General features: G+C 38.0%; 3 protein-coding genes across 3 annotated transcripts; 2 read left to right on the forward strand and 1 right to left on the reverse strand.

Annotated features, from left to right (window-relative positions):
* Window positions 1-271: 271 nt before the first annotated feature.
* LOC112163693 lies at window positions 272-790 on the forward strand. The gene has a single exon (XM_024299976.1). It carries the CDS (start codon window positions 272-274, stop codon window positions 788-790), a length of 519 nt encoding a protein of 172 aa, XP_024155744.1.
* Window positions 791-11,126: 10,336 nt separating this feature from the next.
* On the reverse strand, window positions 11,127-11,915 carry LOC112163699. The gene has a single exon (XM_024299981.1). The coding sequence runs from the start codon at window positions 11,913-11,915 to the stop codon at window positions 11,127-11,129; it is 789 nt and encodes a 262-aa protein (XP_024155749.1).
* Window positions 11,916-34,058: 22,143 nt separating this feature from the next.
* On the forward strand, window positions 34,059-34,961 carry LOC112180597. Its single transcript, XM_024319153.2, has one exon. The coding sequence runs from the start codon at window positions 34,188-34,190 to the stop codon at window positions 34,704-34,706; it is 519 nt and encodes a 172-aa protein (XP_024174921.1). The 5' UTR covers window positions 34,059-34,187; the 3' UTR covers window positions 34,707-34,961.
* The last annotated feature ends 21,635 nt before the right edge of the window (window positions 34,962-56,596 follow it).

The following is a 56,596-nucleotide window of genomic DNA, read 5'->3' on the forward strand; positions in this document are numbered from 1 at the left end:
GTGCCTTCCTCCTATTCTAGATAATAAACGGATCGAATCAGCGACGCGTAGCTTAGTAGTTATGACGAAGTCATGGCTTGCAAGTCAAGCTACACGTTTCCATGCCGGAACCTATATATTGGTAGGTGGATGAGTCCCCTCCTAAAACCAAACAGAAACGCTTCAACAAAAAATTGATCAAATTTGCTATCCTAATCTCCAGCTCATCAATCTCATCCTTATACATATTCTCTTAATCTCGTGAATACCAATAATACTAGCTATCATATCCATGGAAAGGCCAGAGGGGTATCCAGTAGTAGATGCTACAGAAATCGATCAGCCATCAAACTCCGGCGCATCATTTCTCAGCACCAAGAATGATATGTCACAACTAGAAAGCGGTTTACTTCGAAGAAACTACAGCGACGTGGGTGAAAAAAACTACTACAGATTCCAATCAAAAGTTGGTAAGTTAGTTGATCCGAGGTTGCTAGCGTTGGTAGAGTTCTTCAGGGAGCTCTATTTCCGAAGACTCGAGCTGTTCAAGAAAATATTTCCGGGGCGTCCCGATAAGTTTCTGGACGAGATGGCAAAGAAATTGAACCTGGTTTTATCACAAGTGAAATCGGCTCAGACGACCAGGGCTCGGACCATGCAAAGGAGTCTGAGCATTGGCTCGTCGCGTGAATTCAAACCAGACGAGTCGGAAATGAGGCTGGAGCGATTCAAGGTCAGAACTATTGATGTGGATGATGGTGTTGAACTTGGTGGGCAGGATGATAAAACCAAGTCCGCTGGCTCAAAGTGAAAACTGTGAAATTGCAACAAACATGCAAATGGTCAATGCACGTTATGTTGGAGAATATTTTGGATTTTTTTGAAGGGATATTCTTAGTAGGGAAAAGAGATCAAAGAAAAAGCCCAATGGGCTTTCCAGCTAAAGCCCAGTTCTGCTTACATGAATAAGGGTGTAGTTGGGATGCAATTTAATTATTATTTTTATTTTTTTGGTACAGAAAATTTTATTTATTTTTCGGTACAAAAGAGTGCCTATTTCTTCATTACTTGGTTACCCATTGTAAATATATAAAAGGATTTTTAATAGTATAATTTTGGTTTGGATATCGACAACTTCTAGTGTATGCTTTATAAGGTTGCTCTGCAACTCACTGTCTCACTTATAGCTTGCATGCTTTTAATCTCCTCTAGATATTACGTATACTTGAACCAGTACTTGGACAGATAAGTGTTAAACAAAAGAAAGAGAATAAATCTTTTTATTAGAACACAGAAAGTACGGTTTTATGGTTGGAAATGGGAAGCATTTTTGGAGGAGTGCAAAATCACTCTTATTTTTGTATATAGTTTAGGCCGACAATTTCAAAATAGCGTAATAATATCTGGAGATGATTGTATGCACCGACAGTGCAAGTGCACTGACGGTTATTTTAATCTCTAAAAAAACAACAACTACTCATCTAATCCACTCATTTATATATTTTAATATTAAAAAAATTAAATCAATTCATATTGCAAGTACCCATGCACTGACAGTGCATGGAATACACTCCCAATAATATCACTCAAAATTCACACAAAATGAAGAGAAAAACCATCAAATGAGAAAAAGTCAAAATTCAATGTTAAAAAGTGTGCATCTTAAGCGTAAAAATGCGCCTGTTTTGATGCTAAAGCACAAAAGTTTTAAAAAGGGCAGCTTAAGGCGTAAAAAGTGCAAAAAAGTACTGCTTAAGGTGTAGAAAGCGCACGCCCAAATTTTTTTCCTTCAAAACCTAAAATGAGTTTGTTTTGGGGGTATTTTATCTTAAAACTAATTTAGCTCAGTCAATTTTTGTTTCAACCGATCATTTGCATCATCCAGACTAAATTTCTCCAAAACCATACAAATTTTGAACCCTAACCCCTAATTTGGTAAAGTAGATTTCAATAATTGGTTTTGGTTTTCTGAAATTTCAAGTTGAAATCTTGGATTTTTTTTTTTTGAATAAAGGGCTTGTACGGCTGCCCTCAATCCTTGATTAATGAAACTGTTAAATACAAGGTGGGGATATTAAACATAAACTCCTTATTACAATAAGCATCTACAGTATGTCCCGAAATAATATCAGAAATCTCTACATAAGATATGTAGAGATTTCAAACACCAATTAGCAAATAGTGCACTAATGGCTATTCCATTTGCTTTAACATAGCAGTGACATTACGGAAAGATAACTCGATATGTAACTCGATTACAACATAGCAAAATTACCAATAGCACAGCTTTCCTACCATGTTGCCGCCAGAGATAAGATCCGACGGCACTTAGCTTCACCCTGCCACTAGGAGGTAGTGACCATTTGACAAAGCAATGGACTCGCTGCCTACCTAAGGCAGACAAGGCACTCTGAATGCACACACAGGCACAAGGCCTGACTGGTCCTACATAACTAATGTACTGATGTAGGGACTTATTGCTCGCATAAAGTGCCATAAAACTAACCAACATAAAATAAACGTGGACCTAAGGCAGGCCCAAACTATGAGCCCGGCCCAATACTGTTTTAGCCACACTGATATCCTAGCACCTTTGTCGCACCTCCACCCATTTCGAGTCGCCGCCGTCATCAGCGCTCCACCAACCTCGCAACCTAAGGTTCTGGCCATCATTCTACCCAAAGCAGATTTGGGATTACCCATAAATCCAAACCAAATCAGGTCACTAATCATCCCTCCACTATTGACTTCGCACGATCCCAAAATTGTTCCCAAACCAGCGACTTCCGACCAACCTCGCAACAGCAGCTTCATCCGCCAAACCCGCCAAAGAGTACCAGACCACCGCTCGTCATCAGCCGCGATCTCCTCAGCCACTTCTCTCAAATCCGAGCGATCTAGATCGAATCCGCTCTGATTGAGAGCCCAACAACCTCACCACAGACACTTCTTTGATGGACAATCAAACCCGTCCTGCTGCACTCACAATGTGCCGCCAAGGTCGATTACGATGCTGAGGCGGAGGCGGAGGGTCACTAGACAAATGCAAAAGCTAGGATTTCTTCCTGTTTTCGCTCTCGGCATTCTCGGCTTTTTTTAGTATTCCCTCGGATTTCATTTTATGTTTGGTGATTTTGTTGAATCATATGGTTCTACTTTACTTATTATGAAGGCTTAGTAGCTAATTTGCTACCCTAGGTTTCACCTTTCAATTTGCTACCCTATGTTTTCAAAATTAGCCAATTTGCTGCCCTAAGTATTAAATATGTCAATTTGCTACCTTTTATGTTCTCAAAATTAGCCAATTTGCTACTTTTTTTGTCATATTAAGTTGTTAGTTTCTTCCAAACATTGATTAATTTAGAAAATCTAAGGTAGTAAATGACTAATTTGAAAATTTAGTAAATTGGGTATTCTTGAAAGTTTCGAGTAGCAAATTTGATGGTAGGGTAGCATATTGGCTAAAATAAAACCTAAGATAGCAAATTAGCTAATTTTAAAAACCTAGGTAGCAAATTGGCTGAGATAAAAATTTAGGGTAGCAAATTGACACTAAAGTCTCGTTTGGTTGGCAGGAATAGGAAAATAATTTAATTTCCTTTCCAGACTGATATTGAATGAAATAGTTTTTGGTACTTTCATGTGAGTGTTTGGAACATTACTGGAATTAATTTTTCATTCCTACTGTAGTGGTTTTTTTTTTAAGGATAACGGAATCGGGTTCCATTAATAATATCAACGACCTCACTCGGTCAAGCTAGAAGGATTCAAAAATCCCTCATAATACAACTCAATGCCCAGGCATACTGCGCTCAGTAGAGAAACTAAAAAACAAAAACAAAAGCTTAAAGACCCCTAGACCTCACTGGCCACGATCAAAGCAACTGAATTGACAAACTTTGATGCCTAAAGACCTCTATGGTGTACATCGCCATTCATCAACCGGCAATAGCTCAGACCAAGACCAAAAGGTTAAGAGCATTATTCAAAGCTAAAATCCAAAAAACTGAAAAAAGAAAAAACAAAAGAAAACTACACTACCCAAACCAAAACACCTGGCATGGAGGCAACGACGCCTAAGACCCAATGGCGTACATCCCTGCAGCCATCCTAGCAACGTTTGACATAGGGTAGCGTAGGACTCCAGAGTCTAGCCCTCCTGGGAAGGGGACTAGCTCTTGCTCGATCGGACCAACATCACCTGACAAGACCACAGGCTTTGGTTTGTTCCGTCAACCTGATATGCTAAAAGCAAGCGCGCAATTTAACTCTGCATGTAGTTGTTAGTATAGAATAAGTAGGGATCGTTCTAGCCGGGGATTGAGGGTACACATGTAATTGCAAAAACAAATAAATAATTAATAAAAGTAAAAAGTATTATTTACAAAAATAAAACAAAGAAAAGAAATATATACAAGTAAACACAAATAAGGGGGTCTTAGGAATATAAAATTAATAAATAAAATAAAGAAAATCTAAAAACACATATACAAGGGTGGAATGCGAGGAACAAAGATCAAAACCACATCCATATGAATGAAATCCAATCACAATTCCTATAGTTTACTATCTATGTCATGAGAAAGAAGTTGACCATGTGAAACGTTAGAAAGCAAACGATTTCCCATTTTTTACTTTCCTTCAATAATTAATCTAAGTGAAAGCACCTAAATCAATCCTACTGAACATGCAATCATAGTCTAGACAGCAAGCTAATCAAGAACACATTCAACGCATTAAGAACAAAGAAAGGATGTCAACCAAAGTGCACAACCTAGTTACGAATAAGTTCATCTATTTGCAATCCTCCTTAATTGATTTCGACTTTTGTCCAAAGCCTTCACTACTTAAATTAACTCAAATTACATGCATATATCCTAAGTTGGCCACCAAAGAACATAAACATGCAAAAGTTTTCTGTAAAGCAAAATCAATCAAGCAATCTCACATAAGCAACATATAAATCAACATAAAGAAATCACAACTTTATTTCAAAACATATAAACGGGCTTTAAACTTTGCCCTTAATGTCATGTTAACTAGAATTCATAACTCTACGAATCAAACAAAAGAAAAGAAAAGAAAGTTTGAAATACACCATATATGAAAGATGGATGACAAGCCTTGAGACGAAGAACTTGAAGATCCTTGAAAGCAAGCAATCTTCTAGGGATGACACAAGGGTCGATGGTGGTTAGAGTCTTGATGTATTGCATGACTTCTTCTCCTCCTTGGTTGAGACGCAGAGCTTCTAAAGACTAGAGAATGGAGAGAATTTTTCTAATGTTTATTTTCTAATAGAGAGAGGTGTTGTGTTGTGGTGGTGTGGTGGTGTTGTGTTGGTATAGGGGGGGTTTATATAGGGGGATGGCCAAGATTCATGATCCTTCTTTTAATTTCCCAAGGAATTAATCTGATAATGCCACACAGCTTCAATCAATCACGTAGCGCCACGTCAGCTCTGCCATGTCATCCAACCAATCAAAAAGCTCTAAAATCAATCCCTAATATATTGTTGCTGATTTTCCCAAGATTTAATATGATTTTATTCACAATTTTCGGCCAAATATCTAAGCATGAACCTAGACAATGTATCCGGACTCATTTTGGACCTTTTCTCCCTTAAATCTCTCCATGGCATTATCCTTAATGTCCTCCCCTTGATTTTCTCTTGATTTTCACATTAAAATTGCAGATTTTATTCTCTAATTTCAGCCAACATATCTTGAGGGAATTGAGGGATGAATCTGGACTTGTTTTGAGCATTGTCTTGTTGCACAATCCCATGAAACTCTCCCAAGATTTTCTCAACGTAATCTCCTTGATTTTTCACATTATCTCCATCATTATATCTCCCACGTCATCTTCAAACCATGTGGTCTCCTAATGCCTTCAAGTTTCCTAGCCTCATCAAGATTCCTGCGTTGACTGGGATTCCTAGTCGGACTAGGAAAACTCCATTTCTTCATTTCAGCTCATTTCTTCTCCATTTATTCCAATGTACCTAGAAAATAAAAACTAAATTAAAAATGATTAAATAAAGGAAATAACTAAGAAAAATATGAGGAAATAATTATTAAAATGTCGCATAAAAATGCTCCTATCAAATTCCCCCACACTTAGCTTTTGCTAGTCCCTTAGCAAAATCAAAACAAAGACACAAACTTAGACTCAACAAAATTTAAAGAAAGAAAGACTCAAACATTACAACATACAATGATTCTATTGCCCTTCAACATTTTGTCTCAGAAACCTCTTACTTTCACAACATCAAGATTAGCACTCAACCAAGAATCAATATTTAAATATTCAAGAGTTAATTCAAACATATAATCCACACATATACAAGTAGGACTTGGTTGTAACAATGGTGATGGGGTGGAGCTCAGTATGTTTCAGACTAGTATGATTCATATCCTCACAAGGTATATCCACTCTTTCTTCTCAGATCAAGGCAATGCTTAAAAGCTTATAATCACTCAATTATATGTGAGAGAATATATTTTAAGGCAATCAAACAGCTCACATATAAAAGAAATGAAAAGCACTTTGTGAATAAATTTTTTTCAAAAGATCCCATGAAAGATATTAACTACTTGCACGGATGGACCCAAGCCATAGGTTCAACTCTTATAACTCATCTCCACAGATCAAAGGCTGTCCCATCTTAAGGATCAAGAAGGTCTTATTAAGGGTTGTAATGGGGCCAAGGCTCAAGGTTTTAAGAAATGAACGGATAAGAAATTTCACAAAGTATCCTAAAAACCTAGCACAGCTCATGTAGATGTAGAAACTTCTAGAAATCCACCAAAGCAAAACATCACACCCATAGAGGCAAACAAAAGGACCTACTGTCTTCATATTGGACCCAAACTTCATTCTAAACTTCCCTTGAATTCTTGTGAACTGGACAAAGACCAAATTTTCCAATAGTGAGCCTTCAATTCAAAGTAAACTCCAAACTCACCAAGTATGAGGGACTAAAATCCATAAACATTTTTCTTTACTTTTTCTTTTCTAGCCGTACACAATTCTTTCTTTTTCACGGCTTTCACATATTTTTTTCTTTCATGGACAAGTTAGCTCCACACTTGAACTTTCACCTCTTCTCAATCTTCATCATTGACGCCAAATCCATGTAGTAAAGTATCAAAGTTAGCTCCACTAAGCTTTTAGAACAAAGGATAAGGTTGTAACTATACTAAGGTTCAGGGTTAAGGATTTTAAGGGTGATGAAAGAAGAGACTTAATGTAGGCTCAAAGGGGTTTATTTAGGGGAGTCCCACGACGGGCACAAATGGGGACACAAGCTTATTTGGCAATGGTGGTAATTCCTAGGGTGCCTCTATCCTTTCCAGAATCAGGGACATGTATTAATAAAAGTCTCAACAAGCACAAGAGCGAATTCTAGCATAAGAGCGAATTCTAGCATTCTCTAGTCCATCAAACTTAATCTATGGCAAGCAATCAACCAAATGAAAGAATAATGAGATCATCAAAACATCGCCAAGAAAATAAGAATATATATATTTTTTTTATCACTCCAAGAAAAAGGGACATGGCTCAAATATCTTACATGGACTTTTATGAATCAAAACTCATCTGAACATGCTCATATTATGTACCAAGGTCACGAAATCCATATCCACTATTCATACATATACTTTTCATATATCTCAATTAACCAAAGAATACCATTTAAAATCATCTCAATATTGTGATCCTCTCTTAGCCATAATTTCAGAGATATTGAATCATCCTAGAAAATTGAAATAGCATCCTATGACTCAAAAACCGAAAACAAAAACAAATTATTATTTTTTTGTTGACATTTTTCCATTTTTTTGACATTTTCAATTTTTTATTTTTTTTTGTATTTTTCAATATATATGACTCACAATAAAAGACAAAAATATAAATCCCCTCCCCCACACTTAAATATTGCATTATCCTCAATGTAATCAATCATAAGCATGCAATGAACACAAATAAGCATAGATAGAAGGCATTTACGAAAAAAAATTATAAATAAAAACAAAGAAGAAAACTTAAAAAATAAAAAGAAATAGGGAAAGAGAAAGCAAATCTGTGTTTGAAGACTCCTTCACAGCTGCTTCTGAATTGGGTTGCCTCCCAAGCAGCGCTTGAGTTTAATGTCTTTCAGCCAGACGGTATCTCCATTAAATAAAGTTAGTAACTATAATTAATAAAGAAATATAAAATATACAAATAAGTATCTATGAATTACAAACTACAAGTATAATTAACAAATACAGTGTACATAAGACACAAGTTAAGTACATAGTAAGAATAAAATGTGAAAAGTATTTTTACAAGAGTTTTTTTTTTTTTTTACCTTAGTGTATCACAACATTTTCGTTTGTTATAAATATTGTTGATATCGAATCTAATTCTAAGCGGTAGATCAAGTGGACGTGTGGCCCAAGTATGCCTAGACACAAACTCCCTTTCAAATCCTTTGGACAACCTTACTGAAATGGCCAGGTGGGGGAGGACGAACACGAGAGGAAAAATCTATTTTGGCATGAGCTACTTCCACATAGTGGTTTAGGCCCATTTGCAAGCACTTCTGGATTCAAAAACCCGTCATGAACGTTGTCCCCTTCCTAGACACCATTCCACATAGGCTATACTTACTAAGATGAAAAAGATCATAAGTGTGAAGACAGTTTAACAAGTGTTAATAAGGGCCGCCCTCAACCTTAAGGGACCTGAATTAGGCACCAATAAGGGGTTTAGGCCAATATTAACAAACGCGACTTCACCTATTCCTCTCAAATTACAACTTACAATTAAAATTCGTATTCAACAATATAAAAAAAACAACCTAGTTAATTTAAACTAAGTTTCAAACAGTTTATATACAACAATTATAAACAAAAACAAGTGATTTTTCAATCCCCGGCAACGGCGCCAAAAGCAAGCGCGCAATTTAACCCTGCATGTAGTTGTTAGTATAGAATAAGTAGGGATCGTTTTAGCAGGGGATTGATGGCACACATGTAATTGCAAAAACAAATAAATAATTAATAAAAGTAAAAAGTATTATTTACAAAAATAAAACAAAGAAAAGAAATATATACAAGTAAACACAAATAAGGGGGTCTTAGGAATATAAAATTAATAAATAAAATAAAGAAAATCTAAAAACACATATACAAGGGTGGAACGCAAGGAACAAAGATCAAAACCACATCCATATAAATGAAATCCAATCACAATTCCTATATTTTATTATCTATGTCATGAGAAAGAAGTTGACCATGTGAAACGTGTAAAAGCAAACGATTTCCCATTTTTTACTTTCCTTCAATAATTAATCTAAGTGAAAGCACCTAAATCAATCCTATTGAACATGCAATCATAGTCTAGACAGCAAGCTAATCAAGAACACATTCAACGCATTAAGAACAAAGAAAGGATGTCAACCAGAGTGCACAACCTAGTTATGAATAAGTTCACCTATTTGCAATCCTCCTTAATTGATTTCGACTTTTGTCCAAAGCCTTCACTACTTAAATTAGCTCCAATTACATGCATATATCCTAAGTTGGCCACCAAAGAACACAAACATGCAAAAGTTTTCTGTAAAGCAAAATCAATCAAGCAATCTCACATAAGCAACATATAAATCAACAAAAAGAAATCACAATTTTATTTCAAAACATATAAATGGGCTTTAAAATTTGCCCTTAACGTCATGTTAACTAGAATTCATAACTCTACGAATCAAACAAAAGAAAAGAAAAGAAAGTTTGAAATACACCATATATGAAAGATGGATGACAAGCCTTGAGACGAAGAACTTGAAGATCCTTGAAAGCAAGCAATCTTCTAGGGACGACACGAGGGTGGATGGTGGTTAGGATCTTGATGTATTGCATGACTTCTTCTCCTCCATGGTTGAGACGCAGAGCTTCTGAAGACTAGAGAATGGAGAGAATTTTTCTAATGTTTATTTTCTAATGGAGAGAGGTGTTGTGTTGTGGTGGTGTTTGGTAGTGTGGTGGTGTTGTGTTGGTGTAGGGGGTTTATATAGGGGGATGGCCAAGCTTCATGATCCTTCTTTTAATTTCCCAAGGAATTAATCTGACAATGCCACACAGCTTCGACCAATCACGTAGTGCCACGTCAACTCTGCCATGTCATCCAACCAATCAAAAAGCTCCAAAATCAATCCCTAATATATTGTTGCTGATTTTCCCAAGATTTAATATGATTTTATTCACAATTTTCTGCCAAATATCTAAGCATGAACCTAGACAATGTATCTGGACTCATTTTGGACCTTTTCTCTCTTAAATCTCTCCATGGCATTATCCTTAATGTCCTCCCCTTGATTTTCTCTTGATTTTCACATTAAAATTGCAGATTTTATTCTCTAATTTCAGCCAACATACCTTGAGGGAATTGAGGGATGAATCTGGACTTGTTTTGAGCATTATCTTGTTGCACAATCCCATGAAACTCTCCCAAGATTTTTTCAACGTAATCTCCTTGATTTTTCACATTATCTCCATCATTATATCGCCCACGTCATCTTCAAGCCATGTGGTCTCCTAATGCCTTCAGGTTTCCTAACCTCATCAGGATTCCTGCATTGACTGGGATTCCTAGTCGGACTAGGAAAACTCCATTTCTTCATTTCAGCTCATTTCTTCTCCATTTATTCCAATGTACCTAGAAAATAAAAACTAAATTAAAAATGATTAAATAAAGGAAATAACTAAGAAAAATATGAGGAAATAATTATTAAAACGTCGCATAAAAATGCTCCTATCACAACCACGGGGCCCACATTTCTTCTTTGGCACTTTCTCAACAAAAGCTACCGGGACATCCACAAGAGCTTCTGGTTGCACAACCAACGGAACAATTGCATGCTTTAAGCACTTGCCAACAACCACGTAGATTCTTTCTCGGCCTTCGGATGCCCAAAGTCCTAGTTGACTCCCTAAAGGAAGGAGGAGCAAGCCCAAATCATTAGCACCAGTAAAGCCCGACCCATTTTCTGCCAGCCCAGCCTACCCCAGCCAGGTCAATACCATCCCAGCGGTCAACCCTAATTTGAAATTAGGGTTTCGCACTGAAGAATCCTGAATCATCGAAACAGCCGGCTCTAACGCTCACACCATTGACCCAGCCTCCACTCCAAGTTCCGACCCCAGCCCAGTATGCTCCGACTCCATTCCGGCCTGTTCCGATGCCAATCCAGCCATTACTGGCTCCATGACCGACGCCGTCAACGCCGGAACCTCCACCGTCAAACCCTTGTCACAACTGCCACCACCGTGACCAAAGGAACCACACGCCGTACAAATACCGTGACATTTTTCATACTTGAATTCCAACAACACCGAAACCTTCGAAGAAAAGCAATAGGTATGACGAGCCCATATCCTCCTGCGGATGTCGTGGATCAAGCGAATCCTTTGGATAGGATCTTTCTGCTGCAGCGCCGCGACATCAAATCTAACAAAAACCCCAAAGCATTCCCTCGTAGGGTTAAAGGCTCGCTCATTGCACATGGCAATTCGCAGCCCCTTCACCGCCACCCAGAGTTCCAGCCAATGAAGAGACACCGCCTCCAAAAAACTAATTCCATCGTAATCCTCCAGCACCATCATCGACCTGCTGTAGAACCATGGACTGCCGTTGAGAACACGATTCTTCTCCTCTTGGTCTTTGAATTGGAAGACATAAATCCCTGCTTCCTCTTCATGGATCAAAACCCTATCCTTGAGCCCCCATACCCCGAAAATCGCCGCCGAGAACGACTGGATTCCGACGAGTCTCAACAGTGCTAGCAACCGTCCACACAGATAAAAGAAGGGATCTTGAATTGCTTCGCTACCCCCTACCAGACTCACGGCCTCTTCCGCTCCCTCCAACAACGACAGCCTCGCCGTTGCCATCATAGAGCCAAGCTCCGTCAGTTTCTCAGCTAGAGAAAACCCTAGCAGAGAGAGAAAAAGCCGACATAAAAAAATTTGAGATTTTTTGATTAACTGGGCCTTTGTTAGACATTCCCGTTTTATATTCCTACTATAGTGTTTAGTAAGTCATAAGAATGAAATATAAAATTATAATTTTCAAATAACACCCTTGTATTAATTAAAGTATAAATATAACATCTACTTATAAGAAATATTGGCAGGGAAATATAAATTCTTTAGAGGGATAATTTATGTAATTTTGCCTTTGATAGTGGGAAATGGAATTAGAATACTAGCCTTGACTAGGTAATTCTATTTAGGCTTTATGAGGCAGTCAATTTCCAGTCAAATCTCATTTTTTATTTCCTTTCCAATATCTACTTACAACCAAACAAGACCTCTAAACAGAAGATGAAATTAATTCTCATTCCATAGCATGATTTCTTGCCATCCAAATGGGACCTTATAAGGTGAAACCTAGGGTAGCAGTTGAGCAATTATGATATTTTTTCATCTTAGAAATTTGACAATAAAACTAATTAGGAATGACGATTAATAATATACTTTTTTTTCTGCTTATGCTATTTCTTAATTAATAAAACACCATATATTTGCTTCAACCTCTTCATTTGGATAAAGAGGAACAAAACCCAGCTCTAGAGCTGTTCAAAACGCATGTTTTGAAAATACAGATATAGTGCAAGTGGCTTAGGAAGAAGTCATTGGATCAAAAATTTACCAAAATAATAATAATAATAAATATATTGGATTTAATGTCCACTATTTTGAAGCCCTAATAGGGAGGTTAATTTAGCAGCTGATTTTCTTAGCATTCCCATAAAGATTAGAGATATTGTTACTCACATTGTACGGATGTTTTCAGATTAAAAAACTTCAAATAAAAAATAAAAAAACTTTCATATTTTATAACTTTTTTCATATAAATATTTCCTTGTGTTTAAGGAAAACTGAAATTGGGAGAGAATTGAATCGTATTTTCATTGATAATAGGGGCCTCCTTACATAGAGGATTACAAGACATAGAATCAGTGTTGTACAAGGAAAGATAATCGTACAATTAATCAGATATCTATGAATATCTCCGAGAATATCTCTAATTCTAAACCCTATAACAACCAAGTCAAGTAACCTAACGTTTGGACCAGACACAAATTTTGGATTTACTTGAACACTCCCCCTTGTGTCGCCCAAACGTGGTGCTCCTCTCGTTGTCTCATTAAAAACCTTGCCGAGTAACAAAAACCCAATGGGACAAAAATAACCTCGGTCGAAGGGGAAAAAAGCACAACACACCCTTCACGTTTCAAGACCATACATGTAGACATCTCCCCCTGATGTCTGCATCCCCCTGATGATAATGGTCATGGGAGTTCGGATAACTTCCGCAAACGATGTTACCAACATGTTTCTCGAAAGTGGAATTTAGGCAATGACTTAGTGAGCAAGTCTGCCACACTGTCCTTTGATCGAACCTAGTTCACTTTGATATTGAGGAGAGTCTATCGTTGCTGATTATGCTTGGTGTTGTCGCTTTTGATGTAGCCTTGCTTCATTTGTTCAAAACAAGCAACATTATCCTATACGCTCTTAGGCTCATCTATGGGTAGACTTCAAACCACAATTGCTCGAACTTGCATAATTATTGATCCAATCCATATACATTCACAAACCACTTCGTGAAGAGCAATAATCTCTGCAGCGACTATGGTCTATTATGTAGACCTCTAAGATATCACGGTCTTTACCCATGGTGAACACTTAACTAGTCTGGGAATGACCTTTGTGTGGGTCAGAGAGATACCCAATATCAGTAAAACCATCCAAAACACATGTCGTTTTGGGATGGGGATAGTGAACGCAGGCCAGTGTTGGCGGCGTTCCTGGTGTGATGGGTTTGAATCCATCATCTCTCTGTAGGGATAGAACAAGCTCATATCAATTGTACATCTCAAGTACCGAAGGATATCTTTTACACCAATCCAATGGCATCGCGTTGGCAAGAGATATACCTTAGCTAACAAGTTCACTGCAAATGAGATGTCTGGCCTTGTGCATTGAGCTAAGTACAATAATGCGTCTATTGTACTTAAGTAACATCATCCTTTGGACGAAGAAGATCATTTTCAGGATCAAGACTACGGACGATCATGGGGGTGCTTGAAAGGTTGACCTTGTCAAAATGCCTAAGCATCTATCAACACAATGCTCAGGTTCCAAACCAAGACATAATCGTGTTCTCCCAAAATCCTTCATCTCAAACTCGGATTTCAAGTGTTCAGCAGTTTCCCTTAACTTTTTAAGGGCTTCCAATGAAGATCATGTCCAACATAAACCGTGATAGAATTCGAAACTTGTTATGGAAACGCATGGCATATCCCTTTCCAATCAAGTAGTCAATTTTAGTGAGCGTTTCAACCTTATTGTAACGCACTCTGTGGTCTAGAGCCACTTGACTTGGGTAAATGAAGTTCACAATGAACCTTCATGTATATTCAGTATCTAGATCCCCATAGAGATACGTAGTGACCACATTTCTAAACTGCATGATCAGTTATTCAGAAACTACCAAACTGACAGGTTAGTGGAGTGCAGTGACATCCATTACGAGAGAATATGTCTCATCGTAGTCGATTCCAGAGCGTTTTGTGAAGCCTTGCGTCATAAGGCGAGATTACCATATCTTTTTCTCACCACGCTTTCTAACGAAGTCCCACTAGTTAACAGGTTTTATGTTAGGAGGTGTTGGCATCACTGGCTAAAAAACCTTCCTCTTCGTTAGAGAATCCAACTTAACCTAGATCGCATCTTTCCATTTAATCCAAATTTCTCTACGTTAGTATTCATTTATCGACGGAGCGTGGTTCGATATCATTAGACTCAACAAACTCATGCGCAACTACATCATTAATTATGATGGAGTTTCTATCCCAAGTCTCATGTACACTAGTGTAATTTTCAAAGAGCTCTATATTCTCAGGAATAGGTTCTGATGTTGAGGCGTCCCCCAACGATAAGCATAATCCGGAAGATACTCATGAGACGGATTTTGAGTGTCGATGATCCAAGAATTGAGTTGTGCCAAAGTATCCTTCGAACCCACTGGCCTCCCACGCATCCTAGCTAGGGCCATGGCCTGTAACACCAAAGTGCCACTCTCTTTGGCATTGGCGCCATGCCTACCGCCGTGTATCAAGTCAAGTTTGCTTAAATGATATGTATGTTTGCTTAAATGTGTATCAAGTCACGTTTGCTTGATATGATTTTAGAATTTTTTTTGCCTGTTATCTTATAAAGATACATGTTAGACTCTAACAATTATTATTAATTCTAATGGTATCCATTTTAATTGAAAAGAAAAATTTATGGCTATTGCCACTCTACTAACTACTTTTTCACTCTACATTCTCTTCTCACCCTACATATATTTTTTTAATCTCAAGTTCACTTAGTTCATCCATTTACATTACACATTTACCCAAAATACCATTTTTCAATGCGTGGTTTAACTCAAATTCTTTTCTATTTGGATTTATCCACATCATTTTTATTTTTTTTTAGCATAACATGAGAACAATTGAAGATGATGAATGTTAAGTAAGAAAACATTAGGGTTTAACGATGAATGAAGAGATTAAAAATGAAGTTTGAGTACGTGTTCTGTAGAGTATAATAAGAAAAATAAGTTGTAATTTTTAATAAGATAATGTTTTTTATTGTAATTTTATAGTAAGATATTTTAAGTTTTTAATAAATAAAAAAATTGTAGGACGATGAAAGTAATTAGCAGAATGGTAATAGCCGCACTCTAAATTGATCAAAAACTAATTCGAAGAAAATGAGATTCCACCAGTTGAGATGTTGAATCACTTAAGTTCCACCAGGAGGTCTTCAATATTAGACCCATCCCTTTTGTCAACACCTGGATATGATTTGGATTCTGAACATTCCTCTAACATCCTTGTCACACACACACAAAAATATGTTTCTCTCCGAGTCACTTGGATACATGGGCTGCCTCAGTCCCTAGCTCTGCTCAATCCCTCCATGGCTTCATTCTTCTCTGCCCTTTGCTTCTTCCCACAAACAATAAAACAGTTTCCACCTCATCCCTGTATTCACTCCCACCTTCACACAAACACATACTCCCACCAACAAAGTTGTTAACAACATTAACTTGTCCATGACAATTGGCCCAAACCCAAAACCACCAATACTAACAATACCAGCAGGACAAAGCCCATTTACCACTAGACTAGTGGACTATCCCACTTGGTCAGTATAGTGAAGAATATGAGACAGACGGGTGTGTTGATTTTTATTTCTACTTAGTACTTTGGTGTTTATTGTGGAATTATGGGTGGTGTGGGAAAAATTCAGATATAGTAATATGATATCGTCAGGGGTTAACCTAGTGATGATAGAAATTGCTTTCGCGGTGAGCACCATGTTCATCGTCCTTGTGTGCACCAAGCTTATTTGTGCTCGGATTCACCTCAATGTTTCAAGACGCTCCTTCCCCACAACTTCCAGATCCGATCTTAGTATCATTTGTTTTTTATCTTAATTTATTTACCTTTATATCCAGTAATTGCCTTGTGTTTCTCTTCCTAGTGATAAAATAGCATCTGGGAATCTCTCATTTGTCATTATAAATGAAAATTTTCCTTTGTACTATTGGTTTCACTGTAACTTTTTTTGGGTCAAATAGTTCATTCATTAACATAAACTTACAACAAATGTAGATGTGCATAAGGAAGTAAAAGTCCTAGTCCCAAAAGGCCAATAGATAGCAGCTAAATTAACCTACATCTTATAGAAAATAACAAACAGTGGCCCAAAAGCCCAACAACAAACCAAACCAACCCTAAATCTAAAACCACAAAGAACCCCAAACCAAAACTTTCCTTTGTATTATTGGTTTCATTCTGACTTAGATCCTACTCTTTCAATAACTTTTTCTTGTTAAAGCATTTTGGATATGTCATATAAGTGTTTAGTGGAACAATGTTATTTTGGAATCTCTTGCCTTTTAGCTTCATGTACAATGTTATTTTGCACAGTTTGCGTCCTGTTTAATTTGTAATTAGTAGTGTTTTGATCTTATAGCTAAACCTTGTCCAAATTTACACTTTTGATATATTTCTTTTGGTGTTTACTTTTTATTTTTTGAAAGAATTTCTTTTGGTGTTTAGCGTTTCTTAAATTTTACAATATTGTTTCTTTACAATACTAGTCGTTGACCATGAATTTAAAGAATTTTCACCTAACTCATTATACAGCTAGAAGGGGGATTACATGGCGTTGAGCCTGTAGCTGTAGCCAACTTAATTTCCAACAAAGAAGTACAATGATCCATTTTTTTTTCAACCGTTGAAGATGCTCAGTATGTCTCACTTTATGACCTTATATAGTTTTTGTCATTTAAAATGATCGCAAATTATATGGTGCAATTGCATTTTTTTTTTTCAACAACAGCTAGGAAAAGGCTTGTTGTACTTCGGAATTCAGATATGGAGATAATATACTCTCCAAGTGTGTATTAGATAAACGTAATAATTACTTAATTAGTGAGTATAAACTTTACGGAAAATGATCATTTACCCAATTTTGGGGTTAATTTAACCCCACTTACCCAAACACTTCAAGAGATTGTCCACTTACCCAAACACTCTAAGAGATTATTTCCCTAATACCCAATTAAGTTTTTTTTTTATTCATTTTTATTTATTTTTGGGACAATTTTTCCCTCTCCTTCTTTGTCACTTAGAGAAAGTAGTCGTCGGAGGCCTTGCCAGACTCCCGTGACTAGTGGCCGGCTGCGGATTCCGGTGGCAGACTCCTGCTACAGGTCACCGGAATCCAGCAACCGGTCACCGGAATCCCGAATCTTGCTACCGGACTGGTGACCGGATTCCGGTGTCTGAATTTATTGCCCCTTAATAATACCCAGTAACCATATTATTGCCCCCCAATAATCATATTATTGCCCCCCAATAATCATATTATTACCTCCCAATAATCATATTATTACCTCCAATAATCATATTATTACCCTCTAATAATTATATTTATTGCCCTCAAGTGAATTGCATAAACACCCGAAACCAAAATGAATACACTACAGACACAATTGATCAATTTATATGTTCAATTATACACGTTCACTTTTTTTTCCTTCCCCATTCTCAGAGCTCACAATATACCAAAAAAAAAAAAGTGCTCTGGGCACCCACCGGAGTGTGAGGCCGATGCAGGAATGGTCGGGGCGTGGTTGTGCAAGGGATAGGACTACAACGGAAATATCGATTACATTGATGATACTAAATGCTGATTGAGCTGTGATTTGTAATTGCTTGATTCCCTCTTCGTCTGTTTCTTTGACGAAGGCACATAATGTGCTTTTCCTTTAACACTCCCCCTTGTGACAAGTCACAGATGAAATGGTGCATGAGTTGTTGCCTCACTAAAACCTTGCCAAGTAACAATAAAAACCCTGTGGGACAAAAATACACCTTGGTCGAACGAAAAGAGCACAACGCACCTTTTACATTTGAGTATGACATGTGTGTGTTAGACTCCCCCTGACGTCTACACCTCCCCCTGATACTTACATTAATCAGGGGAGCTTGGAAAGTCTTCGCATTCCTATGCTTTTCACATGTTTCTCAAATATGGCCTTAGGCAATGATTTGGTGAACAAATCTACCACATTCTCCTCAGACCTTACTTGATTGACTTGGATCTTGAGGAGGGCCTGTTGTTGCTGACTGTAGAAAAACTTTGGTGATATGTGTTTTGTATTATCACCCTTGATATATCCTAGCTTCATTTGTTCGATGCAAGCTGCATTATCTTCATAAATGCAAGTAGGCTCTTCAGTGGTAGAACTCAAACCACTAGTCCCTCGAATATGTGTGATGATAGCTCTTAACCATACACACTCATGGACTGCCTCATGTAGAGCGATGATCTCTGAGTGGTTTGAGGAGGTAGCCACAAGGGTTTGCTTGGTTGATCTCCAAGATATCGCCATGTTCCCAATGGTGAATACATAACCATTTTGGGAATGACCTTTATGTGGGTCCGAGAGGTACCCAGTATCAGCAAAACCAACCAAAACGTCATTTGGTGTTTCAGTGTAGTGAGTGGCGCTTTCGCCATCAACATTTCATTTTAGGGATTGCAGTTGCATATGCAGTCCCTCTTGTCTCTTTGTAGGGAAAGAACAGACCCAAGTCAATGGTTCCTTTTAGATATCGGAAAATGTTCTTGATACCATTCCAATGACGATGCGTTGGCGCTGAGCTAAATCTAGCTAACAAGTTCACTGAGAATGCAATGTTTGGTCGAGTAAATTGGGCTAAGTACAATAATGCGCCTATTGCACTTAGATAGGGAATTTCAGCTCCCAACACTTGTTCGTCATCTTCCTTTGGACGAAATGGATCTTTCCTTGCATCCAAACTTCGACCGATCATGGGAGTGCTAGCAGGATGTGCTTTGTCCATGTTATATCGCCTGACTTTTGGACATATGCAGACTGGTGGATTAGTATTCCACAAACTCGTTGTTCTAGTTCAAGGCCTAGATAGAATCGAGTTTTCCCAAGATCCTTCATCTCAAATTCTGATTTCAAGTAGCTCACGGTTTCTCTTATTTCATCAAGAGTACCTGTTATGTTCATATCATTGACATATACTGCTACAATTGCAAATCCGAAACTTGTTTTCTTTATGAATACGCAGGGGCATAATTCATCGTTCTTATATCCCTTCCCAATCAAGTAGTCACTTAGACGGGTATACCACATCCGCCTGGATTGTTTTAATCCGTAAAGTGAACATTTCAACCTAGTTGCAAACGCACTCCGTGGTTTAGAGTCACTTGACTTGGGTAATGTAAGGCCATCAGGCACTTTCTTATATATATCTCTGAATCTAGATCCTCATGGAGATATGCAGTAACCACATCTATGAGCTGCATTTCCAGTCCTTTGGAAACTACTAAGCTAACTAAGTAGCGGAATGTTATAACGTCCATTTTGGGAGAGAATGTCTCCTCGTAGTCAATTTCAGGGCGTTGTGAAAAACCTTGCACCACAAGGCGAGCCTTGTACCTTAGGACTTCATTCTTCTCATTACGCTTTCTGACAAAGGTCCATTTATGTCCTACAGGTTTTACACTTGGTGGGGTTAGCACTACCTGACCAAATACCTGTCTCTTTGTCAGAAAATCTAATTCTGCCTGGATTGCTTCTTTCCATTTAGGCCAATCTGCTCTTTGTTGACATTTTGCAACAGAGCGTGGTTCGATGTCATCGTGCTCTATGATTCCCTGAGCAACAGTATATACCATCAATGTGTATGGAAGATCTTTCTATCAACTCATACGCACTCTCATAATCCTCTGAGATTTCTTTGTTCTCTGGAATCATTTTTAACATCGGAGCGTCCTCCAGTATTGATTCATGGACATAACTATAATCAGAGACAATCTCATGAGTGGGATTCTATACATTGATGATTGGTTTGTGCCTTACTCGCCCTCTTCTTCCTTGGGTGAGTGTCAATCGAACCAAGTGACCTCCCCCTCTTCCTTGGGGAGCCACAGCCTCAACCACACCTCTACTAAGTGCGGTTGCAGTGCCTCTATCTACGGCACCGTGCCTCTTGTTGGGGACTTCTAACCTTGCAGGCACACTTGCAGCTGGTATATGTGATCTCGTCACTTTTTCGATATCAGTAAACGCATCAGGCATTGAATCTGCTACGTTCTGAAGATCGATTATTCTTTTCACTTCACTTTCACTTTGTGAAGTGCGGGGATCAAAATGAGACAGAGTGGGGACAAACCACGACAATTCCTGTCGTTCCCTTGGAAAATCCTTTTTCCTATCTCCCCCTAACGAAGGGAAGATTGTCTCATCAAAGTGACAGTCCGCAAATTTAGCGGTAAATAGATCGCCTGTCAAGGTTTCCAAATAGCGGATAATTGCTGGGGATTCGTATCCAACATAAATACCTAATCGTCTCTGAGGACCCATTTTGGTGCGCTGTGGGGGCGCAATAGGCACATATACTGCTCAACCAAATATGCGTAAGTGTGAAATGTCAGGCTCATATCCAGTTACCAACTGGTAAGCAGAAAATGGTTGGCTAGCTGTGGGTCTGAAACGAATAAGTAAAGCTGCGTGCAATATTGCAGAAACCCAGGTAGATATAGGCAGGTTGGTGCGCATAACCAATGCCCTAGCCACCATCTGTATCCTTTTGATGGTGGCTTCTGCGAGACCATTTTGTGTATGCACATGGGGTACAGGATGCTCTACATCGATCCAAATAGATATGCAATAATCATCAAATGCTTTTGATGTAAACTCTCCAGCATTATCAAGCCTTATAGACTCGATAGGGTGATTGGGGTGGTGAGCCCTTAAACGTATAATTTTTGCTAAGAGTATTGCAGCATTTCTTGTGGACAATAAAACGACATGTGACCAAATTGTCGAAGCATCCACCAGAACCATAAAGTACTTGAATGGTCTGCATTCTGGATGGATAGGTCCACAGACATTTCTTTGTATCCTTTGTAAGAATGGAATGTTTTGTGTTATATCTTTAGCATAGGAAGGTCTCAATCCTGTTTTTGCTAAAGAGCAGGCTTTGCAAAACGAGTGATGTGCCTTTGAAATAGTCAATGAGGCATAATGGGAGGGAGGTAGTGCTTCTGGTACTTCAGAAGGCAATGACTGCATACTAGAACCGACACCTTGCAGTGTGGCGGATTTTTCTCCCATTTTTCACTCGAAAGAAGGGATGTCCGTGTGAGTTCTTTAAAAAATACGGATCATCATGTCACGACCTCGGTGCCATAGGCGGTCATGCAAAAGCCTGTATGAGTCAGTGTCCCACATTTCATTGTTGGTGACAATATAGGATTCAATGATCCGAATCGTAGTGAGTTACAGTCCACTAGATTGACACATAAGTTTCTCTAAGATGCGTTTCCTTTCACAGTCATTAGATGTAATATCAAGGTATTCAGTTCCATTCTCACGGTGTGTTTTTACATGATAACCGTTGGCACAAATAGCTTTGAAACTTTAACAAGGTTCGATTAGCTCTTGGTGCATATAGATCGTCTGTGACTTTAAATGTTGTGCCATTAGGCAGCAAAATTTTTTTTCAGTTCCTCGCCCTTTTATAAGTTGTGATAATCTGATCATCGTAGTCACAGAGGAATTATAGGCTATTAGTCCAATGAATAATTGCCTATTTCTTAATATTGTGTGGGTAGTCCCACTATCATCTAAGCACTCAAGTTCTCCTTCATTCATTCCTACAAATAAATGGGAGGTATTTAGAAAATATAACTCATATTCTTTAGAGTATTTCTATTTGCGTAGAATGGTGTTCTTTTCATTCTAATATTTTTCTCAAGATGTATTTCTTTACATCTTTATAGTGCTATGTCGAACCATGTAAATATGTGTATAGTAAATAAATTTGAATAAATTCAGTGCTTCAGAATAAAATTCAAAATTTATTAATAAGCCAACGATAATCAAATCAAGGTCTTGTTCAGAAATCTTATTCATCAATCCATGATTGAAAATAAACTTTAAGACCAAACAATAGTCTAATTAAAAAGTGAGGCATTATGCCTTCACAACTATCTTTGGAAAATAAAAACAGATCAGTCAAGATTGAGAGCATCCATTGACTTAGCAAGTTCCTCTTTGCCATTGAAGTCTGCAATTGTAAGGTTGACGTCTAGGTCATGACTTCCTTCTACCATATAGTGAGCCTCTTGTTCTTTAGACTCTCTATACCTCTTGTAATTTGCTGCTACTCTGTTGTTTGCTTGGCAGTTCTTGTACCAATGCCCAATGAATCCACACCTATAGCATGGTTCATTGTCAACTCTTCCCTTTTGCATCTTGTTTCCACGATCCCCATGTTCCTTTCCACGTGGTTCATTGTTGCCACGTGGGTAGGGATCAGCACGTCTAAACCCCCTTGCATTGAAGTTAGTTCCACCTTTCATTTTACCATAATTAGCCTCGGGAATTTTCTTTGTCCCAGTGGGCCTGGCATTCAAAAGAATCTCATTTTGTCTCTCAGCCACTTGCAGTAGGCTTATCAACTTATTGAAGGTTGTGATTCTTTTGTTTTCATAATCCAACTGATACTGGTTCGCTAGTGTAAAAGCTGAATTAGGAAAGGTGGTAAGAGTCTTGTAGATCATATCATCTTCTGTGATTTCCCTTCCACAGAAATTGAGACGTGCCTTTAAGCGCAACATGTCCTTGTTGAAGTCATTGACCTTTTTATAGTCAAGCAAGCGGATTCCATTCCACTGAATAGCTAGTTTTGGGAGTAAAGTGTCATGAAAGTTCCCAAAACGCCCTTTAAGGGCATCCCACAATTCTTTGGGTGTCTTCAACTGAAGGTACTCCCAGCGTAGGCTAGGATCAATATGTCGCCTCAGAAACATTAAGGCATTTGCTTTCACCTTATTAGATAGTTCATCATCTTTGGGGTCAGTAATGGTGGCAGTGTAGTCTTTTGCCACAAAGGCAGTTTCCATATCGGAAACCCAACGATGGTACTCAAGTCCTTCTGAGTCCAAAATGTCAAACTCTGGTCGAGTTGGATCAGCCATCTACACAAAACAAGAGGGAATATATAAATTACGCAGTCATAAAGACATCCACGTGAAATATTTTTCAAAAATATAAATTAGATTTCAAGACCAAGATTCATAATGGTCACATTTTTTTGATGCATGTGAAAATACTTTATCACAGTAAGTTTATATTTATAATGCGCATGAACTTTCATTATCATGGCAAAACGTAATTCTTTTTTTTTGTATAGCATTATAAACAAGTAATAATCATAGCACGTAATAAATAATAAAAACATAACAAATATTAAAATAAATTACATGGCATGCTCAAATTTCGCAAATGTATACCAAAATATATGTTACACATAATAATAGCAATAATATATCATGCATAAAATAAAATGTAAACAATAGCATAATACAAAGCATGCGTAGGCATAATTTATATAGGCGTAAATAAAATAAAAACATGCTCAAAATTGCATAAATAATCAAGTATAAAGCATGCTTAAAAATAGTAGACATAAAAGAAAATCACAGGCTTTAGATTCCACGAATATATATCACATATATAACAAGTAATAAAATAGCATGCTCAAAAATAAAAAATAAAAAATTCTAATGATAAATAATTAAATATACCATAGCATGAAAATAAAAGAGAACATACTTGGTTTCGAGAAAAAACAATCCTAACGCACGAGGGTGTTGATGCAGGCGTGCATAGCGATGTTTTTTTTTTTTTTTTTTTTTTTTCTCCGGGTTCTGCTGGGCCCGCTAATTTGTTGGGCTGCAGGACCTGTTTTTTTTTTTCGTTTCTGGGCCGCACAATTTTTCTTTTCTGGGCCTGCAGTTTTTTTTTTCTTTTTCTTTTTTCTTCCTCTTCTTCACGTCTTCTTCCTCCTTCTGCTCTTCTTCGCTTCTGGTTTGCAGAACTGCAAAAGAGTAGTTGACGCAGGTGCTGGGATCTGGCGGTGCTGGGATCCGGAGGTGCTGCGATCTGGATGTGCTGCGATTCGGAGATGCTGCGACGGGCTAGGCTGTGCGGAGGAGCAGCGAGGTGGTCTGCCGGTGTTGCGCTGCAGCAAGGCGTTGGGATGCAGAGTACTTGCTGTGCTGTGCGGGCTCCGGCGGTGCAGGGCGGGAGGCGGGCCTCTTGGCGGCCGGAAGAATGATCTGGTTAGTGAGGAGGCGGCTTGGGTGCGGAGAGCAAATTGCTCTTGGGTGTGCAAGTGGTCTGCAGGCGGGATCGATGTGGGATCGAGGTGATGCAGTTGTGTCTGGGATCTGCTGCAGAACGCAGGGCAGGGGTGCCTGGGCTGGGTTGGGCCGGAGGCCACGCAGTCAGATGGTCTGCCGGTGTTCCCTAAGGAGGGCAGAGAGCAGGGCTGCTGCAATGGGAGATGAGACCAGTCTGGATGAGGCTGGTCTTGGTCGGGGATTGATTTTTTTTTTTTGGTAGGGTGCGGCAGAAAAGAAGAAAAATTTTCTTCTAGGGTTTTGATTTTTTTTCTTTCAGGAAGAAGAAAGAAACTAGAGAATTGAGGTTTTTTTCTTTTTATTTGGCTATTGGCTCTGAGCGTGCTGATAACGTGTTAAAGTAAAAATGCAATTGGAATTGGTCTACTCATTTCATTCATAAACCCTTTATATAGGGATAGAATTACAACGGAAATATCGATTACATTGATGATACTAAATGCTGATTGACCTGTGATTTGTAATTGCTTGATTCCCTCTTCGTCTATTTCTTTGACGAAGGCACATAATGTGCTTTTCCTTTAACAATTATTACCCTCCAATAATTATATTTATTGCCCTCAAGTGAATTGCATAAACACCCGAAACCAAAATGAATACGCTACAAACACAATTGATCAATTTATATGTTCAATTGTACACGTTCACTTTTTTTTCCTTCCCCATTCTCGGAGCTCACAGTATACCAAAAAAAAAAAAAGTGCTATGGGCACCCACCAGAGTGTGAGGCCGATGCAGGAATGGTCGGGGCGTGGTTGTGTAAGGGGAGCGGAGTTGAATCGGGCTGGGATCAAGCCCCTCCTAAAAAGAAGAAGGGCCGACCTTCGCTTCTAGATCTCCAGAAGCACTTCCTCCAGCAGCAGCAAAACCCCCATTTCCTCAACCATAGCGTCGCCGCCCCCGCCCACCCCACCACTTGCCGCAGCAGCAACACTAACGCCCCTCCTCCTCCTCCGCCGGACGACGCTAATGACGAGGAGAAGCACAAGCTCCTCCTTAGAATCAACCTCCAAAAACACAATCGCAAACCGACATTGTCGCCGTTCAATTCCAGCCCCTACAGCTCCGATTCCAATGCCGACGACGACGATCCGGACAAGATCGGATCCAATCATATAGTGATCATCAACCTCTAATTGATTGATTTGATTTTTTTTCTCCGTGTGAAAACCGGACACCAGAGAGGGAGAGAGAGTCTGAGAGGAGAGAGATCGATGAGTTTTAATTTAATTAATAGGGGCAAAACTGTCAGTAGATGTTAGAGTGGGTAAATAGGGTTAAAAAACTCTTAGTGGAGTAAGTGGGCAATTTTTAAATTGAAATTGGATAAGTGGTCACGGCCCCTAAACTTTAAAGTGAGCGTGTGTGAGCCAGAAGAAATATATCAAAAAGTATAAATTTGGGACACTGGAAATTGAATAGCTCAAGGGTAGAGATGGAAAAAAATAAATTTAAAGTAGCTTTTATTGTTATTGTTTAATTTAATAATAAAAAGCAATGGAAAACTGACACTTGTCTGAGTGTGGCTCACTTGAGTGTGAGCCTAGCACTCCCTATTAGGGGGATAAACGTAATAATTACTTAATTAGTGAGTATAAACTTTATAGTTTAGAATTTGAAGAGACCCGGGGATGCAACAGTAAATGGTTGGTTCTCCCTTATAGATTCTCCAGAGGGCGTGTAGTGAGTGTGGTTCATAAATCACATGGTTGATAGGTTCAACCTTTATGAAATACTCGACTCTATTGTATTTACGCGAAAATGTTCACCTGGTCAGTTATTGACCAAGAAAATAATGTTCAACCACCCTTGGATTTACATCCCATCCAAGGGCAGAGAGAATTATTATTAAGTTGAGGTGTTTTGTTTTCCACCCTTTGTATGTAAATCTAAGGGTTGTTGAGCATAAATTATTTGGTCAACAACTGACCAAGTGAACACCACTGTGTATTTACGTGACTTTTCTTTTTCTTCTTATAGAGCTTGCATAATCAAGATCTGGGAAACTTAAGGTAGCGTTATTTGGAAGATTTTGGGTCTGATAAATGTTTTTGTTTTATTTTATTTACCTTAACATAACCATGGGACTATAGAAGTAACTGTATGGAGACTATTAGGCTATCTGCGTGTTACTGTTATAACTGGCTTTGAATACTTTTATCTTTCACATACCTAGTGAATTGTGAATGCAAGATAGAGTACGCTGAACAAAATTCCCAGCAAAAGAGCCAAATAATAGTCCCCGATTAAGAGTTTGCCCAGTACTTCTTTTCATCAGAATCATGATCTGTGGCCGTGATTTTATTTTCATCCAAAGAAGGAGTCAAATTAAAAGTTGAATAGTCAATTATGTGCCTTCGTCCTATTCTAGATAATAAACGGATCGAATGAGCGACGCGTAGCTTAGTAGTCATGACAAAGTCATGGCTTACAAGTCAAGCTACAGGTTTCCAGCACCAATATATAGGGGGTCGTCTTGGGTACCTTGATGTATGCCATACCCTTATTTTTTTTTTTTTTTTTTACTTTCAGTAAATTAATATAGTGGAAACCTACTGAACTGGTCAACAGGTTATCCAATTAAATATCGACATGTGTCATTTTTAAAAATAAAATTTACCATATTAACAACACACTCTTTCTTGATATGTAACATTGTTAAAAATCATGTAACAAGTATTGTCAAAATAATAAATTACACATAGTTGAACTACAATTACGACTTATGACAACAGTTGTTATGGTTCTTGTAATTGAGTGGTCAAAGATGTAAATATCATATTTGGACAACTTTTATCAAATTTAGAACATTGATTATCAAGTGGAGAAGCTCCTTACAATACTGAGTTGTTACATATCTTTTGGTCTAATTTTAATTTTACCATGTTCACAACACAAATGTTGTCGGAATTGTAAAATGGTTGGTAATCTTTTAAATGGTATAGTTTTTGAAGTAATTACTATAATCAGAACAAAAGTTACCGCTTTTACACCAATAGTTGCGAGTTATGATAAAATATGTAGTCATTGAGTAATTATTCCATTAATGATAAAAATATAACGATTTACCACTTTGACAACAAATTTGTTGTTGCACTTGTTAAATTGTCCATAAATTAGTACATTAGTTTAGGTTGAGTAATTACTATAAATAGGACAAAAGTTACCGCTTTTACATCAATTGTTGTGATTGTGGTAAAATATGTAGCCATTGTAGTAATCATTTCATTAATGATAAAAACATAAAAATTTACTACTCTAACAACAAATTTGTTGTCATACTTGTTAAATTGTCCATAAATTAGTACATTAGTTTAGGTGAAGTAATTACTATAATTAGAACAAAACTTTTCGTTTTTTCGTCAATTGTTGGAATTACTGGTAAATTACGTCGATTAAGAGTAATTACTAATTCGACGATGGACATTACACAATATATTACTTTCATTACTCAAGGGAGAACTTTATTACACAAATGAGGACAGGTAAAGCTATGGACATTAACATTTCTCATACATGTTCTATTTTATATAATATTTACCACTCTGAGGACTCATGTAACCACTTTGAGGACACATGTGGTAATTAGAAAAAAAATCCTCATTAAAGTAAATAAGGTATTCGTTAGAGTAAAGTAGGTACTCATTTGAGTAATTAAGTCCTAAAAGTGGTAATTGTAAATTGTAATAGGTTCTCATTAGAGTAAAGTATATTCTCATTTGAGTAAATAAGTCCTAAAGTAGGTTCTCATATGACTACATTTAAAACAAATATTATTTATTTTTACACTAATTGTTGTGGTTGTCATAAAATGCATGTAAAAACAATTCTATTTGGTTAAGGAAACTACTAATGATATAATTAATTGGTAATAAAGACTACTTAACTAATACTAATTTTGCAAACTTAGGTTAGAAGGTTTTGTTTTTAATAAGGAAAAAACATAATTTTCAATTGTGTAATTGCCAATTAATAACAAGCATTAATCAAACATTAATTCACAAATAATAAAATTAATTAGTAATATAGACTATTTAACTAATAGTAATTCGGTGAACTTAAGATAGAATTAAGGTTCTTCTAATTTTTTTTGAAAAAGGAAAAATCATAATTGTCAATTGTCAATTGATAATCAAATATTAATTGGCTTTATTGTTTTCACTATCTTTATTGTTTTCAATTCAATTAGTAGTTTGTGTTAACATTTTTGCTTATTGGAAATGAGTAGCATAATTAGAAAGGCTAAGGGCTAGTCCAAGATGGTTAACTAACCTAGTTTTATTGAAAATACAAAAGTCAAAAAAATATTTTTTTGGAACGCGCCTCACGCGCACGAAAGTTTTTTCCAGAAACCTAGATTGGGCTTCCGCCCTTTGCAAGTCGCGGCTCCGGCTATCACTTCGACTCCGGTTCAGCGTCTCTATTCCGGCGGAGTTCGCTGTCCGAGACACTTTATCCACTCCACGAGTGTGATATAATTTGGGTCGTCGTTTTTACGTCGTGCCTGTTTCTCATCTGGTGTTGTTCATCAGCGCTACTGTTAGTTATGGAAATTCAGGCCTGGCATTGCCGTGGAATCTGCAATGATGCTGCGGTGCAAGGTTTGAAGAAATTGATTCATCAATATCATCCATCTTTCATCTTCTTGAGTGAGACGAAGGTCTTAGATCTTGCTTATATGAGAGATTTGCGACTGGAGATAGGGTATCTCAACTGTGAAGTGGGTTTCAGCAGGGGGCAATCAGGTGGATTGGCATTATTCTTGAGTGATGGCATCGACGTCAGGTTCCGGTCAAAGTCGAACCATCATATCGCTGTGGAGGTACGTGAGGATGATGGTTCTGGGATTGCCTGGAGGTTGACTGGTTTTTACGGGCACCCTACCCTTTCTGAACGTCACCGGACATGGTCGCTCCTCCGGGAGCTTTGCGAATAATCTGCCCTACCTTGGACTGTCATTGGAGATTTCAAGGAAATTCTCCATTCTTCTGAGAAGGAAGGAGGTTGTGTACGTAGAGAGGGTCAAATGCAACAGTTTAGGGATGTGTTGTCGTTTTGTGACTTGTTCGACTTTGGCTATTTTGGATCGCCCTTCACCTGGTGTCGGGCTGGAATTAAATGTAGGCTGGATAGAGCGGTGGGTTCAGCCTCCTGGACGGATATTTTTCCAGCAGCTAGGGTTTCAAATTTGAAACCAATCCATGGTGATCATGTTCCGGTTCTTCTTGGCATGTATCATTCTCCTCCTCCTCCTGTTGGTCAACGCCGGAAGCGTCGCTTCCGGTTGGAAAGCTTTTGGGTGCATCATGAGACCTGCGCAGAAGTGATCAAGTCGGGGTGGGTTAGTGATAATCGGAACCAGCCTATGTTTCAGGTTTCCCAAAAAATAATGCATACATGTTTTGCTCTTAATGATTGGCAGAGGTCCACTTTTGGACGTAGGAGTAGGGAGATTGAATTCCTTCGAGGCAGACTACAATCTCTTCTCGCACTACCTATTTCGACTGGTAATCAGTAGGAAAGCATGGAGTTGTCCTCAAAATTGGATGTTTTGTTAGCTGAGGAACATGAGTACTGGAAGCAAAGATCGAAACTTTCTTGGCTTGTTGAAGGTGATCGTAATACCAAATTTTTCCACAGGAAAGCTTCTAATCGACGAGCCAAAAATACGTTGACTGGGTTGTTTGATAATCATGGGGTTTGGCAGTCCACAGAGAAGGGTTTGGAGGCTGTGGTCACTGATTATTTTGGTTTGATGTTCAGTGCAGGGGAAGTGGATCTTTCTCATATGCATTCAATAGTGGATCTGGTTCAGCCAAAGGTCACATCTGAAATGAATTCTATGCTGTGTGCTCCTTATACAGCTATGGAAATTAGAGCTGCTCTTTTTCAAATGTACCCTACCAAGTCACCTGGACTGGATGGCATGCCTCCAATATTTTTTCAACAGTATTGGGACACCATCGGTACTGATGTAGTGGCTGCAGTTCAGAGTTTTCTCCATTTTGGTCAGTTGCTTGCTTTTATTAATTACACTCATGTCTGTTTGATTCCAAAGGTGAACAATCCTACCTGTATGTCAGAATTACGTCCTATTGCGCTGTGTAATGTCATTCATAAGATCTGTTCTAAGGTGATTGCCAATAGATTGAAGAGTATCTTGTCCCAGATTATATCTCCTTTTCAGAGTGCTTTCATTCCTGGACGTCTCATTACTGATAATACTCTTATCGCGAGGTATCCCACTTTATTCATAATAATCGGTCGAGTAACGATGGAGTTATGTCTCTTAAACTTGATATGAGTAAGGCTTATGATCGAATGGAGTGGGTTTTCTCAGAGGCTATGTTGCTTCGCTTGGGTTTTGCTGAGACTTGGATACATGTTATCATGCAGTGTGTTAAGACTGTTCGTTATTCTTTTTTGATTAATGGGCAGCCTAGAGGTTATTTGACACCTACTAGGGGTCTAAGACAGGGCGATCCCTTATCACCATATCTTTTCCTGCTCGGTACAGAGGTATTTTCAGCTCTAGTAGAGCATAAGGTTTCTCAGGGGCAGCTTCAAGGGGTTCAGATTTGTGCCGAGGCTCCCACTATCCACCACCTTCTATTTGCAGATGATAGCCTTCTGTTCAGCAAGGCTAGTTTGGAGGAGAGTTCTCAGATCCAAGATGTCTTGTTGGATTATGAGTTAGCATCAGGTCAGAAGGTAAACTTTTCTAAGAGCAATATTGTTTTTAGTAAAAAAAGTGTGCACTTCTTTACAGCAGCAGATTGCAGATTCACTTGGTGTGGCTATTGTGGATAAACATGAAAAGTATTTGGGTCTTCCTACTTATCTGGGGAGGAATAGGACTGAAATATTTGCTTATTTACAGGAAAGTTTAAATAAGAAACTTGAGGGTTGGCAAGGCAAGTTACTAAGTAGTGCAGGGAAAGATCTTCTTATACGGGTAGTGGCTCAGGCTCTTCCTTCTTATACTATGAGCTGCTTTTTATTACCTAAGAATTTCTGTGAGTCATTGCATTAGAAGTGTGCCAAGTTTTGGTGGGGCAGTAAGGGTGAAAACCGTAAGATACATTGGCTATCTTGGGACCGACTATGTCAACCCAAGGAGGTTGGTGGCATGGGCTTCCGAGATTTATATGCACATAATTTGGCCCTCTTGGCTAAGCAGGGTTGGAGGTTAGTGCGTAATCCGGGTTCTCTTTTGGCTCGATTGTATCAGGCTAAGTACTTCCCAGATGGAGATTTCTGGTCTAGTGGGCTTTCTTCATCTCCCTCTGCATGCTGGAGGGGTATCCATGTGTCTAAACACATTCTGAGGAGGGGTGTTCGGTGGCAGGTGGGGAATGGTCTGCAAGTAAGAATTTGGGAGGATCCGTGGATTCCGAGACCTTCTTCTTTTCTCCCTATTATTCGGCATGAGAATGGGCCGGAGAGAGTTTCTGATTTGTTACTCCCAGGTTTTTCTTGGAATCTGGCTCTTATTAATCAATATTTTGTGGCTGATGATATTGATTTGATTTTATCTATGCCTCTTAGTCAGAGGGATGTCCCTGATCGTCTTATCTGGCATTATGATAAGAAAGGTAGATTTTCTACCAAGAGTGCTTATGTGTTAGCTTTTGAGGAGCTTCATAACTATGGAGAAGTTGCTACTAGTTCGGAGAATCTTTCTTCTTTTTGGAAACAGATTTGGTTTGCTCAAATACCGGGCAAGGTTAAAGTTCATTGGTGGAAAGTATGCTCTTCTATCCTCCCAACATCGGCTTTGTTGCGTACTAAAAGGGTTTTTGTTCAGGATGGTTGTTGGTTTTGTAATGATCATGATGAATCTATTAATCATATCACAAGGGATTGCCAGTTTGTTAAGGATTTGCTCTCTCTTTTTCTGGAGCTGCATGGGGTGTTATAGATTGATTGTAATGAAGGTACATCAATTACTACTTAGTTGGCCTCTTGTTTTGATATCCTATCTAAAAAGAATGTGGCTCTATTGTTTATAGTTGGATGGTTTGTTTGGAAAGAGCGCAATCTGAGAGTGTGGTCAAATCAGTTTGTCTCGTTGACTCACTTATAGTTTCAGATTAGATCATATGACATGTTGTTTCAATCTACTTTGGCTACACCTCGTAGTACTGTATTGAGGGGTAGGGCGGTTTGGTCACCGCCTCCTTCCGGCTGGCTTAAGGCTAACTGTGATGGAGCCTTTGATTCCTCCTCCAAATCTGGTGGAGTAGGAGTGGTTTTTCGTGATGCTATAGGGGATATTGTTGGTGGAATTTGTTTAAAGGTCAACTCTGTTGCCTCTCCAGATATTGTTGAGGCCATGGCTTGTAGGGCTGCTTGTTCCCTGGCAGTACAGTATCATCTTTCTCCTATTATGGTTGAGACAGATTGTCAGAGTTTAGTTTATGCTATTGAGTCTGAGGGGGAGGAGACTTCATCCTTGGGTCGTATTATTGAGGACATCAACTTTTCTCTTGGGATGTTGGTGGGTTATTCCTTGAGACATGTGTATCGTGAAGCTAATATGGCTGCCCATAATCTAGCTAAACTAGCTTTACATTCTTCTTTTAATCTTTCATGGAGTGGGCTTGTCCCTCCTGTTATTAGAAGCTTTGTGGTTTCTCATTGTACTCTTTAAATGAGTAATACAATTCGGTCATCTTTCCCCTCAAAAAATAAAAAAAAAAGGCTAAGGGCTAAACAAGTTACCAATTTGTTAAATATTTTGAACCATTGGATATATTAGTAATCCAATGGTCCAAAATATTTAACAAAATGAGGGTATGGCAAACACCAAGGTACCCAAGTAACTGTATGGAGACTATTAGGCTATCTGCGTGTTACTGTTATAACTGGCTTTGAATACTTTTATCTTTCACATACCTAGTGAATTGTGAATGCAAGATAGAGTACGCTGAACAAAATTCCCAGCAAAAGAGCCAAATAATAGTCCCCGATTAAGAGTTTGCCCAGTACTTCTTTTCATCAGAATCATGATCTGTGGCCGTGATTTTATTTTCATCCAAAGAAGGAGTCAAATTAAAAGTTGAATAGTCAATTATGTGCCTTCGTCCTATTCTAGATAATAAACGGATCGAATGAGCGACGCGTAGCTTAGTAGTCATGACAAAGTCATGGCTTACAAGTCAAGCTACAGGTTTCCAGCACCAATATATAGGTGGATAAGTCCCCTCCTAAAACCAAACAGAAACGCTTCAACAAAAAATTGATCAAATTTGCTATTCTGATCTCCAGCTCATCAATCTCATCCTTATACATATTCTCTTAATCTCCTGAATACCAAGAATACTAGCTACCATATCCATGGAAAGGCCAGAAGGGTATCCAGTAGTAGATGCTACAGAAATCGATCAGCCATCAAACTCCGGCGCATCATTTCTCAGCACCAAGAATGATATGTCACAACTAGAAAGCGGTCTACTTCGAAGAAACTACAGCGACGTGGGTGAAAAAAACTACTACAGATTCCAATCAAAAGTTGGTAAGTTAGTTGATCCGAGGTTGCTAGCGTTGGTAGAGTTCTTCAGGGAGCTCTATTTCCGAACACTCGAGCTGTTCAAGAAAATATTTCCGGGGCGTCCCGATAAGTTTCTGGACGAGATGGCAAAGAAATTGAACCTGGTTTTATCACAAGTGAAATCGGCTCAGACGACCAGGGCTCGGACCATGCAAAGGAGTCTGAGCATTGGCTCGCCGCGTGAATTCAAACCAGACGAGTCGGAAATGAGGCTGGAGCGATTCAAGGTCAGAACTATTGATGTGGATGATGATGTTGAACAAGGTGTGCAGGATGATAAAACCAAGTCCGGGGGCTCAAAGTGAACAGCAAGAACAACATGCACGTTGAGTTGGAGAATATTTTGGATTTTTTAAAAGGGTTATTCTTGGTAGGGAAAAGAGTTCTGCTTCCATGAATAAGTAGTTGGAAATTGGAATGCAATTTTATTATTATTTTAATTTTTTTGGTACAGAAAATTTTATTTGTTTTTCGGTACAAAAGAGTGCCTCTTTCTTCATTACTTGGTTACCCATTGTAAATATATAAAAGGTTTAAAATTTTGGTTTGGAGATTGACAACTTTCCGGTGTATGCTTTATAAGGTTGCAACTCACTTATAGCTTGCATGCTTTTGATCTCTCCTCTTGATACTACATACTTGAACCAGTACATGGAAAGGTAAGTGTTAGACTAGATAAAGAGAATAAATCTTTTTACGTTAAAGGAAAAACACGTTATGTGTCTTCGTCAAAGTAACTGACGAAGAGAGAACTAAGAAATTAGCAGTTACAGCTCAATCATCTATTATTGTAATTGTTATTACCATTGAAATTCTCACCCTATATAAAGAGACTATTTAATAAAATGAGTAGGCTAATTTCCCATTTTACTTTTACACGTTATCAGCACGCTCAGAGCCAATAGCCAAAAAAAAATATCATAGATTTTTTTTCTTTTTCCTGTCGACATCAGAAGAAAACAAAACAAGAAAAAAAAAACTCAGATCTGTCAAGCCGAGCTGCGCCGCGTCTTTCCTCATCAAGCCAACTCGCACTGCCTAGCTCAAAGCACATAACCCATCAAATCTGCGCTAGGATCATTTTGTTTTCTAGAAACCAAGTATGTTCTCTTTTATTTATTTAATTTCATACTCCGGTAAATTTAATTATTTACAATTAGAACTTTTGAGCATGTATGGTTAGATAATATTGATCCTTTTAGCATGCCTTGTTATTTTATTTATGTTTTATTATTCGTAGAAATTTGAGCATGCTATATTATTGCTGTTATTATGTGTAGCATATATTTTGTTATGTATTATGTGTGAAATTTTGAGCATGTCTTGTAATTTATATTACTACCTTCTATAATTGTTTTTAATGTTGAATTCTAAAGCACGTATTTTTAATAATTGTTTTTATTCAACTTGTTATATATAAATTGAGTTTTGCCCTGATAATGAAAATTCATGCTCATTATAAATACATAATTACAGTGATAAAATATTTTTAACATAGCATCAAAAAAATGTGACTATTACGAATCTTAGTCTAGAAATCTAATTCATATCCTTGGAAAATAATTTACGTGGATGCCTTTATGACTGTTTAATTTATATATATTCTCTCTTGTTTATGTAGATGGTTGATCCAACTCGACCTGAATTTGACATTTTGGACTCAGAAGGATTTGAGTACCATCATTGGGTTTCTGATGTGGAAACTGCCTTTGTGGCAAAAGACTACACTGCCACCATCCAAACTCCCACCGACCCCAAAAACGATGGACAGTCTAACAAGGTGAAAGCAAGTGCCTTAATGTTTCTAAGGCGACATATTGATCCTAGCCTACACTGGGAGTACCTTTAATTGAAAACACCCAAAGAACTGTGGGATGCCGTTAAGGAACGTTTTGGGAACATTCATGACACTTTGCTCCCAGAATTGACCTTTCAGTGGAATAAAATCCGCTTGCTTGACTACAAAAAGGACTTCAACAAGGACATGTTGCGCCTAAAGGCACGTCTCAATTTCTGTGGAAAGGAACTCACAGAAGATGATATGATTCAGAAGACTTTTTCCACTTTTCCTACTTCAGCACTTATATTAGCGAACCAGTATAGGCTGGACTATGACAACAAAATAATCAAAACCTTCAATAAGATGATCAAACTACTGCAAGTGGCTGAGAGGCATAATGAGGTTCTTTTGAACAACAATGTCAGGCCCGTTGGGACAAAGAAAATTCCCGAGGCTAATTATGGCAAAGTGAAAGGTGAAAAGAACCCAAATGCAAAGGGAGTTGGACATGCTGATCCCTACCCACATGGAAACAATGCACCATGTGGAAAGGGACATGGGGGTCGCGGTATGGGCCATGGAGGCCCTCCCAATGTATGGCCCAGAGATGGTGGTGCTGGCCCTAGTGGTCATGGAAACAAGGTGCAAAAGGCACCTAAGAACCCTTCAGTCAAAAAGGAAAGAGTTGGCAATGAACCATGCTATTGGTGTGGACCTATTGGGCATTGGTATAAGAACTGCCAAGGCAACAGAGTAGCAGCCACTTACAAAAGGTATAGGGAGTCTAAAGAATAAGAGGCTCACTATATGGAAGAAGGAGGTCGGCTATGACCCAGACGTCAACCTCACAATTGCATACTTCAATGGCAACAAGGAACTTGCTCAATCAATGGATGCTCTAGATTATGACTATCTGCTTTATTTATTTATTTTATTTTCTAAAGACAGTTGTAAAGGCATAATGCCTTATTTAAATGGATTAATTTCAGTTTAGTATCCTGTGGTTTGGGGGTAACATCATGTCAGTCCCTGCTCTTTCAATTTGATCAGCAACACCCCTGTGCTTTCAATTTCAATCAGCCGTACCCAAATTTTATTGTTCTGTCCAAATTTTACTTTGTCAATCCAGTCAAAGTTAGCGTTCAAATTGGACGAAACAATAAAATTTGGGCACGGCTGATTGAAATTGAAAGCACAGGGGTGTTGCTGATCAAATTGAAAGAGCAGGGACTGATGTAATGTTACCCCCAAAACCACAGGATACTAAACTGAAATTTATCCTTTTTTTAATTAGACTATTGCTTGGTCTTAAAGTTTATTTAAATAATGGTTTGATGAATTAGATTTCTGAACAAGACCTTCATTTGATTATCGTTGGCTTATTAATAAATTTTAAATTTTATTCTGAAGCATTGAATTTATTCTATTTTATTTACTACACATATATACATGGTTCGAAATAACACTATAAAGATGTAAAGCAATACATCTAGAAAAATCAAGAAAAACTATTAGAATGAAAAGATTATCCTTCTACCTAAATCGAAATACTCTAAAGAATTTGAGATATATTTTTCAAATTATTTAATAATACCTCCCATTTACTTGTAGGAATGAATCGAGCAGAACTTGAGTGCCTAGTTGATAGTGGGACTACCCACACCGTATTAAGGAATAGGCAATTATTCATTGAATTAATAGCCTATAATTCCTCTATGACTATGATGATTGGATCCCATCACAAGTAATAAGAGGGCGAGGAACTGCCAAATTTTTGTTGCCTAACGGCACAATATTTAAAGTCACAGATGCTCTGTATGCACCGAGAGCTAATCAAACCTTGTTAAGTTTCAAAGATATTCGTGCCAACGGTTATCATATAGAAACCCACTGTGAGAATGGAACCGAATACCTTTATATTACCATTAATGAATGTGGAAGGAAACTGATTTTAGAGAAACTAATGAGTCAATCTAGTGGACTATAACACACTACTATTCGGATCATTGAATCATATGCTGTCACCAACAATGAAATGTAGGACACTGACTTATACAGGCTTTAGCATGACCGCTTAGGGCACCCTGGTCGTGACATGATGATCCGTATTTTAAAGAACTCACATGGACATCCCTTCTTTGGAGTGAAAAATATAATGGGACAAAAATCCGCCACACTGCAAAATGTCAGTCCTAATACTGCTCAAATGCAGCCATTGCCTTCTGAAGTACCAGAAGCACTACCTCCCTCCCATTATGCCTCATTGACTATTTCAAAGGCACATCACTCATTTTGCAAAGCCTGCTCTTTAGCAAAAACAAGATTGAGACCTTCCTAAGCTAAAGATACAAAACAAAACATTCTATTCTTACAAGAATACAAGGAGATATATGTGGACCTATCCATCCAGAATGTGGACCATTCAAGTACTTTATGGTTCTGGTGGATGCTTCGACAGGCTGGTCACATGTTGCATTATTGTCCATAAGAAATGTTGCATTTGCAAAACTCCTAACATAAATTATACATTTAAGGGCTCACCACCCTGATCATTCTATCAAGTCTATAAGGCTTGATAACGCTGGAAAGTTTACATCAAACACATTTGATGATTATTGCATGTCTATTGGGATCGATGTAGAGCATCTTGTACCCCATGTGCATACACAAAATGATCTCGCAGAAGCCACCATCAAACAGCTACAGATGGTGGCTAGGGTACTAGTTATGCGCACCAACCTGCCTATATCTGCCTGAGATTATGGAATATTGCACACAGCTTTACTTCTTTGTTTTAGACCACTGCTAGCCAACCATTTTTTGTGTACCAGTTGGTAACTGGAAATACGCCTGACATTTCACACTTACATATTTGGTTGAGCAGTATATGTGTCTATTGCTCCCCCACAGCGCACCAAAATGGGTCCTCAGAGACAATTAAGCATTTATGTTGGATATGAATCTCCAATAATTATCCTCTATTTGGAACCCTTGACAGGTGATCTTTTTATCACCAGATTTGCGGATTGTCACTTTGATGAGACTGTCTTTTCTTCGTTAGAGGAGATAGGAAAAATGATTTCCAAAGGAACGACAAGATTTGTCGTGGTTTGTCCCCACTCTGTCTTATTTTGATCCTCACACTTCACAATGTGAAAGTGAAGTGAAAAAAATAATCAATCTTTAGAACGTAACAGATTCGATACCTGATGCGTTTATTGATGTCGCAGAAGTGAAGAGATCATATATACCAGCTGCAAATGTGTCTGCAAGATTAGAAGTCCCTAACAAGGGGCACGGCATCTCAGATAAAGGTGCTGCAACCACACTTAGTGGAGATGTGGTTGAGGCCGTGGCTCCCCAAAGGAAGAAGGGGAGGCCACTTGGTTCAACTGACACTCACCAAGGAAGAAGAGGGCGAGTAAGGCACAAACCAATCTATTAATCATCAATGTAGAGAATTCCTCTAATGAGATTGTCTCTGATTATAGTTATGTTCATGAATCAATACTGAAAGACGCTTCGATGTTTGAAATGATTCCAGAGAACAAAGAAATCTCAATGGATTCTGAGAATGTGTATGAGTTGATGGAAATATCTTCCATACACATTGATGATGTATTTGCATACACTGTTGCTCAAGAAATTATAAAGCACGATTATATCGAAACACGCTCTATTGCAGAATGTCAATAAAGAGCAGATTGGCCTAAATGGAAAGAAAAAATCCATGCAGAACTAGATTCTCTGGCAAAGAGACAAGTATTTGGTTCGGTAGTGCTAACCCCACCAAGTGTAAAGCCTGTAGGACATAAATGGATTTTTGTCAAAAATCGTAATGAGAAGAATGAAGTTCTGAGGTACAAGGCTCGCCTTGTGGCGCAAGGTTTCTCACAACGCCCTAGAATTGACTACGAGGAGACATATTCTCCCGTAATGGACCTTATAATGTTCCGCTACTTAGTTAGCTTGGTAGTTTTCGAATAACTGGAAATGCAGCTCATGGATGTGGTTACTGCATATCTCTATAGGGATCTTGATTTAGATATATATATATATATATATATATATATATATATATATATATATATATAGGCTTACATTACCCAAGTCAAGTGACTCTAAACCATGGAGTGCGTTTGCAATTAGGTTGAAATGCTCACTTTATGGATTGAAACAATCTGGGCAGATGTGGTATACCCGTCTAAGTGACTACTTGATTTGGAAGAGATATAAGAACGATGAATTATGCCCCTGCATATTCATAAAGAAAACAAGTTCTGGATTTGCAATTGTAGCTGTATATGTCGATGATATGAACATAATAGGTACTCTTGATGAAATAAGAGAAACCACGAGCTACTTGAAATCTGAATTTGAGATGAAGGATCTTGGGAAAACTCAATTCTGTCTAGGCCTTTGTCACGCCCCTGATTTTACACACATGAAAATCGATATATATAACCCCATAATTATATATGCGTGAACGTCCAGTCATCAATACAAAATACCTGGAATCTTTTTCCCTTTAACTTACACAGATATTGATGCCCTGAACCCTCAAAGTTAATATAAACTCGCTCCATAGAGTTATATATTACAATGCTTACGAAATAAATTGTCAACAACAAAATAAAACGTAAATGCAGCTCAGAGTAACTATACAACGGAAGTCCTTATCAACGGTAAAGTCACAAAGATAGCTTCCTACCATAAAGCTGCACAGGCATCACCTCAGCTTCAGCCACGATCTCCTCGACCTGCAGGATTAACCCCTACACCATTCCATTGAATAGTGCACCGGGTTCCACACAACAAACCCGGTAAGCTTATGAAGCTCGTATGAGTAACTCAAAACCAATTACACAAATTTCACAAAAGCCTTCTGCTCATAACCTCAATCCTAGCATCCAATTACACAAATTTCGGTCAAACAAGACTTCCTCAAGAAATGTTTAACACCATCCTAACGCCCTACAGCGAATTCCAACTTCACACTCATTTCCCATTCCCCCCCCCTAGGAGTTTTTGTCATCAACATGACATCAAAGGTGAAGAACAATGAATCACCTTCCTATCCTCACTACAGAGTACAGTTCATAACCGCTATGGCTCTTAATGTAAATCAAACCATCAATCAATACAATCAAGGAGAAATCAAGGCAATCACATATCAAAACAAGCAAAACAATTCATAGTAACCCCTGCATATAATTTAGTTCAGGAGGTCACATTAAGTCAAACAATTCAAGACAAGGTAGTCATCGAAGTCCCACACTCTGACGTCTGTAGGTAGCCCCAACCATCACAGCAGTCCTCTCGATCTTTGTTAACTTAATAACAATTCAGCTCCGCTACCGAGCAGTCATCACACTGATCATCGCACAGATTTCCACCGATCATCACCTAGATTTGCATCATCCTACTAATCATCACATAGATTTCGCTGGTCATCACATAGATAGCGATCATCACATAGATTTCGCTGGTCATCACATAGATAGCGATCATCACATAGATTTCGCTGGTCATCACATAGATAGCGATCATCACATAGATTTCGCTGGTCATTACATAGATAGCGATCATCACATAGATTTCGCTGGTCATCACATAGATAGCGATCATCACATAGATTTCGCTGGTCATCACATAGATAGCGATCATCACATAGATTTCGCTGGTCATCACATAGATAGCGATCATCACATAGATTTCGCTGATCATCACATAGATATTTCTATACAAGCTTTACATGACAATCATCACAAAGATTCACCATACTGATGTCATCGATTCATTACACAAATATTCTTACATAAGCTTTTCATGACAATCATCACAAAGATTCACCACGAAGTCACTAATACATGAATATATATGTATATATATATATACCCCATAATATATATATAGACACACATAGTCATCCATTCAGAAATGCCACTAATACCAACTATAGTCGTAGTTAACCTAATAACTCCAAGACAATAGGGTAGTCATGCTCATAACAAATATCGATCATATTCATAACAAATATTGATCCTGCTCATAACAAATATCAATCCTGTTCATAACAAATATCGATTCTACTCATAACAAACATCGATCCTGCTCATAACACATATCGATCATACTCATAACAATTATCGTGAGATTTCCCCAACAAACGATAAAGGTAATTCGTTCACAAATGAACCTTGTGAGATTACTCACCTTGAAACTCCCGCTGCGTCTTCAATTCAGGACAAGGCAGCTAATCCACAAAATAGCCGTCCAAGGAGTACTACGTCACGTACCTAAGGAATTACAGCTCTCATTCAGTCAACGAATCACAAGGGGTTCGAAACCCTAAATCGAACCAAAGTTCCCAAGGTGACGCCAAATGAGGCGAAACCGCATCCGAGGCCTCCCAAAGTCCCCGGAATATGTCCACGATCGATGTGACCAAACCACAAGTCGATCGGACGCTCGAATCCTCAAGGATCGAATAAATCGATCGGTATGAAACGGCAAAAATCATAACAATTCCATACGAACTCCAAAATTTGCATATTATATATCGAAACGCTCGTATCAACGAGTAGAACATATATAATACCAAAACCAATTCCTTAAGTGGCCGGAACACCGCCGGAACGCCACCACAGACGGTGGTGCACCGCCGCCGGCCAAAAACTCATTATTTCACAAAACTCCCAACATCAAAAAGCTTCATCTAAGCATGCTTGTGAACTTTCATAACTGGATCGAAGTCAGAAAACAAGCTTAAGGGATCGAAAACTACCTCACAAGCCGTGAACAGTGATCCAATCCGAGTTGATCGAAGTTTCAAATGAATCGATCCAAACAACCACCAAGGATCGATCAGCGAAGCTATTCTGAGCTCAACCAAGGAATCGTTGAAGCCATGAAGTCGCCGGAGTTGTGTTTTCCGGCCGGGTCCGAAAACACAAGGCTGCACCGCCTTGCAGCGCCGCCGTGGAGAAGAATCGGCGATAGAGACCACCAGAGGGACGACCAGACGGAGGAGACGACCCTGCTGGTCAAGTTTCACGGCCGGAGACCGCCGCAGTTGGCCGGAAAAGCCGGGTCGGAACGCCGGGTTCGGGTCGGGTCAGGCGGTTTATTTCGATTCTGAAGGTAGCAGCCGAGAGAGAAGAGAGAGAGAAGTAACTTCCGAAAATGGAAGAAATGAAAATAGTAAGTTTCCAACTTGGGAAACTTCTATTTATACCAAAATGGAAATTCCTTCCAATGGCCATAACTTTCTCATACGAACTCCGATTCTCGCATTCTACATATCCACGAACTCGTATCGACGCGCTCTACAACTTTCGTGAAGGAAGTTTTCGGAGAATCCCAACGTATAAAAAGTCAACCTTTTCAAACCCCCTAAAACCATACTTTTCGAATAAAAATTCGTCCGAAACACTTCCGCTCCATCCACAAGCCACGAAAACGTCCGATACCCACAATTTAAATTCCGGAAAATCCTCGGAAAGTAAATACGAATTTCTGGGGCATCACAGCCTTGAACTAGAACACTGAGTTTGTGGAATACTAATCCACTAGTCTACGTATGTCCAAAAGATGCTCAGGCGATTGAACATGGACAAAGTGCATCCTGCTAGCACTCCCATGATCGGTCGAAGTTTGGATGCAAGGAAAGATCCATTTCGTCCAAAGGAAAATGACGAAGAGGTGTTGGGAGCTGAAATTCCTTATCTAAGTGCAATAGGCGCATTATTGTACTTAGTCCAGTGCACTCGACCAGACATTGCATTCTCGATGAACTTTTTAGATAGATTTAGCTCAGCGCCAACGCAGTGTCACTGAAATGATATCAAGAACATTTTCCGATACCTAAAAAGAACCATTGACTTGGGACTATTCTTTCCCTAAAGAAAGACAAGAGGGACTGCAGATGGAACTGCAATCCCTAAAGGAAATGTTGAAGGTGAACACTCCACCCACTACACCGAAACCCTAAATAATGTTTTGGTTAGTTTTGCTAATGTTGGCTACCTCTCTAACTCACATAAAGGTCGTTCCCAAACTGGTTAGGTATTTATCATTGGCAACATGGCGATATCTTAGAGATCAACCAAGCAAACCCTTGTAGCTACCTCCTCGAACTATTCTAAGATCATTGCTCTACATGAGGCGATTCGTGAGTGTATATGGTTAAGGGCTATCATTACACATATTCGAGGGACTACTGGTTTGAGTTCTACCACTGAAGAACCTACTTGCATTTATGAAGATAATGCAGCCTGCATCGAATAGATGAAGCTAGGATATATCAAGAGTAATAATACAAAACACATATCACCAAAGTTTTTCTACAATCAGCAACAACAGGCTCTCCTTAAGATTCAAGTGAATCAAGTAAGGTTTGAGGAGAATGTGGCAGATTTGTTTACCAAATGATTACCTAAGGCCATATTTGAGAAATATGTGAAAAACATAGGAATGGCAAAGAGTTTCCAAACTCCCTTGACTGATGTAAGGATCACGGGGAGGTGTAGACTTCAGGGGGGGTCTAACACACACATGTTATCATCGAATATAATAGGTGAGTTGTTCTCTTTTCCTTCGACCAAGGTGTATTTTTCTCATAGGGTTTTTATTGTTACTTGGCAAGGTTTTTAGTGACGCAACAATTCATGCACCATTTCATTTTTGACTTGGCACAAGGAAGACTGTTAAAGGAAAAACACATTATGTGCCTTTATCAAAGTAACTAATGAAGAGGGAACTTGGAATTAGCAGTTATAGCTCAATCATCCATTATTGTCATTATTGTAATTGCTATTACCATTGTAATCCTCACCTTATATAAAGGGACTATCTAATGAAATGAGCAGACTAATTTCCCATTTTACTTTTACATTTTAGAGTTTTTGTCCATTGATCCAAATTCTAGGGATTTTTTTCCCACTTACCCCATTAAGGTTTTCTTTTAATTCCCCCTTACCCATAAAGATTCTAATAAGAAGCTCTAATACTCAATTAAGTTTTTTTTTTTAGACTATTTTACCCTCACCTATTTGTTACATAGAGAGAGAGAGAGAGAGAGAGAGAGAGAGAGAGAGAGAATGGAAGCAAGATAAGCCATACGAGACTTCCTCGGAGTCCCGTCACTGGCTGCTAGATTCCGATCACCGATCGCGGATTCTGGTCACTGGTCGCCACCCATCGAACTTCTCTGAAAACCTCGCCGGAGGTCCCTAAAAAGGTCGTCGGAAATCTCATAGGTCGCTAAAAAGGTTTATTGCCTCCAAATAGACCTGTATTGTCCCCTAATAAACCTCTATTGCCCCCAATAGACCTTTATTAGGGGGCAATAGAGGTTTATGAAACTTCGCCGGAAGTCCCCAAAGAGGTTGTCAGAGATCTCATATGGGGTTGGAGAGGTTTATTGCCCCCCTCCAATAGACTTGTATTGCCCCCCAGTAGACATTTCGATTGCCAAAATGGATACTAATCTCTTAAAATTAGACAAATAAAATTTTGATTAAGGAAAAAAATGAGAAGATTACATCAATTCAAAACATTTATTGGGGGGTAATAGATGTCTATTGGCCCCCAATAAATGTTTTAATAGGAGACAATAAAACAAAGTTGAGTTATATGAGTTTCCTTCTTCAAGCCCAAGCACTAAACTAGACGTAGGGGATAATTATGATTTGTCAAGCCTAAGAACATAGTACTTTATTCTTCAAGCCTTCATCAAATAGCCGGAGAACTTCAAATGAATGAAGGAATGAAGAAAAAAAGAAGAAGTAACAATGTGTCAGAGGCATTTCATCAAATAGCTGGTGAGCAAGATTATCATATCAGTTTGCCATCTACATATATATAGTGAAAGACAGAGTCAGTGATCAATTAAAGTGACAAAAAGCAAACAAAAAGGAAGAAAGATGAAGACCATATCATTCAAAGTGCTATGTTGGATATGTCAAATTTGAAGATTTTTTCTAATACAAACAACAAAACATACCCACAAGAAACCACTTCACCTTTTGCAACAAAAAACCAATTTCTTAAATCAAAATCCTTCAATTCTTACATAACCTTGATCAAGACTTGTGCTTTTTCAACAAAATATAGGAAGCATTTCTTTACTACAATTGGTGCAGAACAAAGGATGATTAAGACATCAAAAGAAGAAGAAGCAAGCTTGAATCCCAACGTACAGGATCACCGCAATGTTGCCGTAGTATCACCGGAGTTTAAGGTGTAGTCTGGGCACTCCCATTGCTCCATCCAGGCCAGCCGGCGTGCCACGGCGTGACACAGAATCTGAAAATCAATGTTGCCGAAGGTCGTCGGCATCTGGTGAATAGAGACGGAGAAGAGAGAGACAGAGTCCTTGGAGCGTAGGTGAAAGAGAGAAGAGAGAGAGAGAGAGAGAGAGAGATATGGCTAGCGAGATCGTCCCGATCAGTCAACGCTCGAAGTCGTCCGCCATGTTGAACAATTTAGAGAAAGATATGTGTGTGTGCGTGTACAGATAGAAGGGATGTGAGAGAGAGAGAGAGAGAGAGAGAGATGGCTGGCGAGATCATCCCAATCAGTCAACGCTCGAAGTCGTCCGCCATGTTGAACAATTTAGAGAAAGAGGGAAAGTGTGTGTGTGTGTGTGCAGATCGAAGGGATGTGAGAGAGAGAGAGAGAGAGAGAGAGAGAGAGAGAGAGAGAGAGAGAGAGAGACATGATGTAATTCATTAATTAGGTCGAGGGTAAAATTGTTATTTTACTTTACGTTAGGTAAACAGAAATAAAAATCTGTGGCTTGGACAAGTGGGTTAATTTTAGTTTATTTTGGTGCTTTGGATCAATGACCCATCTTTTTATTAGAGCACTGCTAGTATGGTTTTTATGGATGGAAATGGGTAGCTACTTTGGGGGAGTGCAAAATCATTCTCCAAATAAGGTAACTTATTTTTTTATATAGTTTAGGCCGTCAATTTCAAAACATCGTAATAATATTACTCGAAATTCACATAAAATGAAGAGAAAAACACTCAAATGAGAAAAACTCTGAAAATCAATGTTAAAAAGCGCGCTTCAAGAGGCGTCTTAGGCGCAAAAATCCATTAAAAAAAAAATGCATCAGGCTAAGGCTAAGGCGTAAAAGCAAAAAAATGGCAGCTTAAGGCGTAAAAAGTGCAAAACATTATTGCTTAAGGTGTAGAAAGTGCACACCCAAATTTTTTATTCTTCAAAACCCAAAATGACTTTGTTCTAGGGGTATTCTATCTTAAAACTGATTTAGCTCATTCAATTTTTGTTTCATTCGATCTTTCGCATCATCCCAACTCAATTTCTCCCAAAACATAAAAATTCGAACCCTAACCACTTAGGCCTCATCAACGGGCCGAGCCGGGCCTTACTCCATTTTTAAATAGTAGCGGGCCGGGCTGGGCCGGGCTTTATTGTAAATTAAAGGATCCAAGCCCATCCATTTAATGCAGGCCTCACGGGCTTTTTTGGGCAGGGTCGGGCTAAGCCTTGCAGGCTTTTTCGGGGCGGGCCTTGCGGGCTTTATTTACAAATAAATCTTTAAAGATAATATTTTTTATAAACTTATATTTATATATCATACACTCCAAAAAGAAACCTCTATCAACTTAAATAAAATGGGAAAACTGACCGTTGGATGAGATTATTATAATAAATTATGAGTGTGGTAAAAAATTTAGCCAATTTCACTATATTTTCGAATCCGATCGAATTGGTCAACCGTCGTCACTTGTATGTTTTCTTGGTTGACCGATGGCATGACGACCGCGAAACGTGCTTATTTTTTCATATCATGTCTGTAAATATTCCATCAATGGATGTGCGTGGACATAAGATAAAAATTTCAATTTTAATTGCAAAGATGTTGGCCTATATCAATTTGCCTCCTAAAGTCGTATGACTTGTATATTGCATTTAAATTGTTGAGGTTCATTCTAAAGCAACCATGAAATAGAAAATGAATTTAGAGAAATCAACCGCTCGATTGAGAGATTGTAATGTTTTATGGTGATTGTAAAAAATTCAGCTAATTTGATTCTCGTTTCGAATTCGATCAATTAGGTCAAATTTAGTTACTCTTATAAACCTATATCTATATATCATACACTCCAAAGAGCAACCCCTATCAATTCAAAGAAAATGAAAAAATGGACCTTGGATGAGATTATTACAATAAATTATGAGTGTGATAAAAAATTTAGCCAATTTCACCATATTTTCGAATCCGATCAAATTGGTCAACCGTCATCACTTGTATGTTTTCTTGGTTGACCGATGGCATGACTACCGCAAAACGTGCTTATTTTTTCACATCACGTCTGTAAATATTTCATCGATGGATGTGCGTGGACATAAGATAAAATTTTCAATTTTAATTACAAAGATGTTGGTCTATATTAATTTCTCTCCTAAAGTTGTATGACTTGTATATTGCATTTAAATTGTTGAGGTTCATTCTAAAGTAACCATGAAGTGGAAAATGAATTTAGAGAAATCAACCGCTCGATTGAGAGATTGTAATGTTTTATGATGATTGTAAAAAATTCAGCTAATTTAATTCTCATTTCGAATTCGATCAACTACGTCAAATTTAGTTGCTCTTATAAACCTATATCTATATATCATACACTCCAAAGAGAAACCCCTATCAATTCAAAGAAAATGGAAAAATAGACCGTTGGATGACATTATTACAATAAATTATGAGTGTGGTAAAAAATTTAGCCAATTTCACCATATTTTCGAATCCTATCGGATTGGTAAACTGTCAGGAGTCAGGACCCACCCCGGAATTACCCTTCTAACTCCAGGATGGACCTGCGGGGCCCACTTTTCGGAAAAATTCAACAGAACTTCCCCTAAAAGTGGACAACCCTAAACCTGCTGAAAACACTTCTAAGTATAGTAATTTCTATGCTTGAAGCCACCCTGCTTCCAAGCAACAATCCTCAAATTTCCAAGTATAAACTTCGTACCACACAAACATAACCATTTATATAAATTACAACCCAGCAAATCAAATCTTTCAACTTTCTCCAATATTATACAACTCCCATACACTCATAATTATACAAATGTATAAATCCATCCTTTTAAAGTAATCAGAGCAACCTAAAGAACACACTCGAAATATAATACATAAAGTAGGTTAACAAATAACCTACTGAGGATAGATGGCAAAGGTGGTGCTAGCCTCCACTCCTAAGCCGGTCAGCAACGCTGCGATCTGGGCAATTGAAACCAAAGGGCCCAGGGGAAAGTACATAAAAACGTTAGCGTGAGTGGACAAAATAAATAAGTATAAAGGAAGAAAAGTTTATACTTTCCCACAAATTTACATTATAAAAATCTCGATGTATGCAACGTTATAAAACGTATTTCTTTAAATTCAAAACTCGTGAAAAACATACCAGCCCCGCTGGTTGAAAGAAAACTGACTAGCCCCACTAGTCAAGTAACGATAAAATTGGGGAAGAGATTTCACCATACGAAAGAAAGGAGCCTCCCAGGCTCGGGTCGGAGTGTCCCACACTCTGGAGCATCCCATACTCTGCTCTTACTCACCCACAAACACATAGTAAGCAGGGAGGAGTACTAATAGGCTAGCTAGCAATAAAATATAGCGACCCAGGTATGGTGGGTAAAAACTATTCAAATCCAATAAATCTGTAAGGCTTCCCCATGTCCCACGAATAAAGAAAACACGGGTACGATTCCCAACCGTACCCGGAAATTCTTGTAAAGTCGTATAAACTAACAGCGTGTCCCACACGCTACAGAAATAAGTAGATTGTCAATGAGGCATTCCCAATGCCAAAATCGAAAATCGATAAATAGACATGGAGATTTACTCCAACAAAATTCAATTTGCAAATAAAGTCTTAAATCGACGAATATAAATATAATATAAATGGTATAAATCCGGAAATCACATCGAAAACAATTCGTCAAAAAATCAACATCAAATATAAATTCGAATCCGAGCATAACCACTTAATAACCGAAGCTCACAACCGGTATAAATCATAAATACTTCACAAAATCATTATTGGAATCAAATCCACGAGATAAATCGTAATCAAATTCCTATGCTCGGAAAATAATATGTTCATTAAATAAAGCATTAATTCAAGAAAATAAACGCATGCGTTATTATTTAAAACAAAAGTCCACTCACGGTGTACGGCTAAGCCTGCCGTCGATCCAAACCCTCCTCGAGGGAATCCTCCTCACGTCCTGTACAATATAACGTTCATAAACCCATAATTACTGGATGGAAAACTAAATTACGATAAATAAAACCAAACCCTGACATTAACATGATTTGCCCAAAACCTCCCAATCTTCTTCACTAATATTATTCCCTTAATGTATGGGCTTTAGGGCCGAATCAAGAAAATCCGATGGATGGATTCCTCGCAATTCAATTAACAATTCCACCATTGAACAACATCAAAATCCATATTCATTCCATCTCCAATTCTATCACAAAGCTGCAATTATGAAACTAGATGTATAATTGATTATTTATCTCAACAACAGAAGTTAAAGTTCGGCCAAATACTGTCTCACGCGCCACCAACAGTGGCGGCGCGTGGCACCCACGCGCCGGTACTAACCTCCACCACCGGCTACCAAATTCCATGTATAGCTACAACTTGACCCACTGATTAATTTTTTCAACTACAACACACCCCAATTTTACCTGGAAATGGTCGAATTCGGCCGGCGAAGATAACCCAGAAATTCAAGAACCCTAGGTTATCGATTCGGCCTCTACACGGCAAATCTTGATTCGAGGCAAGGGGCGAAATGATCTCCGTCGAAAACCGAGCCTTCGACGCCAATATGATGACCGGAGATGGCTGGAATCACCGGAAATCGACAATAATGACGAACTGCTACAGTAACTTTCCCCGCTCAAAATCAAGCTTCTTCGGCCAAATCTCCGCCAAATACCTCCACAGATGTGACAAGGGGAAGGAGACGAGCTTGGGGATGGCCGGATTGCGTCGTGGGTCGGCCGGAGGAGGGAGAAATCGAAGGGAGAAAATCGGGCCGGAAGGGAGAAGGATCGGGGAAGGAGAAGAGAGAGTTACTGGGGGGGCTAGGTAGGTTTTCCGAAAATGGAAATCTACCAACAGTAACTTCTATATATGTATATAAATTACCATGAACAGTAACTTCTACATTTTTGGCCATAACTCTCACATACTAAGTCCAATTTTTACGCACCACATATGCACGCGCTCGGTTTAAAGTCCTCTACAACTTTCATGAAAAACATTTCCTCAAAATTTGACCCGAACAAAAAGTCAACTTTTAGGGCCACTAAAATATCGATAAAAAGTAAAAATTGAAAGTATTCGACAATTACCATCAAATTAGTGAGTAAATCGTTAATTCTAGATTCGGGACGTAACATAAACCGTAGTCACTTATATGTTTTATTGGTTGACCAATGCCGTGACAACCGCGAAACGTGCTTATTTTTTCACATCACGTTTGTATATATTCCATCAATGGATGTGCGTGGACAGAAGATAAAAAAAAATTAATTTTAACTACAAATACATTGGTCTATACCAATTTTATTCCTCAAGTTGTATGACTTATACAATGCATTTAAATTGTTTAGGTTCATTCTAAAGCAACCATGAAGTAGAAAATGAATTCGGAGAAACCAACCGCTCGATGGAGAGATTGTAATGTTTTATGGTGGTTGTAGAAAATCCAGCCAATTTGGTTCTCGTTTCGAATTCGATCAAATAGATCAAACGTAGTTACTCTTATAAACCTATATTTATATATCATACACTCCAAAGAGCAACCCCTATCAATTCAAAGAAAATGGAAAAACCGACCGTTGGATGAGTTTATTACAATAAATTATGAGTGTGGTAAAAAATTTAGCCAATTTCACCATATTTTCGAATCTAATCGAATTGGTCAACCGATATGTAGAATATATATATGCACTAATGCACATATTCTATATAGACGTATAAGAACTTCCACACACACACACATATTTTATATATATATATATATAAACACACACACACAAATATATATCTATATGTGTGTGTGTGTGTGTGTGTGTGTGTATATATTTATAAACACACACACATACATATATATATATATATATATATATATAAACACACACACACACATATATATATATATATATATAATATTTTAAGGGCTTTTACCGGCCGGGCCGGGTTTTTGAGGGCTTTTGGCGGGCCGGCCCACTACCCACCGAGGCGGGCTTTTGCGGAATTTTTAACGGGCCGGGCCGGGCGCGGGCTTTTTGATGAGGCCTACAAACCACTAATAAATTATATTTCAATAATTATTTTTTTTAAAAAAAAAATTTCAACTTGAAATCAATGGACAACATTTTATGCTTGTTGATTTTGTTGAATCAGATGGTTCTACTTTACTTATTATGAATAAATGACAATTAATAATGTTTTTTTTCCTGCTTATACTATTTCTTAATTTGATTTTGAACAAGGGTTTTAGAACCCCAAACACCGTATATTTCCTTCAACCTCTTCATTTGGATAAAGAGGAACACAACCCAGCTTCTAGAGTTGTGCAAAACGCATTTATTGAAAATAACCGAGCCATAACATATGAGAAGCTTATAAACATAGAGCAAGTGACTCATGAAGAGTTATACTAGATCAAATATTTACCAAAAAATAATAATAATAAATATATTGGATTTAATTACCACTCTTTTGAAGCCCTAATAGGGAGGCTAATTTAGCAGCTGATTTTGTTAGCATTACCATAGAGATTAGAGATATTGTATTACCTCACATTGTATGATGTTTTCAGATAAAATAAAAAATAAAAAATTTCATATTTTTCTCCGTATTTTATAACTTTTTTCAAATAGTAGGTGAGCCGTGGCCTGTTAGTCACGGTTTCAAATCTCACTGACATCAGGGATGGGGTGAGGTGGGGAGTTATATTATTGTCCAGAGTCAAAAAAAAAAAATTCAAATAAATATTTCTTCGATACTTTTATTGAAATTTTTGTTTTTGGGGAATAAGTTAGGAAGTGTTACCCACAAGGACTTTGGTTTTAAAAGTACCAAACTAGGGAGTCGAGTGACTGGTCCAGGGTAGGGGTCGTCAACGGGCCGGGCCGGGCCCTGCCCTGCCCATTCATAGCAGGCTTGGCCCGGGCCTTGCTATATTTTTAAATAATTGCGGGCCGGGCCGGGCTTTATTAAAAATCAAAGGATCCAAGCTCATCCATATAAAGCGGGCCTTGCGGGCTTTTTCGGGCCGGGCCTTGCGGGCTTTATTTATAAATAAATATTTAAAGACACAAGTTTTTTTTTTTTAATCAAGCTTTGGAAATTCAATGGATAATGATCAAATACAACCAAAGATAACATATCTATATAACTCTATTGTACCCAAAAAAATCTATATTTATATATAGATACTAATTTATTGATAAATAAATTTTTAAAGACACTAATTTTTTATAAATCTATATTTATACATCATACACTCCAAAGAGCTACATATAGCAATTCAAAGAAAATGAGAAACCGACCGTTGGATGAGTTTATTACAATAAATTACGAGTGTGGTAAAAAATTTAGCCAATTTCACCATATTTTAGAATCCGATCGGATTGGTCAACCGTAGTCACTTATACGTTTTATTGGTTGACCGATGGCGTGACAACCGCGAAACGTGCTTATTTTTTCACATCACGTTTGTATATATTCCATCGATGGATGTGTGTGGACATAAGATAAAAAAAAAATTAATTTTAATTACAAACACATTGGACTATACCAATTTTATTCCTAAAGTTATATGACTTATACATTTCAATTAAATTGTTTAGGTTCATTCTAAAGCAACCATGAAGTAGAAAATGAATTCGGAGAAACCAACCGATCGATGGAGAGATTGTAATGTTTTATGGTGGTTGTAGAAAATCCAGCCAATTTGGTTCTCGTTTTGAATTCGATCAAATAGATCAAACGTAGTTACTCTTATAAACCTATATTTATATATCATACACTCCAAAGAGTAACCCCTATCAATTCAAAGAAAATGGAAAAACCGACCGTTGGATGAGTTTATTACAATAAATTATGAGTGTGGTAAAAAATTTAGCCAATTTCACCATATTTTCGATTCCTATCGGATTGGTAAACCGTAGTCACTTATTTGTTTTATTGGTTGACCGATGCCGTGACAACCGCGAAACATGCTTATTTTTTCACATCACGTTTGTATATATTCCATCAATGGATGTGCGTGGACATAAGATAAAAAAAAATTAATTTTAATTGCAAACACATTGGTCTATACCAATTTTATTCCTAGAGTTGTATGACTTATACATTGCATTTAAATTGTTTAGGTTCATTCTAAAGCAACCATGAAGTAGAAAATGAATTCGGAGAAACCAACCGCTCGATGGAGAGATTGTAATGTTTTATGGTGGTCGTAGAAAATCCAGCCAATTTGGTTCTTGTTTCGAATTCGATCAAATAGATCAAACGTAGTTACTCTTATAAACCTATATTTATATATCATACACTCCAAAGAGCAACCCCTATCAATTCAAAGAAAATTGAAAAACCGACCGTTGGATGAGTTTATTACAATAAATTATGAGTGTGGTAAAAAATTTAGCCAATTTCACCATATTTTTGAATCCGATCGGATTGTCAACCGTAGTCACTTATATGTTTTATTGGTTGACCGATGCCGTGACAACCGCGAAACGTGCTTATTTTTTTACATCACGTTTGAATATATTCCATCAATGGATGTGCGTGGACATAAGATAAAAAAAATTAATTTTAATTACAAACACATTGGTCTATACCAATTTTATTCCTATAGTTGTATGACTTATACATTGCATTTAAATTGTTTAGGTTCATTCTAAAGCAACCATGAAGTAGAAAATGAATTCGGAGAAACCAACCGCTCGATGGAGAGATTGTAATGTTTTATGGTGGTTGTAGAAAATCCAGCCAATTTGGTTCTCGTTTCGAATTCGATCAACTAGGTCAAACGTAGTTACTCTTATAAACCTATATTTATATATCATACACTCCAAAGAGCAACCCCTATCAATTCAAAGAAAATGGAAAAACCGACCGTTGGATGAGTTTATTACAATAAATTATGAGTGTGGTAAAAAATTTAGCCAATTTCACCATATTTTCGAATCCGATCGGATTGGTCAACCGATATGTAGAATATATATTAATATATATATGCACATTTTTTATATAGAAGTATGAAAACTTCCACACACACACACATATTGATATATATATATATATATATATATATATATATATATATATAAACACACACACACACACATATCTATATATATATATATATATTTATTATGCTATAATGCATATATATCTTTTCTATATATATACATTTGGAAGCTTCACATATTGCAAAAAAGAATAGCAAGCTCAAGGAGAAGAAAATAGTAACAGAAGGCCAAACTAGCCATTTTTTCTCACTGATTTTACAACCTTCTATATATATATATATATATATATATTTATAAACACACACACACACACACACATATATATATATATAACACACACACACACACACACACATATATATATATATAAACACACACACAAATATATATCTATATGTGTGTGTGTGTATATATATTTATAAACACACAGACACACACACACATATATATCTATATATATATATATCTATATATATATATATATATATATATATAACACACAAATATATATCTATATGTGTCTATATATATATATATTTATAAACACACACACACGCATATATATATATATATATATATATAATATTTTACGGGCTTTTACGGGCCGGGCCTAGCGGGCCTTTGGCGGGCTGGGCCTACGGGTTGGGCCGGGTTTTTGCGGGCTTTTTGCGGGCCGGCCCACTACCCACCGAGGCGGGCTTTTGCGGGCTTTTAGCCCTCAGGGCCGGTGGGCCTCTATCGGCCCACTTGATCCACGGGTTTTTTGATGAGGCCTAGTCCAGGGAGTCAAGCTACTTGAAATCTGAATTTGGTGGCTCTTGTCCAATCATGTCCAGTGCCTACCTAAGCTAGATGAGATTGTTTCTATTTGATGTTCGTGTGTAGAGTAAGGTTGGGGAGACTTTTTTTTTTTTTAGTGAAGGGCAGGTAAGCTTCATATTGAGTTGAACATATCTGTGGTTGATTTGTGGTATTATTATTGATCAACATTTGCTGATAAAGAGTAATCTAGAGTGGTGGGTGTAGGTGCAGCAGATTCAACAGTTCTAGTGGTTGCTGGGGTTAGCGGTATATTGTTTTGGTGGGGT

The sequence above is a fragment of the Rosa chinensis genome, chromosome 1 (genome assembly GCF_002994745.2).
Source record: "Rosa chinensis cultivar Old Blush chromosome 1, RchiOBHm-V2, whole genome shotgun sequence".
In the NCBI taxonomy this organism is placed as follows: Eukaryota; Viridiplantae; Streptophyta; class Magnoliopsida; order Rosales; family Rosaceae; genus Rosa; species Rosa chinensis.

Bases quoted from the DNA above. Each gene is read 5' to 3' on its own strand.
- LOC112163693 (XM_024299976.1), top strand. From the start codon at position 272: ATGGAAAGGCCAGAGGGGTATCCAGTAGTAGATGCTACAGAAATCGAT.
- LOC112180597 (XM_024319153.2), top strand. From the start codon at position 34,188: ATGGAAAGGCCAGAAGGGTATCCAGTAGTAGATGCTACAGAAATCGAT.
- LOC112163699 (XM_024299981.1), bottom strand. From the start codon at position 11,915: ATGGCAACGGCGAGGCTGTCGTTGTTGGAGGGAGCGGAAGAGGCCGTG.